Below are 60,948 nucleotides of genomic sequence, written 5' to 3'. Positions count from 1 at the left end.
AATGGCCAAACGATGGTGGCCGCATTCGTCACAGATTATTTTTTTAACGCGATAGCGTTAAGGAGCTCGTGTCGCAGAAAAGCCGGTGTCATCGGCGTCCCCGGCGTTGGCCGTGAGCGATAAATCCTGGCAGGCATTTCATGAATAAAAACAACTTGCAAGATGGGCTGGGTGGGAATCGAACCAGGGTCTCCGGAGTGTGAGACGGAGACGCTACCTCTCAGCCACGAGTACGACGCTTCAAGGCGGTGCAAAAGCGCCTCTAGTGAATTTTGCCTTAGAAACGGGCCGTAGAAAGTTATACTGCGGTGTATATCGGTAATTATGAACATGTAACTTACAGAAGTTGCAGTTACACGAGTAGCGAAGTGCGTTTCCGCTGCATCTCTTCAGCGCTTTCCGCACACGTAGAGCCATCTTCCCGCAAACACAGAAGACCCCCTCCTCTCAATGTACGGTGCTGCCCCGACAGTTGGCGCGCCACGCGCGCATTGCGGTTGTGCGGGGACAGGTGCGAGGCACGTCGGGCCCCGGACTCCCTCTCCCCTGACGACGTTCCTCCTTGCTCCCTCACGGGTTGCAGAATCAAGCGTCCTTTTTTTCTTCTTCAGTGAAACCGCGCGACCACTTATCTGGGCGATACAACATGAAAGATATCCCGTGGAACCCACCAGGCGCAGTACAGGTTCTCATTCTGGTCCTTCTCTTCCTCGCGTGTCTCGAAATAATTTGATTGCAAAAACATATGTGTGCTTACCGAACGGAACGAGCATACAAGTGTTCGTTTGTCTTATGCAATCAAAACGCTGAGCAGGCAATCAGGAACACTGCAGGAACTGGTGGTTGGAAACGGGCAAGCTTAGACGGCGTTATTGAAGTATCCTAACAGTTTGTATGATTTACTTCTCGCAAATTATTTTAACTTCCATTAGCTTTTGAGGGCGCTTTAGTTTATAAATGAGAATTTTGCAGGACATATTTAAATTTCGCGCGTAGTCACGCCGGTCGATCGCAGCGCCTGTCGGGGGCCCGGGTATCGTTGCCGAAGCGTCCCCGTTCTCCCATTGTTTTGCTATATGGACGACACACGGCGCTATTCCAGTACACCACAGTATAAGAACATATGCGAGGTCTATTCGAATCGCCTTCACCACCTGAAGCAGTTCGGTTCTGCAGCAGCTTGGTATAGGTGCGAGCAATTGGTGCGAGGCAGCAGCGCAGCAGACGACGCAGCACACGGGCGCTTAGGCACGCCTGTTGTTTCAATACAACGTCGGGTGTGTTGTTGACACCTAGCTCAAAAACCGACCTGCGTTCCGGGACCTCTCTAGGCAGACAAAATATAAGGTCTGCACAGCGTCGACACTTCGGCATTCGTTTCGAGTGTCGCGGTGTACCTGCACGACTGAAGTCGAGCTGCTCAACTTCTGAATATTTTCTTCCCTGCCTTGAACTGGTTCACAGCGGGGTCACTTAAAGAGACTGGCGATTCCTTTGCTGCGGCTCCCAAACTGCGCTCTCGCCTCCAAGACAAAGCACCCTAACGAACTTCATTCTCAGCTGGTGACAGCTCAGGCGCAGAAACGACGAAAAAGCTAGGAAGTACTCTGGCAACTGTTTATTTCATGGCTATCGCTGTGAGCCCAGTGATGTGCGCCTGAACTACAGTGTTTGTAGGCTGAACCAAAGCAGCAGCAGACGACGCGCAGCAGGGGACCGGCGCCTAAACCGGCGCCGCCGGCGGAAAGCCACACTACGCATGGTATACTCATAGAGGATCTTTGTTTACGAAATTACATATTTTACGTGGACTAGATTACGTTACACCCTATAATTATCAGAGATTTTCGCCGTCTTCGTAAGCAGACTGTAAGCTAAATACAACGGCTTTACGCCGGCCAGTACGCTGGCGGCCTCTCTTGTCGCGAGTTGAAACTTTGCATAAAAATAAGAAGAAGCGCGGCAGAGAAAATAAGATACGTAAACAAGCCCCCGGTAGGCAGTGCGTGTTCGTAATCGTTGCAGCGTTTCCTGATAAAATAAACTTAACTTGGAGGAAGAACACTGTCAACATGACGGATGTGATGACCGCACCAACGCCATTTATTCCTAACCGCTCTAGTAAGTCAAGCTGGGATGCAGGTTCTACCAGTTCCACGGACTGCAGCGGTCGCCTCGTGTTCCCCGATCTTGCCGGGACGCCCGCCATTGCGATGCTTCTCCATAGTAAATGTTCCTTCGTCAGAGGTTCACAAGAACGGCGCAAGAACGGCGCTGAACGGACTAAGGAAGAGGCAGTCAAAGAGAATTTTGACTGCATTTGTGCGTTGCAGTTGCAACAGAACGGGTTAAGTATATCTAGCGCCGTTTTAAGGCTCCTGGAACACCACGAGGCACGTGTCTGTTTATATGCAGAAAAAAGGTTCCCGTGTGCAAACTTGCTCACAGGCGTGTATTCTATTTACCGCGGCGCCCCTTTCGGTTCTGACCGTAGGCACACTTCTCCGCGCCCCATTTCTGTGGAACGCACAGCAAACCTCGGTCGCCTCGAAGGCTGGGTTGTGGTCACGCTTCCCCGGCTTTACGCAAGTTCATCATTCGGGGCTGCCATGGAGCATTGGTGCGGTGAACCTAAGCTCGTAGAAACATCGCGGCCCTGCCTTGCATCGTCACACCGTCACCACTGCGCTGTCAAAAAAGGAGCCGCGACCCCAAGCGCTCTGCCTCGGTTCCTTGTTCGGCAGTCGGACAGCATGCTCATGCTTGTGTTCCACACCGTAGCCACTAATCCCTCTACTGTGTCCGGATCGTTTTGTGCGTGTAAATCGGCGTTTCAAGTTGTATTCTCCGACTACCACTCGCCTGAAGAAGTGCATAGCGCGGCTATGGCAACTCCCTATGCAAGGGACTCCCTCGTTGACGCGTACAAAGTAGTCAACCTCCAGAAGACATTATTCCTTTTCCTCTACAAAGCTGAGTCTGCATTTGGTACCTGGAAGACATTCTATGTGGGCACTGACTTCGGTCATCTTCAAGCACTGGAGTTCGAACCTTCGGAGTCTGTGCGAATGGCTTTGACAAAAAGGGTGGGTTTCTTTTATTTGGTTCGTTAGTTCCGGTTTTCGTTTCGTTTCGTTTCTGTTAGTCGGCTATACAACCATTGTCTGATGCATATTAATTGTCCAGCACCTTACGTAGATTTTTACTGGTCTATATTTCATTGATGCTGCAATGTGGCTAGCGCTTTCATAATCACATACTGCGTCTAAAGTGCGCCCAGAGTAAGATTTTGTTAAACCTGTAATATCCAGACTATGACGATGCCGCGCTAAAATCTTTAAAAGTTGTTCACTTTCCAACCTGTGGTTCTCGCAGAGTGAAAGTTTAATAATTAAAAGAAACGGGTGCTCCGCAAAATGTAATAAGCACACACAGCACATGTTAGAGCTCTGTAAAGTAGTGTGGTTGAATATGAAAAATGCACAAAATGTGCTTTTTCTTTTTCTCGTTATGGCTCTTATTACCATTCAAAGCTATTAAACCTCTAAAAGCTATCAACCTTTCTGAAACCTTTCTGAAAGCTATCAGTAACCTTTCTGTAAATGGCTACATATCCAGTTCTGCAAACTTGCAAGACTTAGTGCTTGCATTCCAGTGTCAAATTAAGTACAGAACATTTTTCGGTTCGAATTCATCTTCTGTAATTATGCTATCTCATGGTATGTGAATGATGTTCTTGGTAATTATTTGTGCCGAGGTCTACTGGTATATGATTTGGTTAGATAAAACTTGATGTTTGCCACTTCATACAGAATGGTTAACTTGGCAGTTCAAAGAATAGTGGCGGCTTGTGGTGTGTAGGTGTAAATCGCATGTAATTTATAATTTTCTTCAGTAACATGGCACTTTTGCTGTTTTATCATTTGGCTGTTTGAGTCTTTAGATGGAAGAGAGAGAATTTTTTAAAACAAATTTTGTTTTCTGCAAGACTATTTTCAATGCACATACGAAGCCTGGCACAAAGTGTTTTTATTAATTCGGTTGCTAAAACCGGTGCCCGGTGAGCACAGTACTTGTTTTTGTTCCTTAAAATTTTTTTTAAAAATTGAGATGATTCGTTATTTGTTGTATGTTGACAAATTGAGGCCTTGTACATTCATATATGGAGTCAGAAGCTATTAATAAATAAGAATACTGAATCACAAAGTGTTTGTGTCAGCTATTTCTTGTAAGCATGGATGTCATTAAGGATGCATCTTTGATTACCATATACGAACTTAATTTTTCATTTAATTTGCTGGATTTCAAAGGCAACAATTTTGCTCATGCCTTTTACTTCTATGAACTTTGATTCCTGTGTCAGTTGTTCACTAAGAGGCAAACTGAAACCTTTGATTATTATTTTTTTTTCCTATCATAATTTTTGCTCCCTTCTGGTGTCCATCTTAGTAGTTTGCGAAACATCAAGGAAGATACTGGTTGTTTGGCTGAATTTTGTGTCTTATGCAATGTATCGCATAGAAATTGTATGTAGTTCAGACATAAATGATATAAGTAGTGACAGCAATGATGTTCAAAGCCTGTGGTGTTCAAATTTTTCTGTAGACATGGTGAAAATAACGAAACAAAATACAAGCAGAAGACGATGTTGGTAGCACATGCTACTGCATGGGGAATGCATTTTCTCTTAAGAGGACTTTTGTAGATTGCAAACTTTTCTTATGAAAAAATGGTGGCTAACTAACGAAAATATTGCATAATAACCCTGGCCCATGTGCCAAGTCCATTTTGTGTGCCATCTACCTCATCCCCTTGGTATCCACTGTGGGCTTGCCTTTTTTCCAGTTGGGACATATAAAAGTGGTTTAAATAAGCCAGTGAAATGAGTTTAAAGTTTTTCATGATATATGTTTACTTACTCCTGTGTTAAATGTGCCTTATGCTTGAATTAGTCAAAAGAATGCCTGACGTGAACATGCCGAAGGAAACACAATGAGTGTCTTGGGCATTTTCATGCCAGGTGTTATGTGGAACGAGTAAAGCATGGGCTTCAAGCTAAAGCACATTTCTGAATTATGGGGTTTGACTGCCTTGGTGATGTGACTGTACTTATGCTTTGGAAGTGGGCTTTATACATACTATGACTATGAAGTGCCGACATACATCGTTGTTTATCACAAATAACCACTGTACAAGTCTAGGAAGCCTGGCTACCGCTTCATTTATCAGTCCTGTACAGTCTGCTGTAATTGCATGAGCATTGCCAATGTCTTCATGAGTGTTGCAGTAGGTCTATACAGGTATGTGAACAGTGTATGTGCAGTTTCCAGTCATGGTTTCAGCTCCCCCTTCATGTCTGCAGCTATTATTACTGCCCTCTCTTGGCTCTTTTCACCATTTTCAGCAGTTTCTGCATGAAAAGGGAACATTTAAAAAGTTTACCTTTAAGACAAGATTTTTTGAGTGGCAAATAGGAGCATGATTATGCTATCCAGATGCATACACATCCCTGTTTAAGTTAACGTCATTCTCATGTCAATACTTAAATGGTTCGTACCAAAATTTTTCTTCGTTGTCTGACTACTACTTCACCATTTCCAATACAGCTGTCTAGGCAGGCTCAATTCTCAAAGTGCAACTCCGTTGAATTGCCAGAGAAAAACAAGGTGGAAGACAAGAGCAACTTGGTGTCAAAGGCACTGCCTGTCTGTAAGTGCACTGTTTTATAATATTAATTCAAGCAAATCTTATTCTTATGTGCTGTACTGACTTTTGTTGTTTAGCAGAGGCAGAGTTTTTTTTACATATAGTTACCAACGCTGTTTCTGCATTAACGCATGAATGTATCACTTTTCAGCCCGCCAGCAACGATCCCTCTCTGAGTCTTCTGCATATCAGGTGTGTATTGTTGGCCATTTTCTTGTGTGATTGCTGTACCGTATCATGCCAAGAAGCTAAAATAATAATAATCATCAAATTATGGAGTTCAATACCCCGAAACTGCACAGCAAGTTGTGAGGGTTGCCATAGTGGCAGGCCGTGGATTAAATTTGACCACCATGTTTCTGCATTCCACCCCCATTTAAGCTCGCCCGCAATGGCCAGGGATTCGAACTTGCAACTTGCGCTCAGCAGCAGAGCACCATAGCCAGTGAGCCACTGCTGCAGATAACTTGCTAACACTGCTGCATATCACAACATAACAAAAGGAAGCAATGGAGTAAAAACCCTGTCTACCCTCGAAAAGAAATGGCTATTTTATTTACTACAACATCCATCTGTGCTGCGCACCCATTTCAAGCAACTAAGGGAAATAAAACTAGGTCTTGCAGGAACCAGGGCAAGTATTGCAACAAATGTCAGACTTCCTCACTGCTTTTATTATAATTAAGTCGGGCCTTGTGCGCTCTCTTTTCTATTTGAAATATTACCTTTAAGTGAGCACTTGGTTGTCGCAGTAAGGATGTGGCCCCATGCCTTGGATATCTTTGCACCTAATATAGGTCATTCTTCAGCTCTGAGTTTTAGCCAGACCCTCCTTGCCATTAGCACTGATTTTCACAAGAAATTTGTATATGTGCGTCGTATTTGTGGATGGGCTTATGTATTGTGCACCTCAAACCTTGCAGGATCATGGAAGATGCTAAATGAAGGCCTGTTTATGCATCGACTTTTGCTTTGCGAGTGAATTGAAATTTTGCTAAATTTTACAAGTTGGCAGCCATGCAAGGCTTTGTTCCAACTGGAAAGTCTCATCCATATACAACTTATTGACTAGTTTCTGAGCTAGTTGGTTTGGGGTCATCATGAATGTCTGTGTGCAGCCCCAATCTTTCATTGGTAGAATGTTTGAGGGCACCAAAGTCACTGCCCGTAAGTGCATAGTCACGTGCTATTTTTTCAAATATTGTGTGCTTTCTTTGTAGCCCTGAAAAATTAAAACCATAGCAGCTATCAGCACGAAAAGAAGTTATTCAGAAATTTCTCAATAGGCTCTACAACTTGTACATTGAAGATTTTGTGTTTCAAATGTAAATCAAAGCTTTAAAGTGGGTAATTATTAACTGTTAATTACTTAAGATAGTAAAAAATAATTTTATTTGGTCAAGAGGACAGCGAACAATACTAAGTTGGTTGCAGAAAAGCTCCTAAGATGTTAGTGGGCATTCTGTCGCACCCCGGCCGTGACAGTGCAACACCTTGGTGGTGCTACGGGACCAGCACCGACACCTTTGTTAACTGCTATGGGGCTTGTTTGAGGGCACTGCATTTTGACTCAGGCAGGCGGTTAGTCACGTGATATTTTTCATTTCTCACAGGCTTTCTTTCTCAGCCGGATGAAATAAAATGGCAAAAAGCACCTGGCTGAGCACCTAACTTTCAATATCCTACAAATTCTTCATTGACAGCACACTATTTAGAGCAGTAATGAAAAAAAATAGCTAATTGCAACAATTATTATTCAACTGAATGGCATTAACAAAAAAGTGTACTAGTGGTTGCTCTACTAGGGTTATCTTCATGTAGATTGGCTGGTCTTTTTGAAAAATGCAAAGAATGATAGCTGGGACACCCTCTGTATGCAAATGTCAGTGCTTTTGTCCCCTCTAGTAGACCTCAACAAAGGATTAAGCGAGAAACAAACCTGGTATTGCTTCATGTTAAAGCAAAGCTATTCTATTATATTGTTTCATGTCATTCAAACGTTTGTGTAAACAATGTAAAGCATTCCGTTAATTGGAAGAAAAGTTGACAGCAAACAGGTTCTCTTATGATAGTCAAGCCAAGCATATGTGATGTGATATAAATATGTCCTACAATGGAGATGATGCTGCCAAGACATTAGTGGAAAATATTCAGTGGCTAAGTGTTCGGGAATTGTGAATGTGCACAGTCATTAACGGCCGAAGCCAAAGTTGTGTTGTGTTCTAGGCACACACGCACATTTGACTGCCTTACTCCAAAAATGCAGTCTAACAGGCATTTTCCTCACATTTTCCAAGTTCGAGAAAACCAAGCAATCTTGTTTTGTCTGTTGTGGCATGCTAGATACCTTACTCTTAATGATCATGTGCTTGTGCATGTATGTTGAAACGTCTGATGGACAGTGTGGTCTACTGTCAAAGGGAAAACTGCCAGTGCTAGCTGAAGCTGTGTCAGTGTACTGTACAGGTGTGTAGAAAGGTGCCATTGTAACAAACCACATTTGATCTCCTGCAGGGCTGGGTGATTCTACAATTGAGAGATGTGAAGGAAACGCACATGCTTTGCCCTCGTGGGTTAGCAGTGCACATTGTACACTGTACACATTGCAGAAAATTTTGAGTTTTGATTCGAGGAGCAAAAAAGGCCATTGAATGTCCTTGTCAGTTGTGGGCCACTACTCAACATGTGCTGCACAATATATACGGGGTGGTAATTTTTAGGTGTCGTGAAATTTTTGAACATCGCCTGTTGCAGATAACATAATTATAGTCTTTGAGTAGGATTATTCAGAGTGGCAAACAGTACCTACAAGAAATCGAAACACATATTCAACTAAAGAACAAAAATTCACTACTTAACTTCTGAATTAATTACTTTATGGCACATACTGAAATTGGGCTGGTTGGTGAAACATTACGTAAACAAGGAAAACAAGCCTTTTTTTGGTGTGCAATTCGTAGGACGAAAGAAGGTGACAGGACAGAACATGCGCTTTGTCCTGTTGCCTTCTTCCTTCCTTCCTACGAATTGTGCACGAAAAAAAGGTTTTTCCTTGTTTAAACAATTACAAATTGTAATTGGCGAGATCACAAGGTGTATTCAATTGAAATAAATTTCCAGAACGACACCACCTTGGAGATATGTGCCATTAAACTTGCCTTAAAATGCACTGTTGTTCCACTTTCTCAACACTCTTATGCATTGAAGTACAAAAGTAACTGAACGCCCATGTATTTTGTCCTACAATTTGGGAAATAATAGCTTGAAACTTGTGGATACGCTTTGCAAACTCACCGGCTACGGTTTGTAAACAGCAATATGTGCTGTCTAGTAATTAAGAAGTTAATTAGTAAAATTTCGTTAATTAGTTGTATATGTGTTTCAATTTCTCATGCTAGTAATGTCCGCCTCTTCAAATAATCCAGCTCAAAGACAAGAATTATGCTGTCTGCCACAAGCGATGTTTTTAAAATTCTGCAAAACTGGAAACTGATCTCCCCATATAAAACACTTTTTCAACACATCAATGATGTGTGTTATCACTGTGAAAGGTGAACTTTATTTGTAACTAACAAATAGCAGTGCTCATAGTGAAGGGATGTAGTAACTGCCACAAAGCAATTTATTGTGTGGTTTACGCCATTTATTCTTTAATAAAATAGTCAGAACATTTGGCCTTCTGCATCCATCTGTAGCTTGTGATTGCACTCTGATTCTCTACATGTCCCAGACGCACTTGACCAATGTGGCCTTGGGCCCGCATGTCATGACTTGTATAATGTCTATTTATTTGTAGGTAGGAATGGTGTGCTGTATTTTCTCTTGTGGTTAATTAAGATCTCTTGCATTTCTAGATACCTCAGGGTTCTCGTCGAGGCATTCTCAAGAATGGCACTGACTGGAGACGTACCACCTCTGAGTCAAGCGATGAATTTCTCTCATCCTTGTCCCTCGATTCAGACACTTCACTTCCAGCCAGCTCCCTTGAAAGTGTCCAGCCCAAAAAGACAGTTAGCTTCAATGACCACATCAGCCATATTGTATACAGGTATATCTCTTTCATTTCTTCATATAAGGGGTACACTAAAAAGAAATAGGAGTTGTAGTTGTAAATTACGCTTCTGTAATGCTGAAAAGGGCACTCGTATTTTTGAGAGGAGGCATGGTAAGTCTGGAAAGATGCAGAAGTGAGACGTGGGCGATGCTGTTTTTGAGGTTTTCACACCAGCTTGTCATGTTGCCATGGATTTTGATGACTTCTGCTCGGGCCTATATGAAGAAATAATTTGAAACCATTGGCATCATACTGACGTACTGTTACTGGGATTTCAATGCAAACTTCTTAGAAATGGACCTTTGGCCTTGTGGTGAGTTAAGGTTCGGAAGTGACTTTTGTAACCAAGTGTTGTCTCGGTTCCACAGTGAAACTATTGACATAGAAAAATATGGCCACTTGCACTCACGGGAAACTTACTTAAACATTCACAAAACCAAGAAAAGGATGCAGATAGCATGGCGGGTTACCATAAAGTTACTCAATCCAATTCAGTTCTCCACGTATAAATTTTCATGCCACTCTAACTACACGAAAAGAGTTGTAAAATAGTCACCGAATCCTAGTCAATGATGGCAGCTGTCTGTGTGGTTCATAACTGGTTCACTGACTTGGTCGACGAACTAATAGAACTCAAGTTGCTGCATCGCATCACCAGCAGGCTGTAGATTCTTGGGGAATAGCTGGCCATTGCGCTGCCATTGATAATGCTTGCTGCTAGGAGTCGCCAGGCCATTGCGGTAGTCTTGAGGCAGCTGAGTGAAGGCCTTACGCACCAAGGTCCCGATGCGCCCTTCTAGCACACTCCTTCGCACCTCTACTTCCATGCTCTCAAGCTGCCGTCATGGGGTGCCATTGTCAAGAGACACCGGGTCATCGAGGAAGCTTCCATGCAGCTGTCTTGCACAGTAGGGTCCCTCTGGCCCTACAAGTCACCTTTGCAACCAAAGCCGTCTTCCACTGATTCTGTCATCTCTTCTTCCTTGGAACCTCAGCATGGTCTTGCCTGATTGGCTCTTCATTTGGTTTTTTTGTTGACGCGGAAATCTCGCGCACATTCTTGGCATCGTTGTATTTATCCTAACACCAATCATGTGCAGACGCTAAATTTAGGTGCACATTACAGGCCTTCATTTTCTCTTCTAATGATGAACCTCTTACTGCACTGTACACAGCTTTCTTCTGTTCAGTGTCATTGGATTATGTTCTTGGCATTGTCTACTGACATTAGCAGCAGAACTTGTAGGGCACTATACACAGACCACAGTTTAACACATTCGTGTGTAAGATAGCAAGGTGGGTGAGTTGGTTAGGTTAGGATAATAGTACAATTTATAATAGCACAAAAGCAACACAGACAAAGGGAAGGAAAACACTACAACACGGGGCTTACTTACAACTGATATTTTGTTCAGGAAGTTCGCACACATATATAGGAACTGAAGTCCAAAAATCCAGACATGTGCAGGACAAATGGTACGCTTAATTGATGGATGCTAGATTTCTGAGCACTGTCATTGCCTGTATGGGAAGGTATGCTTTCCAGGATTACGTACACCCATAAGAAACATGAGTGTATTCAAACTGAGCGAAGCAAAAAAAAAAAAATGTGCAGTAAGTGATTGTGTACATACACAAAATGGCACTTCGCTTACAGAATGTTGGTTCCAGGTACAGCGTAGATCTGTTTTCTGCAAGAAATAAGGTAATAAGGTAGGACACCTCTGCCTTAAAGTTGCCAATGCTAACGGATAAACAGGCAAAGGGCAGATGTACCGTGAACCATGTTAACAAATACAGTAGAACCTTGTTCATACATTTTGGGAAAAAAATGCGAGAGAAAGCGTACTAGGAAGGGATACTCTACAATGGATGATAGCCCTGTCATCAATCAGGTAATCGAGAAATCCACAGAGTACATTCAGCCTCTCTATATAGACTGTTTTTTCGTAGGCGCCGCCATATTGTGAACGCAGTGGCGCCGCCTATGAGCAGCGCCATACTGGCTTGGGTGAAAGCGGTCTTTTGCATGGCAGGTATACGCTCTGCGGTAGGTTCTGGCGTTCGTTTTCGTGGTCGTGTGGTCTGTTTAGCATGATGTGCGTCTTCTACATGGTAAACGGTTCTTTGGGACGTGCTGAAGTGGTTTAAGGCGTCATGGCCGGAATTTTTGCTGGCGTGTAGGTGGACGGAACACGCAGCACGATGTGCGCGCGAATATTTGAGCCAACAATCAGCCTCGGAGACGAATTGTGTATTTCTGAAAGTTCCAATCACTAATGTGACCTTATTGCAGTATTCTTTATTTCTAAGTTGCGGTTTATATACATAGGAGCCACAAAACATACGCGACGATCGTAACAGCGTGGGTACCGTTCTGCTACGATAGGAGCTGTGCTGTTATACTTTGACAAGCGTTCAAACTGTTCGCTGCAGGTTATATTGCGTGACTACTTGGTTGGATGGATGAGGTTTCCACCCATGAATAAAATAGTTTTGGCTAGTAACATCAGCATACCTTACAGTCTGAATTAAGCTTGTCCAGCAAAGCGTCCCTTTACGAACTGCGCGAGCGTCCTAAGCAGTAGTAGGTGCTGGATTACAGATATCTTTGTTTTATATAGCGCATGGTCCAAGCATACAGCATCAGCGGTTATATATTTATAAATGTTGTGCTGCGTTAGCCCGTTTTCTCTTGCTATTTAGGGAAAGAGGATGATAACCAATTTCTTTTTTCAGTTGTGTTCGTTCAGTTCTCTACGACGCACTCACACGTATTACGGAAATTTTGCACTCAAAAATAGCCATCGCATTTTTTTTATGCGAACCCTCTCATATATTATGGCTGTATACGGGCCAAAAAGGCAATGCCGAAGCACACAGCTTATATATGTATCGTGCTGGCTCACCAACTGCAGTGATCGCTGTGTTGAGCAGCGCCATGGGCCTCATGCAGCAAGGCTAGCGTAGACATATGGTAATTTCAAGCATACTAGACTTGAAATGCATGAGAACGATGCCAGTGTATCGCAAATATTTGATAGCGCCTGCCGCTCAGATGTTTCGTAGTTGCCTTAGGTTGGCCATGCACGAGTATGCGCTCTTATGTTTTGTGTTTTACACCCTACGCCAATCGATCAGACAGTGAGCTGATTTACCATTTAATGCTGGTAATACAGAGACGCCGGTTTTCTTTGTTGAATTAAAATCGATATAAGCAAAATAGTAAACAACACATACACGCACCGCGACTGATAATGCGTGTACACCGCGGCTGATTATGCGCGTCACATTTAGCTTAGGCTTAGGAGGGAGGATCAATGGCAAATACCTCGGCAACCTTCAGTTTGCGGATGACATTGTCCTGTTCAGCAACACTGGGGACAAGTTACAAGAAATGATTGAGGACCTTAAGAGGAAGCTTTAGCTCGGGCCTAACTCCGACGCGGCCTATTCAAATACATGTAAAACGCAAAAACGCTTTTCTGTGATAGCCCCTGCACAGATTCTAATGAAATTTGTTGCATTTGAGAGTGAAAGCTAAATTCTAGTGACTGTTGGAAATGGAATTTCGATTTAGGGCCTGAATCTTGTTAAAAAATTTTTTTAAACTTTAAATATTAGAAAAAGATAGAAAGCAGAAGTTTACAAATTAATAGCTCCAATTCAAGAGCAGATATCACGGTTTTATAAACAGCATCCATTAGACTATTCAAAGCGAACAAATTGGATATGTCAATTTATATCTTAAGTGAATTTGTTACGTTGTGTACAAGGGTTCTGCAAAAGCTATATTTCCATATTACTAAATTGTTTAAGATTTATGTGTAACATATCAATTTTGTCCACTTTAGATGTACTATTAGATGCAGTTCACAGAATTGCGATTCATTTTTCATTGATGAGTTGTAGAGTTGTAAGCTTCATAGTTTCGTTTACTGAAAATTTTCAATTTTTGCAATTTCTTTGCCAAATATTGTCGACCTAAATCTAGAATTTGAAACCAACAGCCACTAGATTTTAAGTTTTTCTTTAGTGTGCAACAAACCTCGTCAAATTTGGCGCAGTGGTTGCCGAGAAAAACGAATTCTCCGTTGACATGTATTTAGATAGGAGCAACCGAGCTAAAAATTAAATTATGCAGCTTTACGTGCCAAAACCACTTTCTGATTATGAGGCACGCCGTAGTGGAGGACTCTGGAAATTTCGACCACCTGGGGTTCTTTAATGTGCACCTAAATCTAAGTGCACGGGTGTTTTCGCATTTCGCCCCCATCGAGATGCGGCCGCCAAGGCCGGGATTTGATCCTGCAACCTCGTGCTCAGCAGCCCAGCATCATAGCCACTGAGCAACCACAGCGGGTCCAACCCAGCTAAAGCTTCCTCTTAACAGAGAGAGTGGAAGAGTGGGGTTGAAGATTAACATGCAGAAGTCAAAGATAATGATCAATAGCCAGGCAAGGGAACAAGAGCTCAGGATCGTCACTCAGCCTCTAGAGTCTGTGAAGGAGTACATTTACCTAGATCAATTACTCACAGGAGACCCTGATCACGAGAAGAAAATTTACCAAAGAATAAAAATGGGTTGGAGCACATATGGCAGACATTGTCAGATCCTGACTGGTAGCTTACTGTTATCATTGTAAAGAAAGGTGTACAATCAGTGAATTTTACCGATGCTAACTTATGGGGCAGAAACTTGGAGACTGACAAAGAAACTCAAGAACAAGTTAAGGTCCGCGCAAAGAGCAATGGAACGAAGAATGTTATACATAATGTTGAGAGACGAGAAGAGAGCACTGTGGATCAGAGAGCAAACAGGGATAGCCGATATTCTAATTGAGATTAAGAGAAAGAAATGTAGCAGGGCAGGTCATGTAATGCGTAGGTTAGATAAGCGGTGGACCATAAGGGTTACAGAACGGGTGCCAAGAGAAAGGAAGCGAGTTGAGGACAGCAGGAGACTAGGCGGGATGATAAAATTAAGAAGTTAGCGGGCACTAGTTGGAAACCGTTTGGCGGAGGACAGGATTAATTGGAGATAGCAGGGGGAGGTTTTCGTCCTGCAGTGGACGTAAAATAGGCTTATGATGATGATGACGATGATGATGAGCCGAGAAAACGTACGATCCGAAGTAACTAAGGAAATCGGACAGACTAATTGGAGTTGACATCGGCATAATGCGAAGTGTTGCACGAGTCTTTGTGGACGAGACATGTACAGTCTCGTCCACTCTTAGGAAAACGCGGCTCACCGTGGCCGCGCTCCGCGGGGCACCAGTGTGCCGGCGTGGCGGCACATCGTAGCGAAGCGGCGTAGGCGCACACGGACCCAAAGAAGGTGCTTCACGTCGTCTGCTACAGCGCTGGAGCGCGCCGCCTCTTGCTTTGCTGTAAAGTACACTTTGCTAGACCCAGGTGACTGAGTGCCTGAGGCAGCATTGCGGGAAGGCACACATCACTAACTAGAGCATTTTCCAGCTGGTTCCGTCTACAGCTTGTGAACAGCCTGCTTAATCAATATACATATACAGAAACAAGCTTCTCACCACATAACTCACTTAGCACGTTTTTTATAAGTGATGAGGGTAAAAATACAGTCATTTTTTCGCGCTTCTTATTAGGCTGGGGCCCTTTATTTTACTCTCACAGCACTTGGTGTAGTGCATACCGAGAAACCTATTAGGCGCGCTCTTGGTTGGTGTCATTATGTGATGAGCCTAGCGCGCCGTTTCGCGCATGTCTTGGTGCTAGAACGAATGTGCTTAATTGACTTAATAAAACGACCGAAACTCGCTCTAAATTTCGCAGAAAGTTACAGAGCGATTGTTCAATCACGCATCATCATGTTTGCCATGGATTTTACCATTAAGGAGGGCAATACTATTACTTCGACAGCAACTAAGAAGTGATATCTGCTGCTTCGCACTCTTATTGAGGCGTTAATGTCGCTGGTAGGAGAGCATGGAGCGCTTTACGCAATGTAGGAAAGTGCACTCCCCGGCATAGCAACTGATTTGGCAGCAATTTTACTCCCCTGTTTTCTCTTTCTACATCCTATAAAAAAACTAAATTCATTTTTGTTGTCACAGTTTGAGTAAAACCACCGAAGCGGTGCCGGTCCTCTGACGGCTACCTGACGCGAGAAGTCGCATTCTCATTTAGAGGAATCGTCGGTCAATTATTTTATTACATTAAGTGAAGTAAAACATGTAGCGCTGATGTTTTTTTGGTTGTTTGTTTTTTTCTCCTTGGAGTCAATGCACGCCGCATGCGAATCCTGTTTCCGTCCGTTTCGAATAGGTAATTGGAGTGGAAAATCTATAATCTACATGTCTGTTTTCTAGCTTAAATTATGTCTTGCCGGGTAATTAGGTCGTTATTCGCTTCTATTTCATTGCAGTACTTCCTTGGAATAAGCCATATGCATATTCTCGCTAGCATATAATAATTTGTTAATTGTGCAGTATACGTCCCGAAGCAACACATGGCCTCTGAGTTATGCAATAGAGGTGGGCATCGGATCCAAATTAGAAGGAATTGATTTCTTTCTTTCTTTTTTTTTTTTCTATTGGGGTAGGTGGGGGTGGGCTGGGCTGAGAGGGTAAAACCCAAATATGGATATGGTTTAGGAACCCTTGCCGTGGACAAGCGATGCTGTTGCCGTCGTGGGGAAGTGGCCGGTCCGTGGGTTGGACGAACGCGGCCACGATATTTAAACCAGCGGTCATGAGGCCGGCCCGGTGTCGTCTGCCCACAGCATGCCGGTGGTTGGCAAACGGGCTCGCCATTTGTAAAAGCGAAGCCCGGCCTTAGCCAGATTGCTGTGGTCGGGCCAGTCTACTCTTTAACTGATCATGGGCGTCGGTCCGGTCAACCGCCGAGCCCCCCCCCCCCCCCCCCCTATTTTTTTTGCTTAGGTCATGCTACCCCATCTTAGCTTAATATGATGATGCGGTGCAGCCAACGACTACTCAACTGAGCAACTGGCCGCTCAGGAGTTAAAGATTCTGGGATGACTCGCCAAATCGAAAGGCACCGGAGTATTTTCCATTAAACGCATTTCCATTGTCTTGCATGATGAATTGCATTTTGTTCGGTTGCTGGTTGCCATGGCACTTCAGCGATAAAAACGCTGTAACAGTGCAGGATAATTTCATTTCCCCGGTGCACTTTGGAAACTAGCCATGTCGCGGGTACTGGAAAAAGAAATACGACGCATTGTAGGTCTGTGCCTACAAAACTATTCTCAACGCATTATATTGGAGATGACAAAAAGTCCACTGAAAACTGTAAATAGAATTGTCCAGGCTTACAAGAAGGACGGAAGAATTGCGGATGCTCCCTGTAAAGCCTGGCAAAGAGTGACCATTGTTGCGGCGGCTGCTGCAAACCTGACCTCCACCGTTTGAGAAAGAACAGATTAAGAACAGCCTCAGGCTGGGTGATGTCCCTGCAGTGGCGTAGCTAGGTCGTCTGGCACCCGGGGCCCTTAGCTCTTCTGTCGGCAGAGCTGACGGCAGAGCTGCTGCAGCAAGTGCCACGCCGGAGCCGACGCCTCGCTCGACTGCCTCCGACACCGCTTGAGATCCCGATGTCCCACAGCGGCGACCAACGGCCTTCTCTGGCTGCTCCAGTGCGAACAACCAGCGCCTGGATGCATCAGATGGAGCCCCGCCCTTTCTCAGGAAAATTCAGCGATGACTTGGAGGAATGGCTCACCCACTACAAGTATGTGAGCAAGTACGATGACTGGAACTCCATGGCTCAGCTCAGCAATGTCGTTCTATTCCTCACAGACACTGCGCTAGTGTGGTTTGAGAACCATGAAGATACCTTCACAACGTGGGACAGCTTTGTTACTGACCTCACAGAGTGCTTTGGCGATTCCACCACGAAAAGGAAGCGGGCGGAGCAGACATTGCTTCAGCGCGCTCAAGTCCCAGGTGAGACCTGTACTACGAACATAGAGGTGATCCTGGAGCTTTGCAAAACGGTCAATCATCGAATGTCCGAATAGGAAAAAGTTGGTCACCTTCTCAAAGGCATAGCCGAGGATGTTTACAATTATTTAAACAGAAAGAAGAGTCTTGCCTCAGTCGCTGACCTCATCAAGCATTGCCGCACGTTTGAGGCCTTGAAGCTGCGTCGTATCACGCCAGAGTTCCGCAGGTTAACGAATGTCACAACGGTGGCAAGCGTTAACGATAACAACAACTACAGTTTTCAATTTGACCTTGCAGCAACTGTAAGGCAAATTGTCCGCTAAGAACTTGAACGACACACCAAAGGGGCGGATGTCGAAAAGTTTGGTTGCGTTTCCAACCAACCTCAAGAACATGCATCTGCTGTGTCCGCATTGTCTGCCATGCCAGGCGTTGCAGACTGTCGTGTCGGTCAGCTGCGACAGCACCGACGTTCCTTTCCCGACGACATGACACACGATCAACGCACTCGTCGAGCTACCGCCACGAATCGGAATTCGGAAGATTGCTTTTATTGTTCGCAGTGTCCCATGGTTTACCCCGAGACTTACGAAGTCAGTTGCGCATCGCCTGTGTGTTACAGCTGTGGCGCCTCAGGACACATTGCTCGTTTTTGTCCCCGGCGCCGACAGACAACAACATATGGCCCACCACCAACTTGGCCTAATTTTGAATGGGACAGTTATGACGACCGTTGGCCAACAGACCCTGATACTGCAAACACCACAGGCACGCCACCCCGGAATACCTTCCATCAATACAGTAGAAGGAGTGGCTCGCCAGCTTCAGCCCGCAGCCTGACGCCCCCAACCAGTCGCCAACGCCGTTCACCGTCACCGCGCCGACGTGTTACGTCACCACCGCCATCAGGAAACTAGCCGGCGCGGCCGATGGAGGTAAGCTCGCCGGACAGTCTGTGTCTCTGCAAAATACTCCTCTGCCTATTATGATGGTGAAGAACAAAGTGCATGTGTTAAGTGATAGCATACCTGCAACAGCATTAGTGGATACTGGTGCTACCGTTTCCGTCATGAGTGTGACTTTCAAAGGGAGGCTGGGTCGGAAAATTAGGTTCCCATGGAATGATGGTGTGACATTTCGTGGTGTCAGTGGAGAGTGCCTAGTTCCCCTTGGTATTTGTGTTGCAAGTGTTTTATTCGGAGGAGATCTTAAAACAGAGTTTCTCATACTACCGCGGTGCACTCATGATGTTATTCTCGGCATTGACTTTCTTCAGGATTGTGGTGCATCGATTAACTGTGGCACAGGCGAAATTACTTTGAGTAGTGCGCTTCTCGCCACCCTTGCTGACACATCCTTACCAGAGAAAAACTATTGTGTTGTTTCGAACGATTTGCTGCTGCCGCCTTGGTCGCTGTCACATATCCCTGTCAATTTCACTGCTGCCGACCTTTCATCGTTTGACGCGCAAGTCCAGCCACTAACGTCGAGCTGTGCAAAGAAAGATGTACTTGTACCACGCTCTCTCGTGAGAGCAGTGAATGGAATGGCGCCTCAAATTTGTGGGCTTTCAATTGTTCTTGCGTCCCTGCTGTTCTCCCACGTGATATGAAGCTCGCTGAATTTGACGAGATTACTTACAGCTCCATTACAGTTCTAAGCGAGGGGGAGCAGTCTCATACTAGCGATCCCCACCGAAGAACTTCTGAAGAGCAGATCCTACAGATGATCAACAAGGCGCTGCCCTCACATGAGCGCCATGCTCTCGCACAAGTTTTGTGGGCACATCTTTCTGTGTTCGATTTCACACAATGCGACAAGCAGGCTTCACTCCCGCGTTCTCGTGCTCGCCACAGAATTGACACCGGATCTGCGCACCCCATTCGGCAAAAGCCTTACCGCATTTCTTCAACAGAGAGGACAGTTATCGCTGAACAGGTGAAAGACATGCTACTGAAAAGTGTTCTTCAAGAGTCCTCTAGTCCGTGGGCAGCACCAGTAATCTTAGTAAAGAAGGATGCATCGTGGCGGTTCTGCGTTGATTACAGGAAACTGAATGCGGTCACCAAAAAGGATGTGTATCCGCTTCCTAGAATTGATGATGTCATTGATTGTCTACATTCCGCTGCCTACTTTTCATCACTGGATTTGCGATCAGGGTATTGGCAGATACCCATGCACCCAGACGATAAGGAGAAAACGGCCTTCGTGACACCAGACAATCTTTATGAATTTAACGTTATGCCGTTCGGCCTTTGTAACACGCCAGCAACATTCGAACGATTCATGGATACTATCCCTTGAGGACTTAAATAGGAAATTTGTTTGTGCTACCTCGATGATGTGATTTTTGGCAGCACATCGAGTAAGCATAACAGCCGTCTCAGTCTTGTTCTTAATTGTGTCAAACAAGCCATCTTGATCCTAAATTCCAAGAAATGTTGTTTCGGGGAAACCAAGACGTTAGTACCTGGGCATCTGGTCGACAAAAGCGGTGTGAGGCCAGATCCACGGAAGATTGAGGCAGTCAGCTCCTTCGAAGCACCGAAGTCAATGCGGGAGTTGAGGAGTTTCTTGGGCCTGTGCTCGTATTTTCGTCACTTCGTCCCAAGATTTGCCGACGTGGTGTGCCCCCTAACATGTCTTCTCCAAAAAAACCGTCCCTTTCAACTGGACATCGGCTTGCGACGACGCGTTCCGCCAGCTAAAATTTCTGCCAACGTCAGGGCCCATATTGTGTCACTTTGATGCAACCTCACCTACGGAAGTGCATGCCGATGCCAGTGGCATCGGCATCGGTGCCGTACTAGTGCAACGTCATCAAGGAGCTGAACACGTTGTGGCTTATGCTAGTCACTCTTTGACTAAGGCAGAACGCAATTACACTGTGACCGAGCTAGAATGCTTGGCAGCTGTTTTTGCTGTCCACAAATTTCAGCCCTATATCTATGGACGCCCGTTCACTATAATTACTGACCGCCACGTGTTATGCTGGTTGGTGAATCTCCATGACCCGAGTGGACAACTGGCATGTTGGGCTCTTCGACTGCAGGAGTACCACTTCGTTATTTCCTACAAGTCTGGGCATCGCCACGCAGATGTGGACTGTCTCTCCCGCCTTCCTCTGACGACGACGAAGTGCGACGAAGACAATTTCGATGACTGTTTTGCTCCCATTTCTTCTACATTCCCAGACTCGATGACTTTCAAAGCAGAGCAGGAAAATGATATTTGTTTGGAACCTCTATTTGTAGCCGCATCGCGTCCTGGAGCCACTGGTCGATTTTGTGTCCGTGACGGCCTGCTTTACAAGACCAATTATTCGGCTAAAGGCACCCGCTTCCTTCTGGTGGTGCCGCAGAGTCTGCGAGTGCACATACTGAAAGCCATGCACGACGATGTGACCTCTGGCCATCTAGAATTCATCAGAACTTTCAACCGGACACAGGGGCGTTTTTACTGGCCCAGAATGCGGGACACAGTCAAGCACTACGTCCCAGTTGCGAACAATGTTAACGCTACAAGCGCCCTACGACCGCTCCGCCAGGTCTTGTCCAACCTCTGTCGCCGCCTCGCCTGCCATTTGAACAAGTAGGTATCGATCTTCTGGGCCCATTTCCCCAATAATCTAACGACAACCGATGGGTGATCGTATGTGACGGCCATCTGACCCGTTACGTGGAAACGACGGCCGTACCATCTTCAACAGCTGCGTCCGTTGCAACATTTTTGCTTCGATTCATTATTCTTCGGCATGGTCCCCCCCGTGTCATCATTAGCGATCGTGGTCGTCAGTTCGTTGCAGATGCCGTAGAAGAACTACTTCATCTCTGCAGTTCGCAGTTCCGTTATTCAACGCCTTATCACCCTCAGACAAATGGGCTTGTAGAATGTACGAACAGAACTCTAACTAACATGCTGGCCATGTGCGTATCTTCCGATCACAGAGACTGGGATGACGTACTCCCCTTCATCACTTATGCTTATACTGCAAAGCATGAGACAACCGATTACAGTCCTTTTTATCGCCTTTACACACGTCCACCGCTAAGCTGCATTGACACTATACTACCGTTTGGCTTTCAGAGCGAGTACTCTGTTGCCAAGACGCTTTGTCTTGCCGAAGAAGCTCGACGCATTGCTTGTCTTCGTACATTGGCATCGCAAAACCGATCGAAAGAGCGCTATGACAACCGACACCAGTCTGTCCCGTATGCTAAAGGAGACTGTGTGGTTGTGGACTCTGGAATGCAAGCGTGGCTTATGCGAAAAGTTTTTACCCCAGTACGCGGGCCCATTCGTCATTTTAGATCGCTTGGTGTCCACTGGAAAGTGTATAGAGGAAAGTGTATAATAGCTGCGTCTTACCAGTACTCACCTACGGGGCAGAAGCCTGGAGGCTTACGAAAAGGGTTCTACTCAAATTGAGGACGACGCAACGAGCTATGGAAAGAAGAATGATAGGTCTAACGTTAAGGGATAAGAAAAGAGCAGATTGGGTGAGGGAACAAACGCGAGTTAATGAAATCAAGAAAAAGAAATGGGCATGGGCAGGGCATGTAATGAGGAGGGAGGATAACCGATGGTCATGAAGGGTTACGGACTGGATCCCAAGGGAAGGGAAGCGTAGCAGGGGGCGGCAGAAAGTTAGCTGGGTGGATGAGATTAAGAAGTTTGCAGGGACGGCATGGCCACAATTAGTACATGACCGGGGTTGTTGGAGAAGTATGGGAGAGGCCTTTGCCCTGCAGTGGGCGTAACCAGGCTGATGATGATGATGATGTCCGCTGGTCATCGGTCTAGCTGGACCCAGTTAGTACATGTTGCTCGTCTTAAGCGGTTTCACCCTATGCTTTCCGAGTGATTTGGACTTGCCCAGCGGGCTTCGTCTGGCAACCGGGGATTGCTACGGCATGAGCCGGGCGAGAAGAGGAGGAAGACGTTAGCTGGCGCAGCCTCGGGACGCCATCTTGACTTCACCATCAACCTCATCCCTTAAATAAAGCCGGTTCAACATTAACCATAACAATATTATACGATTGCAGTTTGGCAATGTACTGAATGTTGGTGCCAAAAACTCGTGTTTTCCGAGAACGTATGAACTGGTAAAAAATAAGTATAACTCTCCTGAGTTATCTTTTGCGTTCTCGAGTATGAAAATTGGTGCCGGGAAATCATATGTAATGGAATCGTATCATCAAGGCTCTACTGTACATTGCATATGCAAAAAAAGTTGTGTATGTCATTCCTCTGTTGTGTGGTAATGAATGTGTTGGACAAACCATGTGCTGCGTTAATGTTGGTCTTAGAGAGCATGAGTTATCTATACAAAAGGCTGTGCCGCTACGTCTTCATGTACGTTGCAAATTATGTGGCCGTGTTTCTATGTTTGGTGAAACTTCTATTACCTTCAAGCATGCAAGCCAGATGGCAAGAGAAATACATACAACATAAAGATTAGGGGGGGTGTCACATGTATAGGAACCAATGGTCATTCTTCACAAGAAAGAATTTTGCAATTTATATCAATCCTGATTGTGTGCACATATTTCAATACATCATCGAAGCACACAATTTGTCCTGCACATGTCTGGGTTTTCGGACTTGGGTTTCTATATCTGTGTAATCTTCCTGAATAAAATATCACTTGTAAGTTAGCGTAGTGTTGTCATGCTTTTCTTCCTTTTGTCCGTGTTTCTTTTGCACTGTTACAAAACGTATGTGTTTGTAATAGTTGTGAGATGTGTACTTATTGGTATTGCACAGCAGCGCTGTAACTAGGAAACTAAGGCAACAGGGCTCATACCACAACTTTGAAATTGGCTTTTTTTTCCTCGGCCTGTTCATGCTGTAATATTCTGGCAAGACACTTTTACAAAGAAGATGAGATAGCATGAAACGTATTGGTTGTCCATCACAGTTGAATGAGTATTCTGAAAGAAGAGCTACTTGGCTTTAAAGAAAAGATGTTTAGATTCTATATAAATGTGTTATGAGAAGTTACAAACATGATTGAAGTATGAATTATTGAGTGCCCTTACGTTTACTGTAAATGTTGCCGCACTGGCCACACTGCCATGCTTCGTAATAAAGATTTCGGGTCTGGTAATGTGCATTTTATTAACAGGAGGCCTCGCACATCTGACTTCAAATGTATATGTAATCGCAGTGGACTGCGCATGCAGTCCACTGCGATTAGTGATGATGCTAGTCATGATGCTAAACTGTCAATATCACTTTGGCTGCGTAAACATAATGTTACAAGGCGAGAGCTGTTTATTTAGAAGGCTTGCCGCTAAAGCACTGGATGGAGCAAGGCTGCCAGACCAAAAGTAAAGTCCTCGGCTTCCTTCCTTTCTGCTGCTCCTTCTCCTCTTCTTCTTGTATTCAAATGTGCCTTTACATTGCTCTTCATATAGTCGAAGCCCACTAGGCAAGTCAAGTGGCCTCGCGCTGGGTGTATGGTTTGAGCATGGTATGGTATGGTTTGAGTATGGTATGGTATGGCGTATGGTATCACAAAAGGGGCATCATAGTGTGCCAAAAGCTTTGTGCACAGACTGCGCTTCCGTACTGGGGTCAACAACCAGGCCAAGTCACCTGCGGAATAGGCAACAGGGCAGGGGTCGCTGTCATATCTTCCCTGTGATGTATCCTGCGAAGCTAGTGTGTATAGACGAGCAAGCCTACGAGCCTCTTCCACACGACAGTGCGTCTCAGCTATAGAATGATTGCCAGTAGTCGACAAAGGGAGACTGGTGTCTCATGTCGTGCATACAGAAGAAAGAATGGGCTGAAGCAAGACGTCTTGTGCCTCATAGTGTTGGAAATTTTACATCATAAACCGTAGAATCTCATCCCAATTCTTATGATCTTGCGTGACATACATTGCAAACATGTTGGTAAAGCATTCGGTTGACACGCTGTGCAAGTCCATTTGTTTGGATATGGCGTCAAATGTCATAAGGTAGAAGTGCACAAGCGTAGTAGCCCTCCCACAAAATCAGCAGTGAACTGGCACCCACGGTTACTGATTATCACTCGAGGCGGCCCATGCCAGAGGATGATAGAGTGAAGCAAAAAAGAGCAACTGCAGCAATATTTTCCTGTCTTTATTGGGGAATTTACAGGAATTAAAAAGTTGCTTCACTGCAAATTTCCTTCAGAGCAGGTAAACTATCACTAAATATCCGCAACCTACTGCAGTTTCATTGAAGCGTAAAACACCAAGGCACTTTCAGCGGGAACATTTAAATAGTTGTTAAACCTTCTTTCTTTATCGCAAAGACTAATTGGGCAAATGTGACAGTAGAGTAACTGTGTGGGCCGACATTTGTGTGTGTGTGTACATACATACGCAGTAGTAGAACAGCTATGCCAATTGCGCCAAATTGCACTGAGAGTTGCCTCGGTAGTAAAACTGAAACCAAAACCTAGTGTGCTATCATCATCATAGAGGTGAACCGAGTGGCCATAACCATAGAGAAAGGGGGGGGGGAACTAGGAGGGAGCATGGCTTCACTCGTCTAGCCTTGGCAAGCCTACCTCCTCTGACGCTGCCCGATTCTCCATGCCCTATCTGTGCAGTGGCTCTTGGGAACAATGGGGCCCTCATGGTTGCTAGACCATTCAAGAGATTGTTTGGTTTGTAGTATCCATTAGTGGTGCCTGCCATCACAGTTACAGGCTTGGAGGAGGAAAGAACAAGTGGTGTTCTGTTTCCACACGCGTCACACTTCGCTTCAAGGAAGCATTGAGGAGGGCTAAAGGGCCTAGTGCACACCATAGAATTTTCAAGGCGTCACTTGCGTTTACCACCAGGGTTAATGGAGTTGCCTCTGCTTTTGCCTCGAAGCGCTTGCAGGACACCCGAGCTTGGTCTTGCTTCTCCATGCACTCCTTAGGGTTGATCATGTCAGCCGCAGCGCACCTTGAACTGTAGTGGTTGTTGAAGCAAAGCTTTCTTTACATACCCTACCTGGTTTTCTTGGTGGTGTTTGGCTCGCACCTCTCTAACACAACATTTGCCAAAAGCTTGAGCATGGACCCATCAATCACACCAAGCAATACGCTCGCATGAAGGTGTTAATGGCCAATCTTGTGGTGTAAATCAGAGTGGTGGCGAGACAAGACCACCAGAGATGCCTAGGCAGACCTCTGAAGAAGCGGAAAGCCATAAGAGATAGGCAGCGCTATGCAGCAAACGTCTGGCATCAGCGTCTGGCAACAATGTCCATGCAAATGCCTTGAAAGCTCGTGCTGTAATGCTTCCAACACAGGCGTCGTACCTGTGCAATTTTTTCTTGCCAATTTTTGTCCCACCACCTTTGCACCTTGGAAGAGGCAAGAGATCAAACTACCAAAGCATATTTATGCAGACTTAACCTAAGGGAGGCGACTAGTAGCTACCGCTTACCTATCACGTGACAAAAGCGTATTTTTCCTTTATATCTTTTTATCACTAGGCTAGCTTCAAGATTGTCTTGTGATGCTCCCTAGTTTTTTCCCTCCTCCATGGCCATAGCCAGGGATATAGCTAATGTCATTGGTCATGCCTCCATTTGCTGTTTTAGCTCTTTTGCATTTCTCTCTGGCAGAGGCTAATGTTCTGCCACTGCACAGTCTTGTTTGTGCCATTTTTGGTGCATTTGTGTATTCCTCATGCTACTGTAGCACGGAGCTCACTTAAGGAGGCTGTTGGATCAAAAAGCAGCTTTGGGTAATGTTCTGTCGCATATTGTTTAGCATAGTTGTTGACGATGCCACTTGAGGTACCTTGTAATACATGTACTGAACCGCTGGCTAGGAGGAGGAGAAGGAGGAAAAAGAGAGGGAAGGACAGGGAGGTTAGCAACTGCTGGCTAATTACTCCTGGGTACCTTCCTTCCACCCTGCAAGATTGAAAGAGCAGATCTCGAGGTTGTAATTTAAACAGCTTTCACCTGGCCCAACGTTCAATTATGCAAGAGAATCTTTGCATGTAGAAGTAAAGAAATCTTCGGACCTCTTCACTGTAACTTCAGTATAATCCTGCACGTCCTATAGAGCATGGTCTTCTTACCTGTCCTTGTCCTGCTATCCTCGTCTTTTTTTTTTTCTTTGCTTGGACTTGGAGCGTGGCGAATGGGCAAATGTCTATTGCAAGTTAAAATGGTAGAAGTGGTTCTATACCACATTATGCATACATGAAAAAGCATTCGATTAAAAATTACAGAAACTAGCTCTTTAATATTTATTCCAAATGCTGCATTTATACACACAAAGCTGGCTCTGCTATATTTGTTGGCAATTTCAATTAATATTAAGACTATGTGGTGCATAGATATATATGTGACACTGCGTCAAAATTCTTATCACTGCACTATTACTTTTTCGGATGCGACAAGCAGTGGCGTAGCAACAGGGGTGCACGGGGCCAGTAGGGGGGCGTTATATATGTCTGAAGACACCCGAAATTTGTCGATATCCTCGCCTTCCTCGACTATACCCGGAGGGGGGAGGGGGGGGAACGACAGAAGAGCTAAGGGCCCCGGGTGCCAGACGACCTAGCTACGCCACTGGCGACAAGGTCTGCACCAATAATGCAAATAGCTGTTCAACCATCGTACTATACATCTTCTGGCGGTCCTTACTGCTGGGTGTATTCAGATAAGGACAGTTGGAGGGGGTTCCCAACTATTCTGTAGAGCGCAGCTCTTAGGTGCTTATTAGTATAAAATATAAAGACACCAAATAAACGGACACACACAAGAGAAGAGAACGAGACAGGGCGCACGTTTCTGCGTTAAGCGTCGGTGTCCCTCGGACTCTTTCAGCGTGTTCGAGTGAATGAGCACAGGAATGATGACAGAGCAAGCACAATGAAAGACGTCTGTAGCTAAGAGAGTATGAGGAGGAAAGTGGAGGAGGAGGGTATGGCAAAAGCGTGAGAAGAAAAGCATAGTGCTGCACAAAAAGGGGTGGAGATGATGGCTACGAGATGGTGCCAGAGTAGCGTGTGTCTTTTGTTCACTGATAGCGCCACTGATACCAAATATAGGAATAAAGCGCTGCATGAATGGTGGTCTGTCTGCGGCGGCTGCTGTGAATACGCCCACGCATCACCCACACATTGCCTCTTGGTATCTTTTGATTAGCAAGGCAGTTGCACCGCAGCTTACTCCATTTGCAGTGTGCTGCATGAGACAGATATATTGTGAAATGAATACACGTATAGAGCTGAGCTCAACTTTCACATTACGGAGTATCGTAATAGTCTGTGAATTTTTTTTTATTTCAGTTGAATCTTTATAGTATGACATAGCAAAATCTCTCCACACATCAAACTGCACATATCTTTTGTTTTGCCTTGAAGTCTTAGGTGAGACAGTCTAGCTACACAGTTGTACATTGTTCCAATTTTGAGAGTCTAAAAAATATTTTCTCTGCTGTCATACTTCATATGCCTACTTAAAACAAAATTGTTAATGAAAATAAAATGAACTCAATTGTCTGCACAAGCCCACTGTGCAGACAAAAAAAAGACAAACTTGGCTTTTGAATGAGAGGATAAATATGAGCCTTTATGTTTTACAATTTTTTTTTCTTACTACCATGAGTTTCTTTCAAAATGTTTTCTTAACATACCTTGCTGCATGCTAAACATGTAGCATAGTGTATTTAATTGCCCTTATGTACCAGGTTCTTAATTTTGGCGGCAAAATTAGAAAAATCACAAAGTATAAGAAATGTGACAGTTTTTGCATGCGAAAAAAAAAAAAAAGCAACAATCATCTCGATTTGGATCAAGTTTCCCCAGGACTACCTTTGCTATAGACAAAGACTTGCGCTTACAAAAAAAAGCTCAGCTCCAATGTGTAGAGGGATTTCACTATGTCTAGATGTAAGTTTGTTGAAATAAAAAAATTGTCGGGATCCCCCTCGATTGTCCTTACATGAACGCACCCAGCAGCTCTTGCAGCTCCGTGTACTTAGCACCGCCACCAATAAGAAGCACTAGCATTTCTGCAACTATATTGTTGCGTTTTTTTCTTTTGTGCTGGCTAACACAATTTCCATATAATATACTGTTATCATACAATACTCAAACACTGGTGCCCTTCATCAAAGTGTTTGGCTGTTTGTCCCATTGGACGTTGCTTTTTGCTTCAAGGATGGGAGGCTGCCATAAATAATGTGGAGTGCACCAGTGGTGCCAGTCCATATTTATTGTAAAACAGTTAAGCTATTCAGGATGAATAAATTAGAAACTTGAAAGATAAGAATTCAACGGGACACACTGAATCCTTCGTTATACAGGTAATTCTGTCAAAAGGGCAATTTTTTTTACTAGAAGTGTTTGACTGTAGTTGCTAATGCAGTGTGTGTTTGTGTGGGAATGGGCAAGCGTAGTGTGCCTCAGCTAGCAACAGCTTGTACACTTGGCCACAAAATTATACGGACTACGGAATCTGAGGAAAAGCTTAATCTTTTTGCAGCCTCACAATGGAGCCTGGTGTTCGTATTTCCAGCCGCTGCTAGTATATGCAAGCAACATATTGATGCACTGTTTTATTGGCTACTTTTGCAGGCTGCTCCAAGTTTTATGAGATCCCGTAGTCCGTAAAATTTTGCGGCCAGGTGTACATGTGCAATGATAATGCAAACTTTGAGATGTACAGCGGATATTGTGATGGTGTTCATCATCCACTAGCTTGACACGGGGGAGATGCGCAAGTTATCTAGGGTTCCGACTTTACATGAAAGGCAATCTCCGATTTGTAGTATTGCACACAAAAGTGTCTGTGTGCGTCAAACTGAGGGCAGTCACACAGCAGGTGGCCAAGGTGTCTGCGCAACCGCAGACACCTTGTCCACTTGCTGTGTGACTACCCTCAGTTTGGCACACAGAGGAGACAATTCAGGCGACACTGTGAGCCATTCTGAGCAGGGCAGAGTAGGCTTTCATAAATGCAACTCCAAGCTACAGGACAGTTGCGAGGTGGCCAGAAATGGGCTGGTAGTCTCCCAAAAGTACAGTGCAGTGAAAAATGATTTCTGCAGTTTGGAAGTACATAAACACTTCCATCATTCTGACAAAATTTATGCAGTTGGAGGTGCGAGAGCTTGAGAAAAACAGAATTTTAAGAAGCAGAAGAACCTTACTTTTTTTTCTCTGAGCATAGAAGGCAAGCAAACGCAAGACTAAAATTGCTCAGTATAATGAGGCACATTATGGTTTATGGTACAAAACTGTTGTGTCACTTTGTAAATATGAATTTTCATGATACGCACTTCATTCTATTTAACATTTACAATGCCAAGTAGTGTGCATAATCTCCATAGTTTATTCCTCTGAGTAGTAAGCTCAACATGCATCACATGTTATAAGACATAGGCTCTAACATTTACAAATAAAATTAAAAATAAGGTAACAGAAGTTGGTAAGGTACTAGCAATGCTATGATTGACTCATAATCTGCAAAACCTGGCTTCTACAGCCAAATAGCATGCCTTGATGCAACATGTAAAACAGAATTAGCCCATGCAGTGCGATTGTGCACAGCAGCAATGATTTTGGCAGATATGTGCCCCAATCTTCAATAGTTATGTGTTTCTTTATCTCGGTGCCAGAAAAAAACATGCTATAGTTTCATTTTAGCTTTCCTCTCTATGGTACCAAGCAGGCCTGAAGAGCTAGAAAAGAAATCTCATCAGTGGCTGTTTCCTTTATTTGACAGAGGCTTGCTGCTATCATATCACTTTTGTGAGGTCCTCATTGAGCTTGGCTTGGCTTTTGATTTTGTTCTATAGAGGAGAGGCTTCATAAGGAAAAGGTGGCAGCGCAAAGAAAAGACATGGACGGAGACAAAACGACAAGCACAAGTGCTGAACTTCCAACAGCTTTTATTGTGAATGAGTCACGAATATACATGCTCTCCAAGCCAGGGGTTATCATCTGCGCATGTGTAAATATGCCAGCTCTTTGTCTGAAAGCATGATGGACACATCCCTCCCCGAGTCTAGAAATCCATTCAGATTCTGTGATTTCTCATGTCACATGCGTTTCACTCTTCATGATAATGGAGGCGTTTACAAGGTCCGGCGAGCAGTCCTTACAAGTCAGACAATGACTTGCCAGAAAACCTTCGAAATCTTTTCCTTCACGTGCATTTTTTACATTGTTTACGTGCTCCCTTAACCTTACGTGAACACATCTCCCAGTTTGGCCAGCATGCACTTTTCTGTACCTTAAAGGAATTTCATATACTACGCCTTTTTCACATTCAACAAAAGGCCGCCTGTGCTTTATGCTGCAGTCGCGTTGCTGGGTTGCTGCTGGGTCGGTCAATCTACAAAGCTTTGACAGCTTATGGGGGGCAGAGAACACGCTTTTCATATCGTGATGCTGGGCCACGTTTTGCAGATTGTGTGATAGCATATAAACATAAGATATTACAGCTACCTTCTGCCTACACTGTGCACGGGCTTCACACATTTGTGGCTTTGTGTGTGTCTTTTTGAGAAGGCCCTCTGCAATCGAAATGAGGATACCTGGTGCTCGGCAGTCTTTCAACTTGATAGTTGAACTTGTCTGAGATACAGTGCAGGCAATATTTGCCGAGAGCATTCTTTAGGCAAAATGTGGCAATAGCTCATTTGATGAGCTTAGTGGGGGCAGGCTTGAAAGGCAGAAGTGGTTTGTTGCTGCACGGTTCATAGCACCAGCAGACACCAACACCTTTAAACTGGAACTGGATATCTAAAAATCTAATTTGACCATTGACCAGGAGTTAGTGCATTAGGTCAAGCAGGTTCATTGCATCTTTGAATGTAGCCAACACCATTCTGCTTTCACATTCAATGGCCTGGGCTTCACAATTTGAAAACAACCAAAATTTGACAAAGTAGAACGCTTTAAGAACATTCTTGTCCCTGAGTGATGATTGGCAGTTGTCCATTGTCGATGATTTTTTGGTTGTATTAAATTGGTGATTTTTGTTTTTGAAAGGTGGCCCAGCATTACGACATGAAAGTCGTGTTCTCTGCCCCCCACAAGCTGTCAAAGCTTTGCAGGTTGACCGACCTGGCATCAACGCAGCAACATGACTGCAGCATAAAGTACAGGCAGCCTTTTATTGAATGCACAAAAGGTGTTGTGTAGTGTAGCACCCGACCTTGTAAACACCTCCATTATCAAGAAGCGAAAAATGTGTGTGACACGGGAAATAGTTCTTCAATGGCAGATTCTCCAGCTGCATAACTTGGACAAGCTCCTGGAGCAAGATTTTGACAGTGATGCCACCGATCATTTTGCTGATTCACTGGACAGCATGTTAGGCCGACACTTTCGACGTATTGCAACACGCAACAACTGCAGGACAGAATGGAATATAGCACTGTCTGGTCCTTTGCCATTATTCAAACAGTGTGTCTGTATTAATTCATACATTTGATTTCTGTCTCACCATAGTGAATTCACAAAGTGAAAATGACTGTGTAACACAGACTAATCCAAACTGACTCTGTACACAGGCTCCCAGACCGATCCCAAAAACTTAAAGGGACACTAAAGAGAAAAATGATTTCACCTGCATTAGTAAATTGCCCTTCAAAAATGCCATGATTAACACAAAAAGAGGCCGAGTAAGCCAGAAAAAGGCGCAATAAAATGAAACAATGGTGCCGACACTGCCTCGAAGCTCCTGCACTAGCTTGTCATGATGTCATAGATTTTTGACGGCATCTGTTAGGGCCTAGGTAATTGTTTATCACTAAAAATGGACTATTTATTTATTCATTTAGTACATACTGCAGACCACATTCTGGTCCTTGCAGGACGGGCAACATTGAATACAAGACATCTACAAGATACGTTTGTATACATTAAAAAATATATATATATATATGTATATATATATATATTGCTCACAGAAACACTTCGTGAAAAGATCAAAACACAATACCTTAATCCATGGTGTAAACAGAATGATGTAAAAAAAAAGGCAAGGGAATTGCACACTGAAGGCAAGGGAGTTTGAGAGCCGAGGACTTGCTTTGCTCATTCAACAGCAAGTTCACTACGTTGTATTGTAAAGAAACTGAAGACGAAACATAGCAAGTTTAGAAAAATTTTGCTGAGGAAACATGGCCCAAATAATAAAAAATATCTTGAATTTTGTGATGTCGCACTGGTGTGCCGGCGCTGGGATTTCGGCAGAATAACTCACATTCATTTTCTCTCCTAATAATCAACTGCTTATACCAAAATTAACTAAAACGTAAATAAAAGTAGTCCCAGCGATCCCAGGTGCTGTCGCGCATCGCCTTATGCCAGGAGATTTCAAAAGACTACATTATCAGTCTAAACTGAGTTAGTGTCCTTTTAAGTGCTGCATGTGCAAGCAGTGTGCCAGCCTTCCCTGCAAAGAAGAGCAGCTTTTGTGATCAGGCATGATAATTAAGAAAGCCAATGAGAACCTTTGAGAGCACTTTCTCTCATATACCCTTTTTGGCACTTGATTTTATTTCACTATATTCTGGTATTTTAAGATATCCTTCCTATATTCTGTTCTCAGAAGAAATGTTTTTTTCATGATTTTTCTTGTTAATTTCATTCTTAAGGGAATGCTGACATGACTTCTTTACTTTTATTTTGCCCCTTAAAATGAAGGCTCTGGACCTCAAAACCCTAGAAAAGATACTGCCAAGCCTCTAAGCACCCTAAGTAATTTACTACAATAACGTTTCTATTCCCAGGAAGTGTACATCTCATGATGCAGAAGGTGGTCACATAGGACCATGTGGTCTTGTGAGAATTGAATGTTGTAATGTTTTGGCACCTGCTCTAGCTCACTCGCTCATCTGCTGTGCTTCCACATCTAGCCTTGCAACAAGTTGCAGCGTAGCAGTTGATCGTGCGAGCCAGGGCAAGTACAAATCGTCGCATGTTTCACTCTAACATGACCACCTTCTACATCATAATGTCACAACACATACACCTCATGAGAAAATAAACCAACTGGTTCGTAGAAAAGCTATTGTAGTAAATTATATAGGGTGCTCTCAGGCTTGGCAGTATTCTTTTTAAGGTTTCGAGGTCCGGGGCCTTCATTTGACGCAGTGAATGAAACATGAAAGATGTTACAAAAGTACTCCTTTAACATGATTAAATTGAAATTAATTTAATATTAATGCAGTCTGCAAAGCTGATTCTTGGCCCCTTTTGAATTAAAGAATAAATATGATTCAAAAATTATGCGGGTCCCACGCACTGTGGGAGGCAATGTAAGCGAAGCTTTCTGTGTTGTTTGCTTTGATTAACTATAATTAGCAGTGATGTTGACGGCGAATGTTTAATTTCTTCAAAGTTTAGTCCGTCACAAGAGTAGTGAGTTGATGTTAAACATTACCTTGCTTACACCACTGCTTTTTTTCTGCATAGTACACAGAAAACACAGGAGGAGGTCTTTGCTTGAGGCGTGTTGTGCGCCATACTTCATAAGCTCTGAGAAGGTTGAGCATATTCATTGCCTCACATGGCACATCACATCATGGCAGAAGTATTAAACTTTAATTGAATTCTGGGCTGTACGTGTCAAAACCACAATTGGATTATGAGGCATGCCGTAGTGGCGGACTCCGTATTAATTTTGCCACCCTGGTGTTCTTTAACATATCCCTAAACCTAAGTGCACAAGCACTTTTTATTTCGCCCCAGTCATAACGCGACTGCTTCAGTCAGGAACAAACCCACGACCTTGAGCAATACCATAGCCACCAAGCTACTGCAGCGGGCACAGTGTGTTAATTTGATGTGTGACCACTTCTGTAGTGTCACCTATACCTTACCGTGTGCTTTGATGTGGCTCTGCTTCTGCACACCCTGTGTAAGTTGTCCGCTTGACAAATTTGCATGGTGTTTATTTTTCAGAAATATCAAAAACGTACCATACCGTGCCTTGAACTTATCCTGTTTGCCTGCAACCGGTGTCGTGTCTATAGCAGTAGCGTTTCCTTGCCTTCTCGCATCACCTTTTCCCTATTCCCCCTCTGTATGGGAACTGTGAGTAAAGAGTGGCAAGGCTGTTATTCACTCGTTTCGCGACTGCATTGGTTCTACCCACCCATTCTCTGCCCCCTCTCTACCATTCTGTCTAGCATCCCTCTGGACTTGCACATTAGTAGAAGGTAAGCGCTGCAATTTCTGCAATGCTTTTGCGGAGAGTCACGGATAATTACAGCTGTCAAGAGGCTAATGTGGCAATGTCCAGGGACCTCTAGAGGGTATTGTGCACATTCAACGTGGTGTATCGGTTCAAACGAGTTTCTCGCATAGCCTTTCCTCTTTGCCATGCTCCTCTCATGTTTTCACACGCTCCGAACCACCCCCTGACGCTGCTGTGCCAGACAGCAGCAGCAGCTGTGGGAAAGTCGAAGGAAGAGGCAAAGAAAGCTTCACTTTAAAAACCACCATTGGGAGTGTATTTCTAGGGATGGCCAGAGCAATAGCATTGCATGTGATCTTAGGAGGCTAAGGATGGTGAAGTCCATTATTTTCTGCTGCTTTAATCTGAGAAAGCAATGGAATTTGGCCCTTTCGCAGTGTTCAAATCTTGTATTGAGCTCTGTACAAGCAACAATGCACTAAAGAGAGAAACTGAACAGAGATTATCATTAAATTTATCTCGAGATGTTTAAGGTACCCAGCAGGGAGCGTCGATGGTGTCTTGCGTCGCTGGCATTTCTCACACGCAGCTACGTATCTTCGAACAGAGCGAGCTAGCCCTGGCCCAAAAGAAGCGCCGGTGGATCCGGTCATAAGTACGTGACACACCCAGGTGACCACCGGCAGTGGGGAGGTGGTGAAGTTCGTGGAGAACAGCCAAGCGAAGGTGTTTAGGGATCACAAAGAGTAATGCAGGGCCGTCGGGGTGAATGTTGTGGCCGTAGAGTACGCCATATTGAAGTGTGAATAAGTGAAGGGAACTGTCGGCAAGTGCCGATTCCAGGCAGTCAATGATGACACACAAGGACAGGTCACGGCGCTGCTCGTCGGCCACATGGAGCAGTGGAAAAACAGAGAACACAGGCGTCTGTGTCAGTATCAGACGTAGAGGTCGCATCTTCGACTGGGTAGTGAGAGAGGCAATCTGCGTCCTGGTGTTGGCGTCCCGACTTGTAAGTCACTGTGTAGGGATATTCTTGTTCTCGGAGGGCCCAACGACCGAGCCGGCCAGTAGGATCCTTGACCAACGCATAATGGTCTGTGATTACTGAGAAGGGCTTGCCATGTAAATATGGGCGGAACTTTGAAACAGCCCAGACGAGAGCAATACATTCGCGCTCGGTAATCGAACAATTGCGCTCTGCAGTTGTCAGGAGCCGGCTAGCATAGGGTATAACGCGGTCTGAAATAAGAACAGAGCCCCACAAAACTACGGACGTCTTTGACAGACTGAGGTACAGGAAAAGCCGTTGCTGCTCGAACCTTCTCCGGATCGGTTTGTACGCTGGAAACATCGACGAGATGGCCTAGCACTGTAATCTGTGTGCGCTCGAAGTGGCACTTCGATGAGTTTAATTGGAGCCTAGCCTTGCTAAAGACGTCTAGGATAGCTGCAACACGCTCAAGGTGCGTCTCAAATGGAGGAGAAAACACAAGGACGTCGTCGAGGTAAGAAAGGCTAGTTGACCATTTGAAACCTTGAAGCAGAGAGTCCATCATCCGTTCAAATGTGGCGGGGGCATTGCATAAACCGAACGGCATAAACTTGAATTGGTAGAGGCCATCTGGAGTGACGAAGGAGGTCTTTTCTTGGTCTTGCTCATCGACGGAAATCTTCCAATAACCAGATTGAAGGTCAATGGACGAAAAGTATTTGGCACTGTGAAGACAGTCAAGAGCATCGTCGATTCGTGGTGAAGGGTAAACATCCTTTTTAGTGATTCGGTTTAGGTGGCGGTAATCAACGCAGAAACGCCACGTGCCATTTTTCTTTTTGACGAGCACGACCGGCGACGCCCAAAGACTCGACGAGGGCTCAACAATGTCTCTGGCGAGCATCTTGTTTACTTCCTACTGAATAACTTGCCGCTCTGCCGTGGACATGCAATACGGTCGGCGGTGAATGGGACCAGCATCACCAGTGCGTCTTCACCAGTGCATCACCAGGGACGTCTGACCAAGTGTTCAGACGTCCCTTGCACTGACCACTTGCCTCGCACCTCGACTTCGCCGACCTCGTCACTCGACCTCGCACCTGACCAAGCAGTGCGGCTGCTTGGTCAGGTGCGAGGTCCGGAGTGACCATGGGGCGTAATGGGCCGTCGAGGTTCAAGGCATCCTGCGGGTAATCAGGAGGATCTGGAGACACGTCGGCTGCAAAAGCAGTGACATGGTCATCTGTCACTGACCGGAGCATGGCTACCGCTATGCCTTCAGGTAACACTTGCTTCGTCAAGCCAAAATTGATAAAGGGGAGACACATGCGATCAGTGGCAAGGGTTACAACAGAGTGTAGCACAAAGATGTCGCACGCCAGAACGACATCACAAATAGGTGCGACAACATAGTCGCCATCAGGCACGGTTGCCATTGAGGCCAATTCGACAAACGTTAGGGCTTGTGAAGGTAAGCAAACAAACGCTGTAGTGCAGAGGGTGTGCAGTTGTTCGGGGCGAACGTCTGAAAGAAGAGGAAGCTCAAGGCACAGCGTACCTGTGGAAGAGTCGATGACGGCAGAATGCGCCGTCAGAAAGTCGAGCCCGAAGATTAGGTCATGAGGGCAACTGGTCAGCACGGTGGACAGGACTGGAACTTGGCGGCCAGCAATTCCTATGCGAGCAGTGCACATACCACTGACGGCAACAGTGGCGCCATTGGCAATGCGTATAGCTCGAGTGATGGCAGGCGTACGAACTTTTTTGAGGCGACGACATAGGCTAGCGCTCATTATGGACACTTCGGCTCAATTATCAATTAATGTCATCCAACGAAACACCATCTACGTCTACTTCAATTAGGTTCGTGTTGGTGAGGAGCATCAACAGAGGATTTGGACAGAACGAAGGTGATGCAGCACTACCTCCAAGAACTGCATGGCCTAGTTTTCCGTCCGTGGGTTTGGCGAGGTTGAGGCGACGGCGATCGCACGAAGGAGTGGCTGTCTTGGGCATCAAAAGTAAGGTACAGACGGCGAGATGAATAACGGCGAGCGTCAGCGTAAGGGCGAGGAGCAGGGAATGAGCTCCAGTACAGCGGCATCCAGGGGGTGCGGCAGTGGCGGGCTTCATGACCAACGCGGTGGCAGCAGAAGCAGATCGGTTTGTCGTCGGGGGTTCGCCACTCAGCAGCTGTGGTCTGGGAGCGAAATAATGGTCATTACAGGTTGTGGACATGGGAATGGGTGCCGAATCAGGTCGGGAGACAGAGCAGGCAGTAGGGATGCCAAGGTTTGCAATTTCTTGCCGCATAACTGCTTTAATAATGGAAATAGTGGGGGCCATTTGGTCGAAGGTTCCATCAAGGGGTCATGGATGAAGGGCGGCCGGACTCGCCGCTTCAATCTCACGGTGAATGATACGTGTGACGTTCTCTTGAAATGGTCGTGCGGCGGTAAGAGCGGAACAAGAGGACATGGCAGGGGTGTTTGGGAGTCGGGAAAACTGTGGGACAAGGCAGCGGCTTTTGGCTACCACGAAACGGCGGCATTCTTTGACGATGGCATCGACAGTAGAAACGTCGTTATAGACCAGCAAATTGAAGTCATTGTCCGCGTTGCCTTTTAGGATATGGCCCACGTTGTCAACGTTGGTCATGTGCTCGTCGACTTTCCGGCAAAGCGTGAGCACTTCCTGTATGTAGGAGACGTACAATTCAGTCGACGACTGGACACGGGTGACAAGCTCCTTTCATGCTGCTTGTTGGCGACCTGACGGCTTGCCAAATAGGTCCCAAAGCCTCTCTTTGAAAATGCCCCAGCTGGAGAGCTCGACCTCGTGGGTGTGAAACCAGACACGCGGTGTCCCGTCCAGATAAAAAATCACATTGGCAAGCATGATGGTAGGGTCCCAGTGGTGGCTTTGGCTAACATGCTCATACATGCTAAGCCAGTCGTCGACGTCAACACCATTTTGGGCGGAGAATGTCGCAGGATCACGGAGACTAGGAATCGTAACGTACATTGTGGTTGGTGCCGCAGGTGTAGGTGACGACGGAATGGTTCAATCGGAAGCCATGGCTGAGAAGACGACGGTGCAGCTGCTTTGGAGCTCCGTGGTGAGAACGGTGAACGTTCCACCTCCACGGCAATGTTACGCGAAGGACGAGTCAGTAAGACGAGCAACTATATACGGTTATATTTACAAAAGTGGTTGCAGCGCTGACCCGTTAGATTCACCGCACGAGCCCAGTTCGTTCTTCCATCTCTTTTCTTGGGTGATGGCGCCCACGTGCCTCGTTCAGACAATCAAATTCCACACACGTGTAGCAATATTATGTCCTTCGGCATTCTTCAGGCTTCTCAAAATAAGGAGCACTAGTCATACATTCCATTTGCCCTGACTGCAGGTTGCTTGGCCATAGCAGCCGTGAAGGCTGCATGAGCAGGTAGTGTAAGATCACTGTAGCTGGTATTTTAGGGAAGGATAAGCGATAGTTAAGCACAGTGCCGGAGAGATATAGAAACAATATATAGTCAAACACCTCTATAACAAAGGATTGATTGCGTCCCGGTTGAATTCCTATCTTTCTTATATATTGTGAATGCCTCTACAACGAATTTGCTTGTATAAGGAAAGAAATTAGGCATCCCTTACGGCTGATTTTCTGCTTTACAATGAACGCCACGTTGCAGTGCTGGCACTGCCCTCCGTTAACGTCGCCAAGCTGCTCTGCGAAAGCACTAATGGCTGGAGGAGCATGCGGATGTCAGAAGTAGTACATCTGCACTGTTCCAGGAATTCCTCAACTCGTACAATGTTTTCAAAACCATCTAGGGTGTAAATGACACAATTGTCAATGAAGGCTAGCATGCCAGAGGTCCTTTATACGAACCAATAATTATGACAGCAAGGGAGGCAATAGCAGCATTAGGTGATCTGCAGCTTTACTTTGTGCAGCTTCTGCATTTTAACGCTGAGCGTGCTTTGAACCTTGCTGTAGTAAGGTTTGCCTGAAGTCTCAGTTCCATCAGACAAAGTGTGCACAAGAAATTTAGCCAATTCTTTCACTAAGATATATATTTTTTTTTGAACATGGTTAGCCTGCTCTATTGTGACTTGTACAGAGCATGACCTTTAAACAGAAGTCGCCTGTATAACGAAGAATTGTGGGTGTCCCAAGCATCTTGTTATAAAGGTGTTTGACTGTATTCAGTAACACATTGCTTGTTTCAGTAGACATCGTGAACTGTGTGACAATTGCCGATGGATCTACTTTGTAAAATCCACAGGAGGCATGCTATAATTGCCAAATTGAAGGCAGCCATCTTACAAAGCATGGTCACATGCTAGAAATCCTGTGCTCAAGGTGCTCACTTTCGAGAAATACTCACAATGTGTGGGGGAAAAAAACAGTTTCCTGCAGTGCAAAAAAAAAAAAGCCACTTCATATCGACATGTAACTTTTTTGCTGGAGAGCATTCCTGACATAGAAGTAAGCAATGGAAAGTGAAAAGTGGTTACTTCTCATTGAATGTTTTTAAAGCAGAATTTACTGCTTGGCTTGTGGCATGTGAATAATCAGTGGTTGACCTGTAAACTACCTTGGTGGCAGAGTGGCTTAATTGTCACACTGGGTTGACACTGACAAGATGGCAAATACAAGCCCATTTGTGTGTGTGTGTGTGAAGGGAGGGGGGGGGGGGGCAGGGGGAGACTTGAAAGAACCATTCCAATTTCTTTCAGTTATGCTGAACATGGCACATTGGTGCTCTGTCATTCGTTACTGTGTTGCCTCTTTAAATTGTTGCAGCTAAGTTAACCCATATATCTCACCAATATACCCTCTCTGTGCCTCTTTTGCAGGGCTAATTCAAGTGTTTTAGCACGTCGCCGCAGAAACCAGAAAAAGGCAGCGAACAAAAAGAAAGCTGCTGCTCGACGTGCACTGAATCGTTGCGACTCAACTGACACATCGGGTGTAAGCAGTGGCAGCGAAGCCAGTCTTGAAGATGTCTCACAGAGTTGCCAATCACACCCCTCTAAGTAAATCGCAAAGTAGGGGCTGTAAAGTCTGTAAAGTTTGTAGGAATTGTTCTCACATTGAGTGTGGGCTAACAGTCATTCAAAATAGTGTTACGCACACTGTTATGACATTTAGTTCTTGAGCATTATGCGAGAGATTTCATTCAACACCCCAGTGTTTACAAATCCTAGCTAGTTGAGACTCATGTTGGTGAAATGCTCGGGCAATAACCCAGTGTTTTAGTGGCTTTTTGTGTGCCCTTACAGCATGACACAACTTACTTGCCTGAGGGCTAATAAAATTTCATTTTCTTGATAGGTTTGCAGTAGAACTGCATGCACCTTTACATTTTTTCTTGAATTGCCAGCCTAGGCAGTAATTTACATTTGTAGAAAGTATTCCTTTTTTGCTTGCTCAAGTGTATTTCCTGGCATTACAGAGGCATTTATATAAGGAACCAGCAGATTTTTCTTCTCTTAATTTAGGGATTTTGAAGGGAGTTCATTAGTAGTTTATATAATTTTGTTTATGCTTTCCTGTGCCTTTTGCAGGAAAAAGAAAGACATCGCAAAATATTTTTGGTATTTGTATAATTTCTTTACACAGACACAATTCTTGCATTAAGAAGTGCATTTTCCTCTGGTGCTTTAGGGCATTGCCACCTGTTTCCTTCATGTTCTACATGTCATTTGGGTCTATTTACACATTGCATCTATACATTTGAGCATTTTTCAGCATAGTTCATCTGTGCTTGGCACATTCTGTTGCTCATTTTTGATGCTATATAATTTTGCTTTTTGCCTGTCCCTGTGATTTTTCTCTAGCACACACTTTTTGGTGCATCAGTCCTGTTTTGCAAGTGGTATTAAATGAATATTTCCTTTCCTTTTTGAGAAAGTTACAAAGTAGTTTTTTTCCTCTATGGTCATTTCAAAGCTTGAGGCACTAGGTAGGTGTTGAATTGTTGTCCATGTCAGTTCCCTGTGATACATTATACATAGTACAAACATGGTGAGCTCTTTCTGCCTGATGGTGTCTTCCCGTTCTATTGCAGCACAAATGAAATTTCACTGCCCAGTTGTTACAAACCTTACACAAAGTTGGATACAACAGTGTCTGCTTATAAAGCCAGCCATTGAAAGAATATTTTGTCAAAGCTGTTGCCATGATCGCTTGTCAAGTGTCTGCATAAGTATGCATGCGCTGACTTCAATAGTCAACTGTATAATATAAATCTCTGCATCACTGCTTAAGCTGTGTTGAAAGGATTGTAAATGCTTTATTGCGGTGCAGTTGTGGCTTTGAGAAATATATGTTTGTCTTTATGCTGTTGTCCGTGTGTATTGGATTGCAGCCATGATGGAAAAAACATGGCATCTGTTATACTCCATTTCATAATAGCAGGTAACTCTATGCAGGCTAAGAAGACTTCTCTCACTGCTTGCATTTGCAACCCGAAAATAGTGTGTCACATATGAAATACACAGGTATATGTGTCATGTAAGTCAATGTAACATTGTTTCACACTTTTATGGCACAAAATATATGACATGTTAATTAGTACTTGAAAAGCATCGCAGATCTGAAGCTATTTACCCCCAAATGAGCAGGGTGGTACATTTCTGCGACTAGCAGCTACAGTGCAGTATGTCGCATACTGGAAACACAAAGCAGCACAAATGATGCATAATTTGACGCAGCCTTACACCCGGAAATTGTAGTTGAAGTATATTAAGTAGTTATTTCTTAGAAAGCGTCGCAAATCTAAAACGCCTGTACACTGAAAAACATATTTAGCGAGGCTTCTATGACCGCACCACTTGCATAGCTTCCACAGTGTTCCACTGTTATGAAACTACAGTATACACATCAGACTGCGTGTCATTTTAGTGGACATAACTATTTTGCATCGTTTAGGCTGGGACAAGAAGTACAGCAGCGTATATACTGTTTTTGTCAGCGCTCGTAGCGAATTTCATTTTGTGATGCAAGCTAATGTAAACCCTTCATGATGGCTTTGTGGCGAGTGGACTCCTAAACCACACAAGTTTCAAAGCATAGTGATGCAAACGGTCTCAACCCAGTGATACAGCGTTAAGCCTCAATTCCTTCAGAGCACAATAAATAATCGCATCTCTTTGTAATGCATCCAGCTTGAAACATGTGCCAAGTGCAGTACGCTGTCCTTAGAAACTGAGTGACTCATAAAGAATCCAAGTGGACTCAACTCCAATTGACATCTACGTAATGCTGTAAAACAAAGTGTTATGTAGATGTCACTATGTTGGTGGTGGTACTACCCACTGACCCAAGTTGGCATCAAAGAAGTTTGTTGAGGCACACATTGAGGGGAACATGCCCAGGAGCACGTACCCAGTGGTTGTAGTGGCATATATTTTTAGACTGCACAATCTTGAGGATCAGCTCACAAAAACTGCCAGGTACCAGATGAAGACAAAAACTGGGTTGGCTCGGACAAGAATGCTTCACATTAAAACTGAGGTGGCCATCGATCTCGTGGTATCACACACTGATGCATGCACTTACATTGTGTGCAGTCAACAGCAAAAGTTTATGGGATGCGGTTTCCCCTTCAAATGTAAGTTCTTGCACTGCAAGGCATGACACTTCGTATTTGATGAATCACTGTGTAGGTAGCAAAGGCTACTACATGCTGTAACATTTACCTAATTCGAGGCTGTGTGACTATGCTTCACTTCGAATTCAGCTTCTTGGCAGATCCTGCGTCCCGTAAACTTTTGCAGTTGACTTTACATACTGCCATAAGTGCTCAACCTATCCGGATAAAGGGGGTAATGAAGCGAGTAAAACCCCCTGCATTTGCAAGGAAGTAACAGCAGGCGAAGGTTTCATGTAGAATGGTGCAAAGTGCATAATAAACAAATTTGGTCTGCTTTTGGCAACACAGTCATTATGTGGCCTTCAAGAACGAAGCAGGAAGAGTGGCGCCAGTGGCATAGCCAAGAAATGTTTGCATGGAGTTGAGCCGCATGGAGTTAGTGACAGTACTCGGTGAGAAAGAGAGAGCCCATGTGGGGAGGGCAGCGAAAGCTTGCGATAAACTGCGGCAGTCACGTATTCGTTCATCAAACGCCAAACTTTTTAATTTCGAAATATTTTTGTGGCTGTATGTCTTTTGTAGACTGGTACACAGCTGTCTTTTTTTTTAAATCAAACATGGAGTGTGTTAGGGGCCTACTAAGAACCAGTTAGGCCATCAGCGTGCAAGGAAAGCGAAAAGGAAATTATTCATTTGTAACAAACTTTTAGTTCTGTTTGCCTTTCTTCGTGTGGTTGTGTTTACTGCAAAGAAATTTGTGTGTCATTGGGTGTGCGTACTTAAAACATGCAGCGTCTTGCGATTGAGCCCTTCCAGGATCAAATTTCTCGGTCGCGAGTGGCTGCTTTGCGAAATCTGCGGATAATTGCGAATCGCTGTTGAAAAATTTAGTCCCGATCGAGCTCGATCGCGAGTGAAATGCAGCGCGTGACACTTCTATTACTTAACGCCATTGCATGCGTGCTTTTGAGAAATAAGACCGATCTCCGTGATCTCGTAACCGATGAGCCGCGATGTCAGTGGCCGCGGGGGCAACACGTGCGCAGTGTATTTGTAAGCTCGGCCGGTCCAGAAGGCAGTGCACTGATTCATTATATCAGATATGGCAACGAAGTTTATTTGTCTTGCTAACGGCCTGAAGCTTGGCAGCCAAAACGTGGATTACTACATGAGCACCTACTACTTGCCCGTAGGTCGGCAATCGAGCCGGATTTTCCGGTCATAACACAGTGTCGCCAGCATATAATCAGGCATAGCGTTGCTCGAGCGCCAATGCTAAACAAGAACAAACAAGAATATGAAGGAAAAAACTAAGTACATAAGCAGAACAAAAAGTATAGTTTAAGAAAAAAAATCAAATGTTATCGTGTTCATTCCGGGGCCTGATGCGTTCCTGCTTGTTTAAACAAACGATTTACGACTCCTTCTGTCATAGAGTTACTATACTGACTCTAGAGGACAAGCTACCCATAGGGCCCATGCATTAAAATCGGGAACCTCAAGTGCGCCGCCATGTTGCTACGCGCCGAGGTTGCCAGCTCCTGAGACGCTTGCTAGACTTGGTGACAGTAGTCAGTTTTAATCCGGCAACAGTAGCAGCGTAGCAGCATGGCGTCTCGCTTGAAGTGTTGTGATGTGTGCGTGCAGCCGTGTGTTTGGGCTTCATAAGTCGGTTCTTTATTCTATGTTGCGGGATGGTGTGGGTGTGGTCCATGTTGGCCGTAGAGCTGGCAGTTATGCAACCGAGGGATGATCCTGTTCAAGCTTCTGGCGGTATGCGGTTTTCAGCGGTCACGCCTGTTGCAGGAGTGTCACTCGACGACGTTACGAGCTCGAAGCTGTGGTCAGATTCCTCGTTGGCGTTCCGTAATTATCTTCGCACGGGCGCGGTATGTTGCAAAAGCCGCTTTCGCGATCTATCGTCGTGACGATAGATCGGGTTTTTTATTATTATAAGTAATGATCCAGCTGTAGGGCACATGTAACCGACAAACGGAAGTCTCAGGAGAGCACCTGAGATGGTAGTAGAGCAGGCGGCGCAGGAACTCCAGGGCACCCGAGGGACAGTGGGGGGATCAAAGCTCGAAGCAGAACGGTACGTAGGTTGGGGCCGCCGAGGCAGGTGTGTGCCAGGGAGTGTTCGCACGGACAGCTCCCCTGGCACGCGCAGCCGTGCCTCGCAAGGTCGAGATACTTTAAAGGCACCTGCGCCCATGGTCTTTCTTTTGCCTCGGCGCAGTGAGCACGATTAACGAGAATAATGTGGAGGGCATCCGGTGCAGTCGCGAATGCATCATGACAAATGTAGCTCGCGTCGCCTGGCGTCTGTAGTAATATCAGAGTTGGTTGTATGAACTTTATGCATAATACGTTTTGTTACGGTACCTCAACGGAATGGGTCTAGAGGACGGTGTTGGTACATTTTTTCGTACCGCCCTAATCCTATACCCCCACTACAAACACACACATACCCCTTTTTTTTATGTATACATACAATTCCTTGCCATGACGGATCATAGGCTCCTTTATTTTTGAAAAATAGAGGAGGCTATGGACCGATTGACCAGTTCAAGTTGTCAACTTGTCAGTAACTGTCGTAGGAATCACTGTAATAAACATAATTCCACGATCGGATTGTTTACTTTCATTTTTTGTTGTAACACTGAGGACTACATATAACTTTATTTTGTATATGTGAGAGAAGTATGTGGATATCACGAGCTTAAGCCAATGTGCGATACACAGACAAAGCAGCTGCTACAACATGAACTGCATTGAGGGCCACACAACACATACGTAATTAAAGGTGCAAAATATAGGGGGAAGCTTCAAAATACGCTCTGTAGCACTGCAAAGTATAACATATATTGTATGTGTACAATAAATGTTCAAAAATACAATGCATCAATGTACCATTTGCCTTCAAGTTTATTATGAAGTTCAAGTTTACTGAAGTTTATTATGAGCATATGTACAACAGGGATCAACTAACACACCCGCAGTCGAGGTGGCTGTTCGAGGTGTGCTGGCTGCCTCAGTGTAAGAAAAAGAAATTGGGTAAATGTCGACACCAGTGCCACTGCTTCTTGCCTCTGACCTGCACGTGCCTCTGCGGCATCTTTGTGCACAAGTGTGCTGGCGTGGTGAGGCGTAGGAGTCATCCGAGAGAAAGAGTATTGTTTACATGGAGGAGTGGCTGTTCACATTGCCTGTCACTTTCCCTCAAAGTTTCCTTGGCGACTAGGGTGACACACCCGCAGTCAAGGTGGCTGTTCGAGGTGTGCTGGCTGCCTAAACGAAATAAAAAGAAATTAGATGAATGTCGATACCAGTGCTATTGCTTATTGCCTCTTACCTGCATTTGCCTCCACGGCCTCTTGGTTTGCGGAGTCTGTATGAGGGAGCTGCTGTGGCTAGGCGTAGGCATTGTCTAAGCAAAAAGAAAAGGCCATTTAAATGGGGAGTTATGGAAATAAATGCAGTTATGTCTGCTTCTTGCACTCTTCTTGCCTAAAAGTTTTCAAACATAGTGTCCAGAACACATCAGCACTTTGACTGCTTCTGCTTTTTACCTGCAGGTGTTGTTGCGAGATCCTTAGTATGGCTGCGTGCAGCATTGTAACACTTGGTGGAGGCATTTGAAGTGGTAGCCAAAAATATAAAGAATCATCCTTGTCTGCACGAATGCTTTCAATTTCTAAATGCAGTGGTAACTATCACTATTGGTGGAAGGCCCCCCCACATCTATGCGGCAAGTGCCATAGCTCAAAACTGAATTGTTCCTTTATGTTTCACAAGGCATCTGATATGTCCACATTAGATGTGATGTGTTTGTTTTTATTTATCCCAGTGTGGAGAGAGCATCATTAAATGGCTGAAGTACTATAGCGCCAAACAGACGACACAAGCAGAGACACGGACGAGCGCTTATGTCCGTGTCTCTTCTTCTTGTGTCGTCTGTTTGGTGCTATAGTACTTCAGTAATATGCACCAACTAGCCCAACAAAAAGTTCTGCTGAAATATCATTAAATGTTTTGTTTATTTTTGCGTGTCTTGTTTTTTGGTTTATTTCTGAATTTATCATGATGCTAAAGTGACTTATGTAATGGCAATCAGCTTTTGTTTTGCAGAAAAACAATGCATTTCCTGACCCATTGTTTGACATCCCCTCACTCGCATAATTTTGCAGAGTATTCTACCTATATTGACTTGCTTGACTTCCACTAAAGGGTCTTGCATTTTTAAATACGACTCTTTCCTTAAAATCATTCGACACTTCTCATAATTTCTGTACCTTGGGCTTCTGATACTCTGCATTCACTATTTTTGCTTGTTTCTGACTAGAAATGTCTTCTTTAATTTAGAGCTTAAATTTTACCTTTGGAACACGCGGAAGGGCTTGCCATTGCATATCTGCATAAAAGGGAAACATGTTTCATTAAACATTTGCAAAATCCCATTGAAGATTGATGAATGCAGCTTGCAGTGTGATATGACTGAATGAGCCATAAAAGTAACTCATCTCACTTGGTAAATGAAAGCACATATTAGTGTGATGCACAAGATACGTTACACTAACGTGGTGGGTTCTCTTGCTTATAAAGCAAAATAATCGGTGCGCGAGAAAAAAATTATTTTTGCATAACCCTTGTACACACTGACTTAAGGAAAATGAGCTGGAGCTGTCCACATGATGTACTTATTTTACCTGCGAGTATGGTCAACAAAAATGTGTCCCAGCTGCTTAGTGGTATTCCGGATTATGTCAGTATTGCATATGTGCCTGTTGTCGAAAATAATTGAATTTTGAAAGTGCTCGCAGGGATCTGATGTGCATATCTGCAGTTTATGGGTACATGTAAAAGACTCAGCATCAAGTGCAAGTGAACGGTCCTACAGGCCCGGAGTCGATCATGCAAATAGATTCGCTGCACAAATTTGTGACCAGAAAAGATATGCCACATGAAATGGCATGCAAGGAAGTGTTGAAAATATTGCACAGTTAATAAAACGCCTAAGCTATTAATATGTGGCTTGATGCACTCGTTATGCAAAACGGAGGTGAGGCGTGCAGACAGGAAACAAGAGTAGAGTATTTACAAGCAAACAACACGCGCGCCGCCCACTTCTCTACTCTTGTGTCCTGTCTGCACGCCTCACCTCTGTTTTGCATAATGAATCCTTACGAACTAGCTCAGCTTTCTGTCGTTCTAAGTCTCGATGCACTCTATTTCGTCCGCATTAGGCACTCGCCTCTTGATTACTTCGTGACACAGAAATACTCGGTCATCAGGCTGTTTTTCTGCTGTGGCCTTTGTAGAAGCATGATTGTTCAAAGTGCAACAATTAAACAGATTCTTTGAGTTGCTTGTGGCTTCGCCAGTACAATTCCGGTGCGCTGGTCCGCCTGTCCAGCAATTTCCTACTGAAGGGAAACCTGCAAATAAAAACACCGCTCCGCATGCAGAAAAATGCTCTACTGTGACGCTTCTCGAACGATTGTGATGTACCACAAGAGCTGCCTACTCGCGTGATATTCTCAACAAGGAGATAAATTCGTTTACTTACATGTGAAGGTATATGCGAGACCACTTCGGGGCTTCGGTGGCACATAAGGCACGAGTGTGACATAGCGTCCGATGTCGACGCGCGATCGCATGTCAAACGAAACTACTACGCATCCAAAAAACAGATTCGAAACCGAAATTCGCGCCATCCTTTATTGCATGAATGCGTACATCGTGATTTACATAAGTCACGGACTTAGCGATCGCTTTCTGTAAACTTAATATTAACGTACCACCTTCATAAAGCCATCAGGTATGCGTTTTTAGGTGACAAAGCATAAGGTGACCTGTACTTGTTCTCAGCTCTTTCAATAGTAATTGCGCTGGCCACATTGACCAGTAGCAACAGGGCGGCGCCCTAGAGGTTCCCACTTTTCCGGCCCAGCTTTTCCTCTAGAGTTGTTCTACTAACTCTATGCCTTCTGTAATATAGTAAGACAGAATATGGCCACATAAAAGTTTTTATTGAACATGATCTGCAGTGCTACAGCACGGTCGCTGGAGTCAGCGTAGCACAGCTGGTTAGCGTGTGCTAGTTTCTTCGTTTTTGCTATGTTAAAATCATCGAAAAATGATTTTGTACTTACCGATGTTCTGGTCTTGATAACGTTTCGCAAAAAGATCGCACTTGAAGATCTACGTCGTTTAATGTAACAATTTGCACAGTTACTTCTCTGGTTTTTTTACGGAAGAAATGCAAACTTTGCATTTGTTTATGGGGATCCAAGATTCTGCCAAGGCGGCGCTAGCATAAATTTGTTTCGCCACCTGTCAGCAGCTGTAGAAAGCAGTCGTTCAGGGATGGTTTCCGCGTGTTGCGCGCACCTCTGGTCATGGAGTTTCCTACCCTCTGGTCACCGTTACTAGATTACTTCGTTGCCTCTGGTAGCCTCTGGAACATGAGGCGACCTCCCCTGAACGGCTGCTTTCGGCCACTGCCGACAGCCGGCGAGACAAGTTTATGCTAGCGCATCTTTGCAGAAGCTTGCATTTCCATAAACGAAAGCAACTTTGCATTTTTCCCATTAATTACCAGACAAGGAACTGTTACAAGTGTTACATTTAAGGGCGTAGGCTCTAAAATGCGATCTTTCTGCGTAATATGATCAGCAGCGGACAGCGGTACTTTTTTTTCTTAAAAAAAATGTCGGCAAAACATGCACGCCCTTCCGTTTTAGTTCCTATGTCATGGCTGTATGCTTTTATGAGAAAGCATGCTTTGGAGAAAGGTTTATACAAACACAAACAAGAAGGTAGCCCTTCCTATACTTGGATGCGACCGAGGAGGTTAACGAAAAACTGCTGGCCTGAGGCCTGCCAAGAACTTCGCAGTGCTTTTCGCAGAATTCTCCAGCAGTTTTTTATTGCTTAACGGATGTAGTACAAGTTCTAATATAACACTGTGGGCTATGAGGCGAGCCATATTGGAGGTCTCCGGATCGCAGATATCCGATTACTGAAGAATTTTTCCGTTTTATCAACATAAATATGCAGCTGCCGCAAAATAGAAAAAGAATTGCGCAATAATTAGCGTTTATTCGTCTTATTTAATGTAGTGTAGAAATTGATCAAGAAATTGATCAATTGAGTTGTCAGAACAAAATCCAATTAAAGACTGAAAATGTAGCCTATAAGTAATAGCAGTACATGCAACAAACATCTTAGATGCAGCATCAGTATAACTCCATTATCATGCTGCTCAATTGTACGTCAACTTTCCTAAAAACACCCGAGCGCGCTTGTATGATGTCCGCAATGGGGCTCTTGCATTGCCCAGGGGGCGCTGCGAAAAAGGTGCTAAAAAGCGCCCTCTGTGCAAAAATGGGTCGTACCAAGCTCGGTCGTCTGCTTCGGAAAGCACGTTTACAATATGGACCTGCCACTTTCGGTTGTGCTGTTTAACGGCCTGCAGCGAATATCGGGCGCCGAAGATTTTTTCAGGGGTGGCACGCTGCGTAAAGGCAAGAAATTATGCAGTGCCGAATAAATGTATGCCGTTCAAGAATTAGGCGGCGAAGTTTTAGCACCGTGTCAATCGCAAGTGAAGCGAGTCGCGTACGAAGTGGAACTTCAGGTAAGGTTTGCACGCTAGCTGCTAGATTCAGACGCACAAACGCGAGGAAATGCTTGCTATAAATGAATCCACAGCAGCGATAAACAGGCATCATGTGTACGGAACTGCTCGAGCACACGACGGTACGCGCCGCGATGTGCGAACTGCTCGAGCGCACGATCGTACGCGCCGCCACGGCAGCGGTCTGTCGACATGCCGCGAAACGGCAGGCCTCCTGCAATCTTTGTTGACTGCATGCCGCTAAACAAGTAGTTATGCCTGCATTGTAGTAGCGGCCATCTGTCCCTTTTAGTAACTGGTAATAACTGATGCAATGCATATGAGCTCGCACGCACGTGCGAATCGCGCTGCAGCGCGAGCTCGTGCGCTGCTCGCTTGATGTAGGTTTTAATGACAGCGCTCGAACATCGATGTGCTGCAATCAATACTGCCTTGCTGCGCTGCCTCAAAGTGCTGGCTTGGATCAAGGATGAGCGCATTTACCTCTCTTAACCTGTGCTGCTCGTAGTAGAGTAGTGAATCGTCATCGAATGAGCCCGACCATTTGTGCTCATTTGCACACACCTGGTCACTTCACCACTTCGCATCGGTCGAATTGTTAATTGTCGCTGTGGCCGGGTCTCGAATCGTCAATTACTAGCCATGCCTGCTGCTATGTCGGTCTGCTGTCGGGACTGTAGGTGCAAAAAACCGAACATTACAACGCAGATAATCAAGCAAGCTTCAAGACAGGCGAAGCAGTCAGCATGGCGCGGACTAACTGCAGCTATGCAGCGCGCTCGACGCTCCACTTCGTGAGACCTTGAAGGAAAACGGCAGAATCTTATGTTGGGATTCAGCCCTTCTTCTTCATATGGCAGCCCACGACGCAGAAGTAATGACGGTGACGCCTTTTCGAGGCTGGGCTATGTAACTCCAGATCGGCGTCACCGATTCCTTCTGCTCCTAGCATTACGTCCCACGGCACACGGAGAGTCCGTTTTTGTTAAACTATAGGCTGCGGCGAGCTCGCAGCGTGGTCGGCGTGGTCATTGAGAAGTGACGAACCTTTTCGCACTCGCAACAGGGCATAAAAAAGTGCGAATCGACGCAAAACTCGGCCTAGAAACGTGCTTCGCCACAGCCGGGGTTCAATACGACCCAAGCTCAGCGCGACGAACTGCAGCTATGCAGCGCGCTCGACGCTCCACTTCGTGAGACCTTGAAGGAAAACGGCAGAATCTTATGTTGGGATTCAGCCCTTCTTATTCATGGCAGCCCACGACGCAGAAGTAATGACGGTGACGCCTTTTCGAGGCTGGGCTATGTAACTCCAGATCGGCGTCACCGATTCCTTCTGCTCCTAGCATTACGTCCCACTGCACACGGAGAGTCCGTTTTTGTTAAACTATAGGCTGCGGCGAGCTCGCAGCGTGGTCGGCGTGGTCTTTGAGAAGTGACGAACCTTTTCGCACTCGCAACAGGGCATAAAAAAGTGCGAATCGACGCAAAACTCGGCCTAGAAACGTGCTTCGCCACAGCCGGGGTTCAATACGACCCAAGCTAGTACGACCCAGATGTCGTTTGCCGCGCCGCCACCAGGCGCCGCTACTATACCTCAAACTCCAGCGCAAGACGCCCATTGGTGGAAGGAAAGTAGGGAAACGACATTAAAACCGAGGCGTACAAAAACAAAGTTCACAATAGGGGGTCAGAAAATTTGGTTATGAGAATTCATCGTGCGTTTCTTTTTCTTTTTACCTAGGTAGGACCACAGTGTTAATATGGGTAGGACATTAATAAGTACAATAGCAAGAGCTTTCTGACATAGAGTTAGCAGAACAACTCTAGAGGAAAAGCTGGGCCGGAAAAGTGGGAACCTCTAGTATAGAGGCTAGAAGGTTTTCTAGCCTCTGTACCTCTAGGGCGCCGCCCTGTTGCTACTGGTCAATGTGGCCAGCGTAATTACTATTGAAAGAGCTGAAAACACGTATAGGTCACCTTATGCTTTGTCATCTAAAAACGCATACCTGATGGCTATATGAAGATGTTGCGTTATTATTAAGGTTACATAAAGCGATCGCTAAGTCCATGACTGATGTAAATCACGATCTACGCATTCATGCAATACAAAATGACGCGAATTTCGGTTTCGAATCTGTTTTTTGGATACTCATTAGAATTGACAAAATTATTGTTTAAGGTGCAGAAATTCAGTTGCAGTGTTTTTACTGCAATACAGTTTAGTTGCTTCTCAGCATGACATTAGAGATGCTAACAGCCCGTACGGTGTATGGCATCGTCATTGCCGTATGCATCAAGCCGTCAAAGCTTCGTGTTCTTTTTTCTATGGCTTCGTGATATTGACAGACGCCAGCTAGCAGCCAGCTTTGAACTAGCCTAATTCAGTCAGCTGAAATGTCTCGCGTCTCTGTGAGCGACGCCCTCTCTCCCAGTACGGAGGATGCGGATTGCGCTACAAAAGAGCTGGAAGCAGAACTGCAACGCCTCGCCGTTAACGACGAGGCGGTTAGCCAGTCGAACGAAGCTATACGTGATGTCGTCACTGGAGTCGTTGACAAGGTGAACGAACTTCTCGCTTCTCCCACAGTTTTCGGTGACTCAGAAGACGGCGGGCCTGATGCCGACCGACTCTTGTCCTACCTGAAGGCCGAAAAAAGTTACTGCGCCAGCGTCAGGAAGCAGGCGAAAGGCATCCCGCCGCCGCTCCAAACCCGAGACGCGACCGGAAAGCGCACGACTTCGGAAGAGGACTCGGAAATGCAGCGACGACTCGCTGCGGTCCTGGATAAAGACATCGAGTTCCGGGCTTGTAGCCAAGAGCGACGTTGCGCCGAGCTCGTCGGCCTGCTGACCGACGATCACGAGTCCGTTGAGGCCGCGAAGCCGTGGTCCGCGTCCGAGCCGGGTTCCGCAGAGCGACCCACCGAACTGGACCGGATTCTGTTGAACGCCGCGTGTTCAGCTCTTCCTCGGCTCGTCGAGTCCAGCGCCCGGAAGTGGCTGAGCGAAGTGGACGAAGAGGAGGACCACGACGAGACGCTGCACGCGTCCGTTGTAGCCGAGACGGCGTGCTGGCGCGGTACGCCAGGCTCGCGGCAGTTCTGGACGCGGAGCAGGCCCGTCGCTCGTCGGACATCCTGGACTTGCGCGCGGAGTTCCGTAAGCGAGCTGCATTGGTGAGGAACTTGTTGGCCCAAAGAGAACGGCTACGCCGCGTCCAAGCGTCCTGCGAGCAGAGCGAAAACCTCGTGGGCGGCGTGACGCGCAGCGTCTCCGACGTGCGCGATCACCTCGCTTCGAGGGTGAAACTGTGCGAGTCGCTGATGGCAGTTGCCGACGCTCAGCCACAGCGAGAAGATGCCGCGGTATGCCCTGACGCTGAGTCCGTGGCCGATCCTGGAGCCGCCATAGGCGAGCGCTGCGCTCGACTGACCGAAGGCGCGGCTACGAAAGTGGGCGCAGTTGAGGAACTGCAGCACAAAAGGGCGTCCATGAGAGGGCTGGCCGATAGGCTCGACAATGATCTTGTCGCCGCCTGCCGGGGTAGCGTAGAGACGTGGCTTGAAAGCACGAAGGCACAGACCCAGCGCGACGAAACTCAGGACATGATCCGCGCGCTGTTCGTTGAATTCCATACGGCGCCGGAACGTTTCCTGCGCCGAATGAAATCTACGGTCGCCGCCGATGAAGCTACTCCCCAAAGCTAAAGAAATTTAGGAGCAAGCTGCAAAGTCAGTACGAAGCAGGCCTAAAGTTGACGTGCGGTGAAACAAAGAAACTTTGTTGTTCCTGTGTTGTGTTGAATTTACGAGTTCATGAGTGAAAAGAAAAAGCAGAACAAGTGGCCTGTCTGGCTTTCTTGTTTTGAAGAATGCTGCAAACTCGACAGATGTTACGTACGTACAATGCCCAGCGACAGAAACGCGATACGCGTACAACATGGCAGCCGGTGTGTATATATATATATATATATATATATATATATATATATATATATATATATATATATATATATATATATATATATATATACACTGCCACATGAATTAACTTTTAATGCGCCCTAACTGCATTCTGCCTCAACGATCACCGGTGGCGCAAAAAGCGCCGGCCGCCATGCTGTCTGAGCATCGCTTTTCGATCGCTGAGCACTACATGCAATGTGTAGGTCCCTTTACAGATTACTGGATCACTAGGTACACCCATTCAAGTCGTTTCTTCTGCAGCTGTCCTTGCCTTCCGACGGGTAGCCATTCAAAGCAGAAAATGGCTTCTGCTGCCTCTTTTACATCCATCTCTCTTTTACATATACATCTATCTATCCACCTATCTTTTACATCCATCCATCTCTTACATATTTTACATATCCCTACTATCCTTATAAATACCGACAAAAATAACCAGTGGTTTACGCAACACCTAAAACGTCTACTTAATAAGAAAAAAACGCCATTATCGGAAAGCAAAGTTAACTAATAACCACAGAGCTTGTGATAGGTACGAACTAAGCGTCAAAAAATACATCAAGGAATTGAAAGCTTCCAAAAAGAAATTTTTTTCAACTGACGTCTTATCGATCCTTCAGTCCAACGCTCGTAAATTCTTTCAAATTATCTCCCCGCCTAAGCGCCAAACTCAGCTACAACTATCAGACGACGACAATGTACTAATTGACACTGAAAAATGTGCTACAGCCCTTAACAAATTCTTCACATCAGTATTTTCTCCTGCTATAAACTTCAGTTCTGACGAATTACCAAAAAAAAATTATGGGGTTTTACGTGCCAAAACCACTTTCGGATTATGAGGCACGCCGTAGTAGAGGACTCCGGAAATTTCGACCACCTGGGGTTCTTTAACGCGCACCTAAATCTAAGTACACGGGTGTTTTCGCATTTCGCCCCCATCGAAATGCAGCCGCCGTGGCCGGGATTCGATCCCGCGACCTCGTGCTCAGCAGCCCAACACCATAGCCACTGAGCAATCACGGCGGGTGACGAATTACCATGCCACTCGCTGTCCACAATGCCCGATATCCAGATTAACGCTGATGGAATAGCTGGACTAATACAGGCTCTAAAATTATCCTCCTCGGCTGGTTGCGATCAAATCAGGAGCAAATTACTTAAGAACACCAGTTGCCTGTCAAGCGCAATACTGAGCTTACTTTTCCAGCAATTAATCAGCACTGGTGAAGTTCCCCACGATTGGAAAAAGGCTCAAATCATTCCCGTCCATAAATCTGGTGATCGAACAAAAGCATGTAACTATCGTCCAATTTCTCTATCCAGTATCCCCTCTAAACTGCTGGAACATATCATAGCAACCAATCTAATGCACTACCTTGAATCAATTAACCTCTTCTATTCATATCAGCATGGTTTTAGAAAACTATTATCCTGCGGAACTCAGCTCTCTGAATTCACCGATGAAATCTTACAACACATGGACAATCACCTACAAATTGACGCCATCTTCTTAGACTTTTCGAAGGCCTTCGACCACGTCCCTCACAATCACCTACTTGCCAAATTATCTACTCTTGGAATCCTCCCATCACTGATCACTTGGATCGAACATTTCTTGAAAGGACGCGTACAATACACATCCGCTAACTCTCATGACTCACACCTTTCTGATGTTACATCCGGTGTCCCTCAGGGAGCAGGCTTATCCCCGCTGTTATTTTTAATCTATGTCAATGACCTGCCATGTAACACAAAAACTAGACTGCGTCTTTTTGCTGATGACTGCGTCATCTACAATGCCATCCATAACCCTGGTGATTCCATTGACTTACAAGAAGACATAGACACATATCGTTTCATGGTGTGAAAGATGGTTCATGCCTCTTAACCTTAATAAGTGCCAATGTATGTCCTTTTCACATGAGCGCAGCATTACAAATTACGCGTACCACATAAGCTCAACTACAATACCACGAACAGACTGCTATAAGAATCTAGGTGTTCACTTAACATCATCATTATCATGGGTTACTCACATTGAAACAATATGCCCAAACGCCTCGCGCACACTTGGTTTCTTGCGTCGCAATCTGAAATCTGCATCGCCCGCTATAAAAAAAACTTGCATATCAGACATACGTTCGGCCGAAACTGGAGTACGCATCATCTATCTGGCACCCCTCGCAAGCATATCTCACCTACGAATTAGAAGCCATTCAGAATCGTGCTGCACGCTTTATGATGTCAAACTACTCAAGTAAAACTAGCATAACTGAACTAAAACGCACACCCGATCTTCCCAGTCTCCAATCACGTCGTATCATCTCGCGTCTCTGCATGCTTCACTCTTAAGGCCAAGATATAGTCCGGCGTTCTCGGCGCGCCAGGCCGCGGCAGGCGAAGTCGGATACGCTGCGCTAGCGACGCCAGGGGTGCAAGAAATTTGCGTCCTCTAGAGTTCGGCGTGCGCGCCCAGCTCGAGGCTGGCGCCATCTGTGCGTCCAGGAGCGCAACTTCGCCGCGGCGAACAGCTGTTTACATGGCGCATGCGCATCGTTCGGGTAGCGCGCGCGCTTCTCGTTCCGCGCGCTGTTTGTGCGCTAAAATGAAAACTTTTGCGGGATGGCGTTAACTTGTCCTGACAGCCAGAAAAAAAAAACATAAGATTTTACGTGCGAAAACCACTTTCTTTCTGACCTGGGCTTCTTTAACGTGTACCTAAATCTAAGCACACGGGTGTTTTTCGCATTTCGCCCAAATCGAAATGCGGCCGCCGTGCCTGACAGCCAGAACATCGCACTCATATTGCTAGTACTTCGGCTACGTCAAAAACGGAAGCGGACCATGTATGTACATGCGAAAGCTATTCGACAAGCGCCCTCAACTCGGCGACTACCACCAGCTAGTACAGGAGCTGCGAAATGCAGCTTACCTGTGGCGAGACCACACTGCTTTCGTATAGCTTCCCACGCGTTGTTCTTGCGCTCTGTGTCGCGGTGGTCCATGCGTTTCACATCGTATACACATGGAAGGTTGCAAATCGCTTCAAGCAGGCGTCCTCACTCGCGCTGTCATCACACACAGATGTTGAAAAAACCACAGGCGCACTGTCAGTACGCGCACCGCAGGCCGCCATTCTGCCTTCTGCTCGCTGCCGCTGCAGCGCGGTGCATTCTGGTCTAGCGGCAGCCGCGTGAAATAGAACACGCTCTATGTCCGCGCCGGCGGCGTTGTGCTCGCCAAGCGCGCCTAAGCACGCCGGCTACGCCGGGACGCCGGACTGTAGAGTGCGCGCTTTTCACCGACGTCGCTTAACCGCGACGCGCGTGGCCGCGCGCGCGCGTTACGCCGGACTATATCTTGCCCTTTACTACTATCACCCAATAGCCAGACACCCTCGACTACAACCCCCGCCTAGAATCTCTCCCCGCCTCAACCACAGCTGTCCAATCGCGCACATTCAGTGCCGTACGTCTTCGATGAAGGATCCTTTTTTTTCCAAATGCAATAGCGCTGTGGAACACTCTGCCCGACATTTGTTTCTTCCGCCGACCACAAGACTTTCTGTGAGAAACTAACAATCCACTGCACCTAGAATGGTTCGTCTCAAATGCACTTGCTTATTGACCCCTTTTAAGTAATTAATTGATAGTGATTCGTTCTCACGCATATGTTTTTAATAGTATTTATGTAGTATATATTTTGTTGTATATTATGGTTTCTTTACAGTGATTTTGATGATAGTACTGCTTGCTCGGTTCCCTCCTGAGCGTTGTTTCCTTTTGTATTCTTCATCTATCTTTTCTTCCTCTTTTCCCTCTTTAGCGTGATGAAGAGTTCCTCATACTTTGTTTGCCCCCGCCTTATGCAATGCCTCCGGGCCTTTAAGGCTTCAATAAATGAAATGAAATGAAATATCAAATCAGGGAGGGGGAGACACACGTAGCCTCCCGTCCCCGTTCTAGTGTGCCCATATCGCCGAAAAAAATTCCTGCCTTAGGCTCTGTGTCTGCCTCTAACCTCTTTGATGCCAACTTCAAAGGATGTATGTTTCATCGAACAGTGCTGTGGAGAAGGTTACAACCCTTATTTTTAAACTGCATTACGCTCGGGATAGCCAACATTTCGTTAGACAAAGGTAATGGCAGACCGAAAAGTGCCTGAAGTATTCAAAGAATGATAACCGCAATAAAAAGCTAATGTATTTTTTTTTATCACACAGGCTGTCTCTGTTATGTGTGTACATACAAGCGCCCATTTGGTTGATCTCGAAATCGGACATCCAAACCTACTGACACCTGAAAATGGTATTGCACTCATCAAATCCGCGGCACATGTTCCGCTGAAATTGAGCCTGTGGGACACAAAAGCATGGCCTACGAGATTAAACACACAACTTACTACGCATGCCGTTTTTAACAGTACTCATTAGAATTGACAAAATTATTGTTTAAGGTGCAGAAATTCAGATGCACTGTTTTTACTGCAATAAACTTTAGTTGCTTCTCAGCATGACATTAGAGATGCTAACAGCCCGTACGGTGTATGGCATCGTCATTGCCGTATGCATCAAGCCGTCAAAGCTTCGTGTTCTTTTTTCTGTGGCTTCGTGATATTGACAGACGCCAGCCAGCAGCCAGCTCTGAACTAGCCTAATTCAGTCAGCTGAAATGTCTCGCGTCTCTGTGAGCGACGCCCTCTCTCCCAGTACGGATGATGTGGATTGCGCTACAAAAGAGCTGGAAACAGAACTGCAACGCCTCGCCGTTAACGACGAGGCGGTTATCCAGTCGAACGAAGCTATACGTGCTGTCGTCACTGGAGTCGTTGATAAGGTGAACGAACTTCTCGCTTCTCCCGCAGTTTTCGGTGACACAGAAGACGGCGGGCCTGATTCCGACCGACTCTTGTTCTACCTGAAGGCCGAAAAAAGTTACTGCGCCAGCGTCAGGAAGCAGGCGAAAGTCATCCCGCCACCGCTCCAAACCCGGGACGCGACCGGAAAGCGCACGACTTCGGAAGAGGACTCGGAAATGCAGCGACGACTCGCTGCGGTCCTGGATAAAGACATCGAGTTCCGGGCTTGTAGCCAAGAGCGACGTTGCGCCGAGCTCGTCGGCCTGCTGACCGACGATCACGAGTCCGTTGAGGCCGCGAAGCCGTGGTCCGCGTCCGAGCCGGGTTCCGCAGAGCGACCCACCGAACTGGACCGGATTCTGTTGAACGCCGCGTGTTCAGCTCTTCCTCGGCTCGTCGAGTCCAGCGCCCGGAAGTGGCTGAGCGAAGTGGACGAAGAGGAGGACCACGACGAGACGCTGCACGCGTCCGTCGTAGCCGAGACGGCGTCCCTTCCAGAAGAGCTGGCGCGGTACGCCAGGCTCGCGGCAGTTCTGGACGCGGAGCAGGCCCGTCGCTCGTCGGACATCCTGGACTTGCGCGCGGAGTTCCGTAAGCGAGCTGCATTGGTGAGGAACTTGTTGGCCCAAAGAGAACGGCTACGCCGCGTCCAAGCGTCCTGCGAGCAGCGCGAAAACCTCGTGGGCGGCGTGACGCGCAGCGTCTCCGACGTGCGCGATCACCTCGCTTCGAGGGTGAAACTGTGCGAGTCGCTGATGGCAGTTGCCGACGCTCAGCCACAGCGAGAAGATGCCGCGGTATGCCCTGACGCTGAGTCCGTGGCCGATCCTGGAGCCGCCATAGGCGAGCGCTGCGCTCGACTGACCGAAGGCGCGGCTACGAAAGTGGGCGCAGTTGAGGAACTGCAGCACAAAAGGGCGTCCATGAGAGGGCTGGCCGATAGGCTCGACAATGATCTTGTCGCCGCCTGCCGGGGTAGCGTAGAGACGTGGCTTGAAAGCACGAAGGCACAGACCCAGCGCGA

At 45.7% G+C, this 60,948-nt stretch overlaps 2 protein-coding genes across 2 annotated transcripts; one reads left to right on the top strand and one right to left on the bottom strand.

Moving 5' to 3' along the window:
- The first annotated feature begins 1,937 nt into the window (after positions 1-1,937).
- Positions 1,938-42,198, top strand: LOC135901576 (uncharacterized). The gene is made up of 5 exons (XM_065431393.1): positions 1,938-3,086; positions 5,607-5,709; positions 5,858-5,898; positions 9,561-9,754; positions 40,714-42,198. The coding sequence occupies exons 1-5, from the start codon at positions 2,073-2,075 to the stop codon at positions 40,895-40,897; spliced, it is 1,536 nt and encodes a 511-aa protein (XP_065287465.1). The 5' UTR covers positions 1,938-2,072; the 3' UTR covers positions 40,898-42,198.
- A 4,166-nt stretch (positions 42,199-46,364) lies between these two features.
- Positions 46,365-49,420, bottom strand: LOC135901575 (uncharacterized). Its single transcript, XM_070534691.1, has 4 exons — positions 49,024-49,420; positions 47,834-47,868; positions 46,810-46,884; positions 46,365-46,745 (listed from the first exon to the last, which is right to left on the bottom strand). The coding sequence occupies exons 1-4, from the start codon at positions 49,169-49,171 to the stop codon at positions 46,695-46,697; spliced, it is 309 nt and encodes a 102-aa protein (XP_070390792.1). The 5' UTR covers positions 49,172-49,420; the 3' UTR covers positions 46,365-46,694.
- Positions 49,421-60,948: the final 11,528 nt, after the last annotated feature.

Source organism: Dermacentor albipictus, chromosome 1 (assembly GCF_038994185.2).
Source record: "Dermacentor albipictus isolate Rhodes 1998 colony chromosome 1, USDA_Dalb.pri_finalv2, whole genome shotgun sequence".
Classification (NCBI taxonomy): Eukaryota; Metazoa; Arthropoda; class Arachnida; order Ixodida; family Ixodidae; genus Dermacentor; species Dermacentor albipictus.
Note: the sequence above shows the minus strand (reverse complement) of the source record. Positions and strands in the feature narration are given on the sequence as shown.

Excerpts from the sequence above, each read along its gene's own strand:
- LOC135901575 (XM_070534691.1), bottom strand. The coding sequence starts at position 49,171 with ATGGCGCGAATTTCGGTTTCGAATCTGTTTTTTGGATGCGTAGTAGTT. Across the intron at positions 47,869-49,023 it reads TCTCGCATATACCTTCACAT|ATATGCAATGGCAAGCCCTT; the intron begins GTAAGTAAACGA and ends CCTTTTATGCAG. Across the intron at positions 46,746-46,809 it reads GGCCGTGGAGGCAAATGCAG|GCAGCCAGCACACCTCGAAC; the intron begins GTAAGAGGCAAT and ends TATTTCGTTTAG.
- LOC135901576 (XM_065431393.1), top strand. The coding sequence starts at position 2,073 with ATGACGGATGTGATGACCGCACCAACGCCATTTATTCCTAACCGCTCT. Across the intron at positions 5,710-5,857 it reads GTCAAAGGCACTGCCTGTCT|CCCGCCAGCAACGATCCCTC; the intron begins GTAAGTGCACTG and ends ATCACTTTTCAG. Across the intron at positions 5,899-9,560 it reads CTGAGTCTTCTGCATATCAG|ATACCTCAGGGTTCTCGTCG; the intron begins GTGTGTATTGTT and ends TTGCATTTCTAG.